At 37.5% G+C, this 72,089-nt stretch overlaps 8 protein-coding genes across 8 annotated transcripts; 6 read left to right on the top strand and 2 right to left on the bottom strand.

Annotated features, from left to right (window-relative positions):
* The first annotated feature begins 17,367 nt into the window (after window positions 1-17,367).
* Window positions 17,368-18,030, top strand: LOC141587477 (secreted RxLR effector protein 161-like). The gene has a single exon (XM_074408960.1). It carries the CDS (start codon window positions 17,368-17,370, stop codon window positions 18,028-18,030), a length of 663 nt encoding a protein of 220 aa, XP_074265061.1.
* A 7,098-nt stretch (window positions 18,031-25,128) lies between these two features.
* Window positions 25,129-27,075, top strand: LOC141658543 (putative F-box protein At3g23960). Its single transcript, XM_074465471.1, has 2 exons — window positions 25,129-25,293; window positions 25,673-27,075. Exons 1-2 carry the CDS (start codon window positions 25,224-25,226, stop codon window positions 27,022-27,024), a joined length of 1,422 nt encoding a protein of 473 aa, XP_074321572.1. The 5' UTR covers window positions 25,129-25,223; the 3' UTR covers window positions 27,025-27,075.
* Window positions 27,076-35,706: 8,631 nt separating this feature from the next.
* Window positions 35,707-37,212, top strand: LOC141587476 (putative F-box protein At5g62060). The gene is made up of 2 exons (XM_074408959.1): window positions 35,707-36,575; window positions 37,176-37,212. Exons 1-2 carry the CDS (start codon window positions 35,707-35,709, stop codon window positions 37,210-37,212), a joined length of 906 nt encoding a protein of 301 aa, XP_074265060.1.
* Window positions 37,213-40,075: 2,863 nt separating this feature from the next.
* On the bottom strand, window positions 40,076-41,173 carry LOC141658541 (uncharacterized). The gene is made up of 2 exons (XM_074465470.1): window positions 40,608-41,173; window positions 40,076-40,281 (listed from the first exon to the last, which is right to left on the bottom strand). The coding sequence occupies exons 1-2, from the start codon at window positions 41,143-41,145 to the stop codon at window positions 40,268-40,270; spliced, it is 552 nt and encodes a 183-aa protein (XP_074321571.1). The 5' UTR covers window positions 41,146-41,173; the 3' UTR covers window positions 40,076-40,267.
* A 3,519-nt stretch (window positions 41,174-44,692) lies between these two features.
* LOC141658540 (putative F-box protein At1g32420) lies at window positions 44,693-46,518 on the top strand. Its single transcript, XM_074465469.1, has 2 exons — window positions 44,693-44,773; window positions 45,058-46,518. Exons 1-2 carry the CDS (start codon window positions 44,737-44,739, stop codon window positions 46,413-46,415), a joined length of 1,395 nt encoding a protein of 464 aa, XP_074321570.1. The 5' UTR covers window positions 44,693-44,736; the 3' UTR covers window positions 46,416-46,518.
* A 1,466-nt stretch (window positions 46,519-47,984) lies between these two features.
* Window positions 47,985-48,767, bottom strand: LOC141587475 (uncharacterized). The gene has a single exon (XM_074408958.1). The coding sequence runs from the start codon at window positions 48,765-48,767 to the stop codon at window positions 47,985-47,987; it is 783 nt and encodes a 260-aa protein (XP_074265059.1).
* Window positions 48,768-62,805: 14,038 nt separating this feature from the next.
* Window positions 62,806-63,858, top strand: LOC141587474 (putative F-box/kelch-repeat protein At3g17570). The gene has a single exon (XM_074408957.1). The coding sequence runs from the start codon at window positions 62,806-62,808 to the stop codon at window positions 63,856-63,858; it is 1,053 nt and encodes a 350-aa protein (XP_074265058.1).
* A 2,267-nt stretch (window positions 63,859-66,125) lies between these two features.
* On the top strand, window positions 66,126-67,283 carry LOC141587473 (F-box protein DOR-like). Its single transcript, XM_074408955.1, has one exon. The coding sequence runs from the start codon at window positions 66,126-66,128 to the stop codon at window positions 67,281-67,283; it is 1,158 nt and encodes a 385-aa protein (XP_074265056.1).
* Window positions 67,284-72,089: the final 4,806 nt, after the last annotated feature.

The following is a 72,089-nucleotide window of genomic DNA, read 5'->3' as shown; positions in this document are numbered from 1 at the left end:
TTCAATTTACGAATTAACAGTTAATTCGTCTCATCTAATATTATTTAATTGTATTAAATAATCGTCTCATCATCACATTGACTAACTGTTTAGTCAAATACATGGACTAACCTTTTAGTCATGTAAGGCATCAATGTGATTATATTTTCATACAATCACATCTTTCAAACACATCCTTTAGGTGTGACTTTTAGGACCATTGATCACCGCCATCGAATGATAATAACGTCAAACTTCTAGCAAGCCAACCGTTATTAAGTAAACGTTAATCAACTGATAAAATACTAAGTATACCCTTGTGAACCTATAAGAGATTTATATACGTTATCACACTAACTGTGGAGGACACAAGCTCCAACAATCTCCCACTTGTCCTCGCAAGTGTATGTGCGATAACCGATTCTCATATCCTAAAATTTATCTCACTCAATGTAAAACAATTTGCAAAATCCGTATTCACAAAGGTCGTATTTTTCAAGTGATCAATATCAAGAGTGGTTTTCCGGACTAGAGAGTAACTTAACTGATAAACGAATCATCATTCGAGCATGGCCCTGAGAAATAACTAAACCTGATAAAGGTTGGATATTTTCTTCAACTCGAATCCTGCAGATATAAGCACAGTATGAAATGACCCAGTAAAAATCTGCTTGGCCTCCTGTTACGGTAGACCATGAGAAAAAAACCAAAGTCACCCAAAAACTGCCTTAATCTCAAGAGACAGTCGATAGTCAAAAGAATCGACTCTAGGAACACAATGGACGTCCAATCCACGACCTGGCACCGAATGTTTTAAACATTTAGGACTCCATTACGTTGTCACAATTGTCCTACGAGGTATCGTTATAACTCGCATCCGTGATCGATCAATAACGGTTTGACTTATGGCTCGTTGAACCCACCATCAATCAACTTCACAAAATAATAGCCAGAGTTATCAGCGCATGTAGGCGATTACGGACAAAAAAAAATATAATGTAATTCAGTTCACTTTGTGGCGTTCAATGTTGTCGTACAATCCACATGAAAAACAAAATATGATAATATAACGATGAAGTTATAAATAGCATATGAAAAGGAAAATGTATCGAATTCATAATCAACTACTACAACTCAGGAACACGTTTAATTCCCATGTAAATAACGTGCCCTTCATGCTTATCATATTTCAAAGGTTTAGTGAGAGGATCCGCGATGTTGTCATCCGAAGCTATCTTGTCAATCACTATCTCCTCTTGCTCCACGTAATCACGGATCAGGTGAGCTTTCCGATGTACATGTCTAGACTTGTTGCTAGACTTAGGCTCTTTAGCCTGGAAGATGGCACCTCTATTGTCACAATAGATAGTGATTGGGTCATTCGAACTAGGAACTATGGTTAGTCCTTGTAAGAATTGACGCATCCATATAGCTTCCTTTGCTGCTTCTGAAGCGGCATAGTACTTGGATTGAGGTAGAATCTGCTACAACATTCTATTTGGAACTCTTCCAGCTGACCGCAGCACCATTAAGAGTGAAGACGAATCCAGACTGAGATTTCGAATCATCTCGATCTGTTTGGAAGCTAGCATCTGCGTAACCGATTGCACACAGCTTAATATCTCCTCCATAAGTCAATACCCAATCCTTAGTCCTCCGTAGGTACTTAAGGATGTTTTTAACAGCTATCCAGTGTGTTTCATCTGGCTTCTTTGGGTACCGACTCGTCATACTCAATGCATATGCCACGTCTGGACGTGTGCATATCATGGCATACATGATTGATCCTATGGCTGATGCATAAGGAACACGACTCATGCGTTCTACCCCTTCAGGCGTCGTAGGTGACTGAGACTTGCTCAAATGCATCCCAGAAGTCATTGGAAGGTTCCCCTTCTTGGAGTTGGTCATGCTGAACCTTTCAAGAATCTTATCTAAATAAGACTCGACTCGTGATAACATCCGTCGTGATCTATCTCGATAGATACAGATTCTCAATATGCGTTGTGCGTCACCCAGATCTTTCATCTGGAAATGGTTCTTCAACCATCCTTTTACCGAAGATAAGAGAGGAATGTCATTCCCAATCAAGAGCATGTAATCGACATACAATATCAAGAAAACAATCTTGCTCCCACTCAACTTGATATATAAGCATGGTTCCTCGACCGATCGAGTGAAACCATACTCTTTTATCTCCTGGTCAAAACGATGATTCCAACTCCGAGAAGCTTGCTTAAGTCTATAAATGGAACGCTTAAGCTTGCACACTTTCTTAGGATTTTCAGGATCTATGAAACCTTCGGGTTGCACCATGTACAACTCCTCCTCCAAATAACCGTTTAAGAAGGCGGTTTTCACATCCATTTGCCAAATTTCATAGTCATGAAAAGCGGCAATCGCTAAGATTATCCGAATAGAACGCAGCATAACTACGGGTGCAAAAATTTCATCATAATGCAATCCGTACACTTAAGTGAAACCTTTTGCCACTAGTCGTGCCTTATAGGTATCTGGTTGCCCGTCTACAGAATGCTTTATTTTATAAAGCCATTTGCACTGCAGAGGTCGTACCTTATTAGGTAAATCAACAAGATCCCATACGTCATTCTCATACATGAAGTCCATCTCGGATTGCATGGCTTCAAGCCATAGCTTAGAGTCGGAACAGGCCATGACACCTTTATAGGTAGCGGGTTCATTATTCTCTAGGAGTAAAACGTCATTTTCCTCGACCATACCAATGTATCTGTCTGGAGGATTAGAGACTCTACCCGACCTCCTAGGTTCCTGAGGAATATTAACTGTATCATCAGTTGAAGGAACAAATTCCTCCATCTGTTCCTCGGTTGTTGGTTCTTGAATCTTCGACAGCTCAAAGGTTCTATTACTTGACTTGTTCTCGATAAATTCTTTCTCTAAGAACTTTGCACTAGCCGCAAGAAAAACTCGATGTTCGGTAGGCGAATAGAAGTAATGACCAAACATTCCTTTTGGATAACCAATAAAGTATGTTGATGCGTGTCTAAAATATGATGTTTCACACTTTATTCTACACGCATTTCAGAGCTCAAATGTGCAATATATGCCATTATTTCCCTATTTTCCTCTACTTTCGTGTTTTTGTCTATTATTGCAGAAATATGAAGAATTGAGCGGAAATCGAGCCGAATCCATCACTAAGTAATTGACATTGCATTTGACATGAAGTATTGACTCGAGGAATGAGCTTGGTGCGCGTTTCAAGGCCTAAAGATAGCAAAAGCAAGGGTGCGTACGAGTTTAAGAAGCAAAGAAGCACTTCTCGACATTGCAGGCTGCTTCATATGGCAATATCTCGAGTTCTAGAGAAGATAATCGATTGATTCCAATTGGAGGTGAAAGCTTATCCTCTTAGCTTTCCAACGCCGCGTAGAAAACCTGATTTGACCAAGTAACGAAGAAATGGCAGCTGTTTTAAGATCGGTGCGCGCTGCAGGAATCGTCAGAATGCTATTCTCAGACAAAGACTCTTGGTCGATCGATCGGTCCAAGTGGTCGATCGACCACCCCACGGGTTCCAGTAGCTACTGTTCGCTGCTACTTAGTCGATCGACTGATGCTTATGGTCGATCGACTGAACAACGGGTCTGACGCAAAATAAAAGATCGAGATTAGAAGCCCAATTGTAATTAGGTTTTCGAGTAGGGTTTTACGTGACTCTCTTATTTAACGTAACCCCTGCCTACCTTTTTATCCATCATTGATTAGCTTAGAATAGACAGTTCCTATTATACATTCATTATTCGTAGTTTAGAATAAAGCTCGCATCTTATTTACTTTCGGATTCATCTTGTTCCCTTGCCTCGGTAATTCGACTCTTTAATTCCAGTATTGTTTTTATTCGTTTCAGTAGTATTAATTCTTGCTAGATAGAATCCCAAAGCCAATTTAACGTTTCATGTTAATTGTTTGTTTAGTTATTTTAATTATGAAATCATTTGCTTATTTCACAATTCTATCATTGTTGTTATCACCGTTATGTCTAGCTAAATCAACCCCGCTAAGATGTAGGGGATCTATGGCGTAGATGGCAATTAGAATAGGTGACCTCGCATTAGGGCTTGGTCGATCGACTGGCTTATCTAGTCGGTCGACTGAGCCGGTTGGTCGATCGACTGGGGCAGCTAGTCGATCGACTGACTTCGCGTCTGGTTTTGCTTTGTTTGTTTCGTTAAGTGCTTTATCTAGCAATGAGACCGAGAGGAGACTTGTTAGATGCTTAGTTTTGACCAATCCCATAGATCGAGAGATAGGGAAGGGCATTAATTAACGAATTAAAACGACTAAATTGCTAAGATCGAGAGATAACGTAATTTAGTTTGCATTAGGAATCATTAATCAAGAACGAGAGTTAGTATTAATGAGACTTAGGGATTAGTAGCATAGGCCGAGAGGTAGCTACTATTTAACATGGACCGAGAGGACTTGTTTTCCCCATCCTTCGCGACCGTATTTCGAAGTTACCTAGGATTATGTGCCATCGCAGCTATAGTGAACCGACCATCTTAGCTCCTTTTTATCATTCGCTTATTCCTGTTTTTATTACTTGCCTTTTTACTTTTGCATTTAGACTTAGATTCAATTCAAATCAAACCCCCCAGTAATTCATAGACTGAAATAAAGACAATTAGAACTCCCTACCTCCCTGCGGATCGACCCTTACTACCACTTACTAGTTGTAGTTTGGAAATTATAAATATTATTTTTGATACTTACTTCGACAGGTATCAAATTTTGGCGCCGTTGCCGGGGAGGCAGCGCTAGTTTTAGTTGTTTTTCATTTTAGTCTGTTTTTCGCCTCAAGGGAAGACTGAGTACCTTGAGGCAGTTCTTACCTTCTTCTTTAGTGTTGTCTTTTTGCGATCGCAGAGAGTCCACTCATGTTCCGTTCTCATGAGCATCGGTCTTTGTTTTGTGAGAGATGCGGCGGAGTTGGACACACATCCGAGGCATGCAGGCACCCTAAGGAGAAGATGTTTGCTTTCCATCAACTTCACCGACAATTCGTATAATTACGCTCTTACTTCACCGCAGCAACCATATGAGCCTCCTTATGAAGCCCCATTACCATCCACTCCGTCACAGCAAGAGTTGAAAAACGAAGTTGCTGATTTGACGAGTCTAGTGCAGCTGCTTATGGTGGAGGTACAGAAGAGTAATGCGGCAAACCAGGCCTTAATCACGAAGCTGATATCTCAAATTGCAACATTGGATCAAAATGCAGCTGAGATACCGAGTCAATTTCAGTCTCTAAATCAGCGTATTGAGACCGTACATGCAATGACGCTGAGGAGCGGGTCCGCCCTTGATGGACCTAAGAAAGCTGCTGGAAAAGGAACGAAGAAAAAGAGCGAGAAGAAGACGGACAGCAGCGATTCTGGTCGATCGACCGCATCACCTAGTCGATCGACCACTCCGCGATCCTCAGTGATACCTTCTGATCTCTCTGTTCATTCTGGAAAAGAAGAAGTCAGTCGATCGACCGACCACACCGGTCGATCGACTGATGATGCTGCTAATGATGAGCCAATTCGTCCTCCAATGCCAGATCACTTGAGGGATTTCTTGTTTCGGGATGAGACGACTCCGAAATTATTGAGGCAAGACCCAAATGCTGATGGGTCAGTTCCGGTTCCAAGGTATGACCCTACGACGATCAATGGGTCATTTCTGAGACGGTCTGAAGAAGGGTCAAGATACAACAAAGACAAAGTAGTGGATTTTCAGCCTAAATCCACTGATGCCGGTATAAGAGACCTAGAGGAAAGGGCAAAGCTACTTCTGACAGCCCCTTATCCAGAAAGACTAGTGCCGACCAAAGATGAGGTAACATTCAATAAATTTAAAGATGTCGTGCGTAGTCTTAATGTGCAAATACCTTTCTTAGAGCTAGTTAATCAAATACCTGCATATACCAAGTTCATGAAACAGCTGCTAGCTAAGAAAAGGTCTCTCGAATGCTTTGAGTCTCGTGCAATTAATCAAGAGTCTAGTTCGTACTTAACTCACACTCTACTCATAAACCGTCTCGACCTGTAGTTTCTCTGTCCCCTGCAATATTGGTACCTTCTCAATCGAGAAGGCATTATGTGATTTAGGGGCTAGTGTCGAGTGTTATGCCTTTGAGTCCGCTAAGAAGTTGGGATTGACTAGATTTGCCATTACGATATGATCAGGCAAATGGTGACCGTTCTGCATTCAAAGAGGGGTCTTAGAGAATGTGCTCGTGCAAATTGAAAAGTTCTTTTTTCCTGTTGACTTTGTTGTTTTGGATATTCCTAAAGATGTCAACACCCCAATTATTTTGGGAAGACCGTTTTTGCACACTGCTGGTGCAATAATTGATGTAGGAGAAAGAACTTTGAAATTTAAGGTAGGGAAGCATTCTATTATGTTTGCCCAGTCCCCTAGGAAGAAAGACCCCATGTGGCCCATGGCCCAGTAATATGATTTCTGAAAAGAAGTCTTATTTCGTGCTTTCGACACTCCTACTTCCTTGCATGTACCTATTCCCGTTATGACACCTCCGCCCCATTGGGAGCAAATTGGAGGAAAATTCTTCTGTTTTGACTGTTGCAGGAACTGGTTTGGGGAAGGAAGAACCGCTCATTGCTCCAGCTGTGAAGGAGCCCATTGTTCAGAGAGGCGGTTTGGGATGTCCGAGCTATGCAACCGACGAGGAGCCGATGAGGAGCCCAAGAAGGAAGAGCCACCAAAATTTCGAGTCGGATCTCGAGTATGAGAAGCTAGGAGATGATGGCCACGCTTGGGAAGATGCTAGAGATGATCTCGTTGAGTATTCCAGGCGGAGTAGAGTGGAGTCCAAATTTCCGAGATGAGCACTGCGGAAGCTACTTCATGTAGACAGAAGCCTTGGTCGGAGATTTTCCGCAGTTTCTGTTGATTCGTTTCTTAGACTTTTTTAAGACAATTTATTGCTTTTTAGACTATTTTACGTTTTTCGTGTGCGCGAGACTTCGCTTAGTTTGGTTTGCTTAGGATTTTTATAAACTTTAGACTTTATTTTGGGTTTTGCGCGATTTTGGGCGCGTATTATTGTGCACCTGCAGGTTTTTAGACCTCATTAGCTCAAGAAATTGAGCAAATACGAAGAAATAAGGAGTTACAGCAGTATTTCCAGTCGATCGACTGGTCTGGTTGGTCGATCGACTGGTCTGCGGTTTCCAGGAGCTTCTGTTCTTGTTCACTTGGTCGATCGACTGAGTGGTGTGGTCGATCGACCACCCCGCACTCTTGTACTGCTCACGACCTCTCTCCTGCTATGTTTGGTCGATTTGCGGAATTAAGGGAGTTTTCTACCCCACTTTATCTTCCGTCATTTTATTTATTTCTTCTATGCACATAATACCGCTTCGTTATTGCTTTCTCGGTTTTATGCGTGGTATTTGTTTGTCTTTCAGGTCATTATTGGTAGCACTGCTAGCTACTGAAACCTCCTAGCTCACGCTGGTTTGGGGAGGTTTCCTTTGCTGCGCTTAAAGTCTTGTGAGTTCCCGAGTTCCACTTCATGTCTTATTTATTTGTTTTACGCAAATTCCCATTTCTCTTTTCTTCATTACATGATTTTGCACAATGGGGACATTGTGCGATTTGGTTTGGGGAAGGGTTTTGCGTTGCATTTCATTTGCTTGCATTCACGTTTTCATTTTGTTTTGCATTGTTTATTTCATTTTCCCTTATATATACAAAAATCCAAAAAAATTGATAAATTTCAAAAAATTTTCAATAAAATGCACGTTTATTTTAGCATATAGGTCGAGTCGGAACGGTAGTATTTCAAGGATGATATTGCATTTTGCATCTGTTTATGCCTAAGCCTTGCTTAATTGACATGTTATTAGTAGAATCATATATGCATATCTACGAGTTTTCGTTAATTTATTTGCTGAACTTGATAACTTGACTTAGATTTTCGGCAAGCTACATCATATTCTGAGGCTTAGAGCTTATAACTGGTGACATTCATGACCAGTTTATCTAGGATTGTGAGTAGTTACTCCTTATGAGACATGTTACATTAATTTGCATAAATATGAACTTAATCTGCTTAATACCTGTATGCATTCGGTTTGTGGTTTGTTGACACATGTGGTAGAGGTTTCCCTTTATTCATTTTACCCATGAGCCTCTCATAGCCAAATTTAGCCTTTTGTCCCTTAACTATATCCTATATTTAGCCTGCCTTTGTCAAGCTAGTAGTCTTAGTTTTTGGGAATTTGTTTATTGCGGTTTGGTTATATGCTCTCCTTGAGATGATGTTGGAAAACGAATGAAGGAGGAAAAAGAATTGAAAAATGAAAGAAAGAAAAAAAGAAAAGAAAAAATGATTCGAAAAAAAAAAAAAAAAATGTGTGCTGTACTGAAGAGGGTGGTCGATCGACTGCTTCCCTTTGGTCGATCGACTGCAGCCCGAGAAAAAGAAAGAAAAAATCACATGTTTCAATTATTATGATTTGGTGATTTTCACTCCCATGTTATCATTTATATTTTTTTTTTTGGGGAGTTGACGTATATCGGAGATTGTGAGATTAGTGCTAATCATTTGCACCGGATTTATTGTTTAATCTTGAGCAAGAAGTGGATGTTGTCATATGGTTTTATTTGGGTACTAGCTTGGCCGCCTATACCCCCACATTTCCATAAATGTTTTGCCTCTTCTAACCCATTACCTCACATATCCATATTTACCTCGGCATGTGTCATGGTCATTGGTTGGGTTGGAATGCATATGTACGGTTGTAGAGATTATTTTCATATTAGACTGCAGGCATGTTCTTATAGGTCGTAGTTAGGTGAGAGTCTTCACAAAATTACTTCTTTCTATCTTTACATATATTCACCTGTGCTTATTTGAGTGATTTGAGCGACCCGTGAGAGTCCGAATTGATAAGTCTCTGATTGCTGATTTCAGTGATTTTTAACGACTTTATAACTCGTTTGCATGATTCGCATTGCTAATTGATTGTTGGTTATTGCATTAAATTGGTTTAGGCTTGACAGGTTGCATTTCGCTCTGAGATTGAACTCGTTCCATTAGGTTTTAGGATCGAGTCTAGTTCTTGCTTGGGGACAAGCAAGGTTTGGTTTGGGGAGATTTGATGCGTGTCTAAAATATGATGTTTCACACTTTATTCTACACGCATTTCAGAGCTCAAATGTGCAATATATGCCATTATTTCCCTATTTTCCTCTACTTTCGTGTTTTTGTCTATTATTGCAGAAATATGAAGAATTGAGCGGAAATCGAGCCGAATCCATCACTAAGTAATTGACATTGCATTTGACATGAAGTATTGACTCGAGGAATGAGCTTGGTGCGCGTTTCAAGGCCTAAAGATAGCAAAAGCAAGGGTGCGTACGAGTTTAAGAAGCAAAGAAGCACTTCTCGACATTGCAGGCTGCTTCAGATGGCAATATCTCGAGTTCTAGAGCAGATAATCGATTGATTCCAATTGGAGGTGAAAGCTTATCCTCTTAGCTTTCCAACGCCGCGTAGAACGCCTGATTTGACCAAGTAACGAAGAAATGGCAGATGTTTTAAGATCGGTGCGCTGCAGGAATCGTCGAATGCTATTCCAGACAAAGACTCTTGGTCGATCGATCGGTCCAAGTGGTCGATCGACCACCCCACGGGTTCCAGTAGCTACTGTTCGCTGCTACTTAGTCGATCGACTGATGCTTATGGTCGATCGATCAACAACGGGTCCGACGCAAAAAATAAAAGATCGAGATTAGAAGCCCAATTGTAATTAGGTTTTCGAGTAGGGTTTTACGTGACTCTCTTATTTAACGTAACCCCCGCCTACCTTTTATCCATCATTGATTAGCTTAGAATAGACAGTTCCTATTATACATTCATTATTCGTAGTTTAGAATAAAGCTCGCATCTTATTTACTTTCTGATTCATCTTGTTCCCTTGCCTCGTAATTCGACTCTTTAATTCCAAAGATTGTTTTTATTCGTTTCAGTAGTATTAATTCTTGCTAGATAGAATCCCAAAGCCAATTTAACGTTTCATGTTAATTGTTTGTTTAGTTATTTTAATTATGAAATCATTTGCTTATTTCGTCAATTCTACTGTTGTTGTTATCACCGTTATGTCTAGCTAAATCAACCCCGCTAAGATGTAGGGGATCTATGGCGTAGATGGCAATTAGAATAGGTGACCTCGCATTAGGGCTTGGTCGATCGACTGGCTTATCTAGTCGGTCGACTGAGCCGGTTGGTCGATCGACCGGGCAGCTAGTCGATCGATGACTTTCAACGTCCTGGTTTTGCTTTGTTTGTTTCGTTAAGTGCTTTATCTAGCAATGAGACCGAGAGGAGACTTGTTAGATGCTTAGTTTTGACCAATCCCATAGATCGAGAGATAGGGAAGGGCATTAATTAACGAATTAAAACGACTAAATTGCTAAGATCGAGAGATAACGTAATTTAGTTTGCATTAGGAATCATTAATCAAGAACGAGAGTTAGTATTAATGAGACTTAGGGATTAGTAGCATAGGCCGAGAGGTAGCTACTATTTAACATGGACCGAGAGGACTTGTTTTCCCCATCCTTCGCGACCGTATTTCGAAGTTACCTAGGATTATGTGCCATCGCAGCTATAGTGAACCGACCATCTTAGCTCCTTTTTATCATTCGCTTATTCCTGTTTTTATTACTTGCCTTTTTACTTTTGCATTTAGACTTAGATTCAATTCAAATCAAACCCCCCAAAGAATTCATAGACCAAATAAAGACAATTAGAACTCCCTACCTCCCTGCGGATCGACCCTTACTACCACTTACTAGTTGTAGTTTGGAAATTATAAATATTATTTTTGATACTTACTTCGACAGGTATCATATGTCTTGACCGATCGCGGGCCGAGCTTATCCTCGTGTCTCCACTTGACATAAGCCTCGCAGCCCCAAACCCGAATAAAGGACAAGTTAGGGACCGTTCCCTTCCACATTTCATATGGAGTCTTGTCGACAGCTTTAGACGGACTTCGGTTAAGTATAAGAGCAAATGACAAAGAGCAAAACCCCATAATGAATCATGTACTACCGTGTGACTCATCATGGATCGAACCATATCAAGTAATGTTCGATTTCTCCGTTCGGACACACCATTTAATTGAGGTGTTCCGGTGGAGTTAATCGCAAAACTATTCCACAGTCTTTAAGGTGTTGATCAAACTCATTTGAAAGATATTCGCCACCCCGATCCGAACGGAGTGCTTTAACCTTTCTTCCCAGTTGGTTCTCAAACCTTATTCTCGTATTCCTTGAATTTTTCAAAAGATTCACTTTTATGCTTCATGAAGTAGACATATCCGTATCTACTCAAATCGTCCGTGAAAGTGATAAAATATCTATAGCCATTTCTAGCGGTAATTGACATAGGTCCACATACATCAGTATGTATGAGTCCTAATAGGTCACTAGCGCGCATTCCACCACCTTTGAAGGAAATTCGAGTCATTTTGCCGATAAGACAGGATTCACACGTGCCAAATGTAGAAAAATCGAATGCGGGAATAGTCCCATTCTCGATGAGTTTCTTTACACGTTTTTCATTTATGTGTCCCATTCGACAATGCCATAGATAAGTTTGATCTTTGTCACCAACTTTTAATTTCTTATTATTCACATGTAATATATCTGTGGTTTGATCTAAGATGTAAATTCCATTCATGGAAACTGCTTTGCCATAAACCATTTCATTAAAAGAGAAAATACAAATTATTATCCTTTATTGAAAATGAAAAACCGTCTTTATCAAGTACGGAAACAGAAATAATGTTCTTAGATAAACTGGGTACATAGTAACAGTTATATAAATATAACTCAAAACCACTTGGGAGTTGGATTACGTATGTTCCCTTTGAGACTGCAGCAACTCTAGCTCCATTCCCGACTCGCAGGTCCACATCACCCTTTGCGAGAGGTGTGATGTTTTTTAGGCCCTGCAAATGATTACACAAATGAGAACCACAACCAAGATCAATTACCCAAGTTCCGAAACTTGCATGGTTAATCTCAATCATATGAATATAAGATGACATACCAACAGAGTGACGCGTGCCGCTTTTATGTCCTCATGGTACACGGGACAGATCCTCCTCCAATGTCCAGTCTTGTGACAATGGTGGCATTCAGCGTTACCGTCCTTACTCTTTGCTTTGCCTTGTGAGCCACTAGACTCACCAGACCCACTCTTACCGTTTCCTGACTTTTTAAACTTTGGCTTTTCTACAGTTAGGTCGCCGTGAGCTTTGCCCTTACCCTTATTCTTGTTGGAAATCATGAGAACATCTTGCTTCATGCTCCCATTCAATTTCATATCCTTCTCGGTCTATACGAGAAGTGAGTGTAGCTCATGAGGACTTTTCTTCATGTCATTCATGTAGTAATTTGCCCTGAAGAGGGCAAAACCATCATGAAGTGAATGAAGCATACGGTCAATGACTATGCTCTCACTGATTTTGCAATCAAGTGCCTCCAGTTTCTCGACATTCTCAATCATGTTAAAAATGTGTGGGCTAACCGGTTGGCCCTTCTGGAGTTTCGCATCAAAGAAGCGACATGTATGCTCATAAGTAACGATTCTCGGTGCTTTTGAGAACTCATTAGTGAGCGTGGTGAAAATCTTGTTTGCACCTTGGGCAATGAAGCGTCTTTGCAAATTGGTTTCCATTGCAAAAATGAGTACGTTCTTTATCGCACCCGCTACCATAACGAAGTCACTATAAGCAATTGACTCGTTAGCTCTTGCATTGGGGCCTGGGTTTGGCGGTATTGGCCCCGTTAAGTACTTGAGCTTACCGTCAGCAATGGCAGCATTCCGTAATGATGCCTCCCAGTCCGCAAAGTTGGACCCATCATTCTTCAGTCGTGTGAACTGATTCATGTGGTCCATGAAAGCTTTCAGCCAGGACTCGCGTCCAAGTGTGGCACTTGGCATAGGGATATCATTATTTCCAGTCATTTGTTGTAAGCAGTATTATCAATATAAAACGAATTCTACACTGCGAAAAGGAAAAAATATAATAAGCATACTCATCGTTATGATTTAAGTCTAATGCAATGCTTTTATAACGCGAAGACTCAAGCATTTATACAATTGACCTCCCTCAAGAATTATATAAATGATCCCAAGACTCAATTATCTGTAAATTGATAAGCCAACCTTTTCGCTAATTCTACTTTTATAATTCTTGGTCGATAAATTTCTGTAAATTCTATCTATAGTCCATCATAATCTCGAGAAACTCTTCGGATTATAATGTTGAGGTAAACTAAGTCAACACAAACTACTTACCCAACGTAGAAGGGGTCATATGGAGAATATGGTCCTATATGCCTACCGACGAAGAAGGGATTCATAGACGTTTGGCCTATAAAGACTAGTCTCAATTTCAGTTTTAGAGGAAGATCCCATCAACTTTATTTTAATTCATTTTAAGTGAACTAATATCTAGCATGCGAGAATGAATAAACTAAGATGATGGCTTAAAATTGTGTGACATCCTTATGTCCATGATAACTAACATTCAATCTATATGAGTCAATTTTCAGGCATATTAGTAGGTGGTTTGGTTTAGGCGGAATATGATGCATTAACTATCATGTGAAGAAAAGCAATAAGAATGGAAAAACGTAAAACAAAAACAAAGTCCTAGTGTGGCCTATCTACCAAAATGAACATAAATACAACTTTGGAATCCTTCCTAGAACCCGAGAAGCTTGTCTTGATGTTCCATCTTGGTCCATGTAGCGGAGTGAGCAATCCAATCTCCATCTTTAGTCTTCTCAAAATTACAATTAATAAATTACAAAATGAACCTATTTACATTCTAATTTCAAAACTATAATATAAAAGAAAACCAAACGGAGATACGAGATCTCAAAATTACATAAAAATTATGTTTCCATCATTACGAAAACATAATTAACTAAGGCCACACTAGGTATTACAAATTACAACCGATTGCAAAAATACGTAAATAAACCATTCAACTAAACATTCAACTAAATAAAAATGCATCAACTATAAATTAATCATTCAAGACATAATTCCTTAATTATGTAGAGTAATTTATCCAAACCACCTATTTAAATGATCAAATTATGTGACAATTTCTCAATTACTCACAATAATTCCAATCTTAATACATATTTACTTGAAATATGAATTAATCCAACATCATTTTAAACCTCTTTAAAATAATTGGGTATCTTTAATTTTGTGAACTTTTTCACAACAAACAATCATACATTATAAATTTAATGTATAATCAATATTGGCCAAAACAAAAACACAAAAAAAAAATGAAATCCTTTTTTTTCTTTTTGTTCTCGGCATAATCACAAAACAAACAAAAACAGTTTGTTATATTTTTTTTCTTGCGGCATTTTGCCAAAAATGAAGGAAAAACAGATTTTTTTTATTTTTAATCTCTCGGCATTTAACAAAAAATGAAAAACAGCCCATTTTTTTCTTTCTGCTCACCTTTCACCAAAAAACAAAAAAAAATGTTTTTTTTTTTCTTTCGACATTAAGCCCTAAATGTCGAAAAAACATATTTTTTAAAGATGAACAAATTTGTTTAATGTTGCTACTAGAACAAGATTGGCATAATCATCAACATTTAAATTAATGAATCATGATCTTAAACAACAATTTAACATCATGTGAGCCAAAAACTATATAGCAAAAACAAATAATCATCATTAAATCAATTTCCATTTACATTTTAATTTAATTCTCATTAAATCAAAACATCTACAAATTTATCATATTATCATCTTAACTAATTAAAACAACAATATGAATAAATCAAAATGGAAACAAGAACAACAAAAACAACAACAACATATCGGCAAAAAAAAATCCCTCGGCAAAAAAAAAAAATTCTCTCGGCCGAATGCTTTTTTTTTCTTTAAAAAATTTGTGTTTAAATCCATTTATGAAAATCATACAAAATAATTTCGTGGCCTATGCTCTGATACCACTTGTGGGAAATATCGGTATACTTCCTCTAAAAATTTTCGGATTATAACGAAATTATAATAATGAAATTGCTAGTCATAAATGAAATTGCATAAACAAAAATAGTAGAGATTAGAATCAACCTTTGGTCCTAGCAATTTGGTCTAAGAACAATATCAAAATCGATATTCTCCTAATCGTTGCACCCAAAATGCTATGAGAAATGCCTAATTTTTGCTAGAAAAATGAACCCTAATTTTCCCTAATTTTAGAGTAGTTTTAGGGTTTTTTTTATGAGAGATTTTTTAGGTCAAAAATAAGTGAATAAAAATGATCCTCCTTCTCACCTAATATAACCGAAAAAGGAGAGAAATGGGGAAGATAATTTTTTTTCTCCTTTCATTTTTTTGAGCCGTGTAACACCTCAAATAAGGAGAGAAAAATCTCCTTATTTTTGGTAGTTATCCTAATGTATATAATATGTATTATTTTTTATCAATTGTCAATTATGTCAACATGTATTTAATAAGTCCACAAACAACAGTTTGCAGTCGATTTATTAATAACGGTATGTCAACATTTATTATGACAATATCGTATAATATATACATTAATTATAAATATCGCATATTTATAATTTGCTTATTAAATATAACTGGTTACGTTTAATTACGAATTAACATCTTAATTCGTTTAAGCTAACATTATATACATTAATTAAATATAACAGTTTATATTCAATTTACGAATTAACAGTTAATTCGTCTCATCTAATATTATTTAATTGTATTAAATAATCGTCTCATCATCACATTGACTAACTGTTTAGTCAAATACATGGACTAACCTTTTAGTCATATAAGACATCAATGTGATTATATTTTCATACAATCACATCTCTCAAACACATCCTTTAGGTGTGACTTTTAGGGACCAGTTGATCACCGCCATCAGAATGATAATAACGTCAAACTTCTAGCAAGCCAACCGTTATTAAGTAAACGTTAATCAACTGATAAAATACTAAGTATACCCTTGTGAACCTATAAGAAATTTATGTACGTTATCACACTAACTGTGGAGGGCACAAGCTCCAACATGAAGAAATTTCAGTGACAGTGGAATATTTAAAGAAAGAGTTTGAGATGAAAGATCTCGGGAAAACCAAATTTTGTTTGGGTTTACAAATTGAGCATTTAAATAAGGGTTATTTAATGAGAATACTCTGAACTATGGGGGTTCTTCTCAAAATACTCCAAACTCTAGTTTAACTACCAATAAAACCAACAATTACACCTCTTCTCTTATATTAGAATTGGTGTTTTTACAACTTGCAATAGCAGGTAAATATTAGTCCGGGCCCACTCTTTTCCCTTTTATCAGTCCTCACTCCTCAATCTTCATCTTCCTCCTTTGCTCCGTCTTTAGCTGCACTTTTTTTTTTATTTTCAAATTTAATCTCTCATTCCATTTCAAATGTGGATCGCTCATCTTCATCTTTTATCAATTACCCATAATACAATAATGCTCCTACAAGCAAATTAAACCTATCAAAATTCAAACAGTAGGAAAAAAACATCCTATAAATTTGACATAATCTAGGCTTTACATTTAGATCTTATAGATGGAATAAAAGTACATAAATAAATCAAAAAGTTTGATTCTTGGATACCCAAATCATTAAAACCGAAACCGAAACCCCAGATTAATGGAATTGAAAGATAGAAAAAACAAATAATAGGGGAAATGAAATATATTAATTACTAAAGATATAGAATAAAATACCGAGTATTTTGTGGAAGTGAAAATTGTAGAGATTGTTGGGTTCTTTATTTAACTAGATCTTAGCAAAACGATTACCCAATTCCTTAACCAAGCAAAAAGTTGTTGTTCTTCTTCACTATCTCCGACACCAATGATCTTGCTACTGTTGCCGAGGTGATCGCGGAAGGAACAAAAGGCGTTTAAGAGCTTGAAGAAGAGGTAGAGCTGCTTTAATGGGGGTTGGTTGAAAAGATAAGGGAAAGGGAAAAGAAGGCTTAGAGAAAAGGAGGCATTAACAGAGAAAAGGAAAAAAAGGATTAAAATTGGTGTATAAATAATTGTTCACCTTCTTAACAGGTAACCAGTCACCCGATTCTAATATGAGAGAAGAGGTGTAATTGTTGGTTTTATTGGTAGTTAAAATAGAGTTTGAAGTATTTTGAGAAGCACTCACATAGTTCAGAGTATTCTCATTAAATAACCCTTTAAATAATGGAATTCTCTTACACCAAGCAACATACACGGAAAAGGTACTTAACAATTTTTTTATGGATAAAGCACATCCTTTGAGTACTCCAATGGTAGTACGATCACTTGATATTGATAAAGATCCATTTCGCCCTAGAGAAAATAATGAAGAGATTCTTGGTCCTGAAGTACCTTATTTAAGTGCAATTGGCGCAGTGATGTATATTGCAAGTCATACTAGACCTGATATATCATTTTCCGTTAATTTATTAGCCAGGTTTAGTTCTTGTCCAACCCGAAGGCATTGGAATGGGATTAAACATGTACTTCGTTATCTTCAAGGTACGAAGGATATGGGTTTATTTTTCCCTAACATGTCCAGAGAAAATCTAGTTGGTTTTGCAGATGCAGATTATTTATCAGATCCTCATAATGCCCGATCACAAACTGGATATGTGTTTACCTGTGGTGGTACTGCCATTTCTTGGCGCTCTATGAAACAAACTATAACGGCTACTTTTTCTAATCATTCTGAGATTTTAGCAATTCACGAGGCAAGCCGTGAATGTGTATGGCTAAGATCTGTAATTCAGCATATACGAGAAGATTGCGGTTTGTCCTTCCAGAAAGAAGCATCCACAGTTTTATATGAAGACAATGCAGCATGTATTGCACAACTAAAGGAAGGTTATATCAAAGGTGACAGAACAAAGCACATATCACCAAAATTCTTCTTCACTCATGATCTTCAAAAGAGTGGCGATATTGGTTAAAATATGGAACTTAAAAATAAATAAATAAATTATTAATTTAAAACCTTAATACACTTACCTTGATGATGATAAAATGATAAGAAATATTATTGACACATATTTACAATTCTTTTGGCGATGAAAGCAAAAAGATATTGGCTTATTTTGGTTCACAAATATTGTCTTCCATCAAACATTTATAGCCAAATGAGGATGCGTTTTATGGCTTTTGGCGTCTTTTTTTATTATTATTATCAAATTTAATATATACATAAATATGTAGCAAATTTTTATGACTTTTGAGCATTCTTTTTCATTATTAGCAAATTTAATATAGACATAAATATAGTGTGTAAGGAGAAATGAAATGTAAAAGGTTTTCCTTAATTTTTTTTTTTTTTTTTACAAAATCCACATTGCATGAGAATTTTTTAGGGATTTATCTTACGAAACTAAAACATGGTAGATATTTTGCCTTGTTTTTATTTATAAATTATATTTATAGATTTATATATATCCAATTAATGAAATTGAGTAACTTTATTGCAATAAGATTTAAGAGGAAATTACACATATAAACAGTTTAAAATTAGAGTGATGTAAATTTTTATTCGTCGTTTAACCTACTCTAGTTTGAAAAATTAAAAGGTCAATGTTTAATGTTAAGTATTTTATTATTTGCCCTTAATCTTTACAAATTCTTTATTATTTTATAAACGGCGTAAACATAGAATTATGTGATATTTATCTGTTTTTTAGAATATTCTAACAATAAAGTAGAAATTTAAAATTCAGTATGAATTTTATATGATTTTTAACTGATGTTTAATTTATCTAGAAATTAAAAAGGCCAAATTTTAATGTTTGTTATGCTATTTGAATTTTATATGATTTTTAACTGTTGTTTTGTTCTATTTAGGGGCTATCAAGATTTGTGAAGTTGTGCTATTCAATGGTAAATACATTTACATATTTATGATTCAATGCCCTCTTTTTTTTTTCATTATTTACGGGAAAAATTAAATAATAATGATAAGGTTAATATTACATAAATCAAATTCCACCATTTTGTTTGTTATTAATCACTCAGTGTTTTTTTTTGTTTTTTTTTTGTAGCGATATTTCATTGAAGAAAGAAGACTATATGAAGAACAAAATACTAGAATTGCATAAATAAATACTCCCTCCATTTCACTCAATACTATATTATAAACTAACTACAAGATTGACAACACGAATTGAATATGAATGACTAATTGTTTTTAGGTTCATAAATTTTTTTTTAAGATTTCAAAAACTTTTAAAATTATGTTTTATTTGGGTTTATGTTGCTTTTTTATTCATCATTTTTCCTTTGAGCAATAGCTCTCATAGAATGAAATTGGCGTTGCGAGGATCTTAATCTTATTAACAAGTTAGACAAAAAAATCCTATTGACATGGATAATGGCTAAATGTAAATTATTATTTAATATTTATGCCTACATGTCATATTATGTATCTAATGTATATATACAAAACATATAATGAGATGGAAATGAAATTTGTAGTAGGCTACTATATATTTAATTCATTTTATCATTTATGCAAAAATTTAAAATTTAGAATTTTTGACAAATGGATATAGATGATATATACTAAGATTAGCATTTATTAGACTTCATAACTATATTACTATAAAAAATATAATTTATGAGAATTAAAATATTGAGAAGATAAAAAAACCCTATAATCATATATGTTTTAAGCTTACGTTGTGAGATTTATCATTCTCAAAAAAAGAAAGAAAAAGAAAAAAGAAAATAATTCAACATTATGCATTAATTTGCGCTTTCATCTTCACTTACTAACTTTATTTATCCTAAATGACAAAGGGACGTTCAAACTTTAACATAGAAATTTTAGTACAAAATATATACAATCTAATTAAAAGATAACCTTAACCATTTAATTTTCTTATATGAGTGTCATGAATTAATGAATGCTGAACTCATTGATAACTTGAAGGTATTTTTTTTTGTTTTTTTAAAATCACATGTTATTAGTATATTAATCAAAACAACAACTAAAATACAATATATAATTTAGTTGTTAAAAAAAAGAGTAGGTCTCCTGAGAGACGGTCTCTTAATAAGCTTTATTGAGAGACCATTGTACAATTTTAAGAAAATGTGGTACTAAAGGTAATAAAATAGGTACAAATCATGATTAATGATAAAATGGGTACATTTATTATGTAAATAGGTACGAAATTACTATGTCACGATCAACAACAAAAGGGGTACGAAATACAAATAAAAGGGTACGAAAGATTGGTCTCTCAATAACTTAGTGAGAGACCGTCTCTCCCAAGTTTTAGTGTAAAAAATAGGGCGTTAACTAACTAAATTTTATGTATTTCAAGACTACATTTTTTAAATGGATCAACTAATTGCTCGGACAAATGTAAACAATACGATAAAAATAACAAAACTAAAACAGATAAATCCATGAATTTCACGGGTCACAAACCTAGTTTTTTGTTTAAATAGCAAGTATTAGGTTTGTTGACTCAAAATCTACATCCGCCCCACCATCAATGACCGGTACAATTTTTGAACTCGTATCCGCTCCACCACGGGCCAAAACTCTACCCATACCCGCTCAAATAAAACCTATCATTCCAATAAAACCAACCTCCACCCTTGTCTCCTCGTAAAATATATACCTCTCCATTAATATGATCTAGACCCTTAGTGGGTAAAAAAAATATAAAATTAATTAATGTCAAAAATTATATCTAAATGAGCTCATATATGTTACTTTTGAGTTTCATTATAATTTTTTAAGTTCGGTATTTTTATTATAGAGCTTGGATCATTTCAAACAAAGCTCGCTCGTAATATATAGGTCTAAGCTCAAATAAACACATCATAGAGCTCGGTTTTTTTTTCTATAGAGCCAGTACAACATCAATACTATATATTAAATCCAGTAAACAAGGGACTTCAATGCAATTAAATAAATTTATTCAAATTAATAATACTATATAATTTTTAATCATAGCGCTGTGTGATGGACCTGATCGAACAAGAGATTTCAATGTGAATATTATATAGTTTTGGTTAAAGCATAAATTTAGAGAACACCATAATATGGTGATTTTCCTTAAAATAACATGCCACAGTTATGGTATTAATTAGTATAAAGAAGATGTTTATTATTTAACATACACGAATATAATATAAATATGTTATATATTGGTAACTATTAAAAGGTAAATAAATCAAGCTAGATTTTCAAAGAAATATAATACGAGTATTCCATAATTCTTTTGATGTGTAACTAGTGTAGATCCCGTGCAAATGCGGGGTAAATATAGGTCTTTTAATTTTTAGTTATTAGTTATAGATTTTATATTTATATCACACAAATTTTTATAAGAAATAACTAATATTAAAATTAATTAAAAGAATTGAGTAATTCTATGAATTGTGTTTTTTTATGAAAATATTTTAACCATCAAGTTATTTAAAAAAAAAAAAAAAATTTCGTCACGAAGTTAATAATAGAAGATACATTTTTTATGTATAGATGATTTTAAATGGAAAGTTAGTTTAATAAATGAAAATCTAATTTATTTCCATACATAAGTTTGAGCACTTTGGAGGGAAAACTTTAGAAAAGTTCTATTATCTTAGTATATAGGAGGATTTATATCCTTTTTAAATTTGCACCTCATTAATATTTATCATTTCACTTAATTGTATTTTGATATGAAACAAAAAAAAAAAAAAAAAAAACTACAAAAAAAAAATTATTTAAGTTGTTAATTTTTGTTAGTCAATGCTTTTTTTGTCACGAAGCTAATATTAAGCATGTGTCAAGTTATTCTCTACAGTAATAATTATTGCATTACTGAAAAATTTAGCAACTTATACTTTATAGTTTAATATCAATTTTATTTTATTTTAATAAAAGAATCATAATTATAAATTTATTTAAAAAATTAGAGTTTATTTATAAGAATATATTCATTGAAAAGATAATAATGTAATGAAAGAGAATTTTATTTATTACCTTATTTAGCTAGATGCTTTTTGGAGGGAAATCTAAGATAGTTTTTATTTTCTTAGTAGTAGGGGGATTTAATTGATAAATAATAATGATTCCTCTTAAATAATATTTTAATCTAATATTTCAGATTTATTAAAATATATATAACTCTAATACAACTACATAATCAACTAATATGATAGTAACTACTCATATGAGTAGTAAAAGCAACAATTATAGAAACGAGAGTAGTGAAAGTCATACTAATAGCAACGGGAGTAGTAATAACAATAATGAATGTGGGAGTAGTAAAAGAAAAAATAATGACGGCAGGAGAAGTGAAATTAATAGTAGTTACAATACATGTTATGAAAGTAACAAAGAGAAATAACGAAGAGACTATGAAAAATTAACTAACAATTCGATTTTAGGAAAATATTAATTTATTTAAATATATGAGTTTGATAAAACTAACGAGTTAACCGTAAAAATAAATAGCGGGAGTAGTTAAAGAAACACCAAGAATCAAGAAGTAGTGAACGTAATAGTATTAACCGGGGATGTAGTGAAGTAGTAATATCAACTGCGGAAGTGGTGAACGTGCCTCACAAATTGTTGATTAATTTTACACCTCATCATAATTTCAAGATATAAATTGTAAATGTATATGTATATGTTAAAAAAAATTAATTTAAAAAATCATATTTCACAAAAAAATAAAATTAAGTGGTAAATAAAAGTTGTCCGGGCAGGCATCAAATGTGAGAATTATGAGAAAGGTTTGAATATCATTAGAATTGCATAGATTACAAGGTTTACAAGAATGGGCTTATATATTAATTACATAGAAGCAATAACTAACCTAATACAATATAATTGCCGTAATTCATGGCCTGAGATTAGGAAACAAAATAAACCTAATATAATATACATATATGTCAACTATTATGATCACAAGAATATACTAGAATATCTTTAGATAATATTCTCAATATGCCCCCGCAAGACGGACTGTCGTAAGAGAGGCCGATCTTGGAGAGAAGTAAAAAGAACGAGTCCAAGCGGACGGGTTTGTAGTGCGTCCAAGCGATGGTGGTGCTGCATCCAAATGTTGAAGTGAGAGCTCAAGTGGATTGGTATAGAGATGAGTGGCAAGGAAGTGGGCTCGTTGAATGTGTGACGAGAAACAGAGGATAACAAAGATGGTGCGTCGAACGGGGCCAAGGATGGGCGACCAGGCCATGGTGAAGTGAAGTAATTGGTGAGTTGGAGATTGATATATTAGTTTACGGGATTTCCGTGAGTTGAGAGAAGAGAATTAGAGGTAAGAAAGACACAGTAGGAGATGAAGACGTAGACAATGGTGATTGGTGACGATATGGTAATTATTGAATGTGTAAAAGGATGAAGTGTGCGGGGAGATATCAGATATGGACTGGCAGAGGCCGGGGAAAGAGTGTGACATTTTTTTTTTATTTTGTTTGTTTGTCAGATTTGACAAAAGAGGAGGTGGGAATTGGTGTTGCCGCATCGAGGCAGTTGGGTTGTAAAGGACAGTGGTGGTTCAATCTCAATGTCGCGACAACGTTGTGCAAGTGGAGGGTGGTTGCTTTTGTTTGTATGGTTGCCGACGCAGGAGAGCAAGGGAAGAAGCACTTGCTTCTGTTTTGTCGAAGGTGACTGATGTGGGATTGGGTGGTTCACTTGTAGGTGGTGGCGGTGGTGTTGATTGTAATGAACACAATACAAGGTTAATTGGTGGTATGATAATTGGCTATGTATTTGGGCTAAACGTGTGTGATGATGTATGTATTATTAATGAGTTGATTGGCCATTAATCGGGTTTGCTGAGAATTAATTAATTTTTTTTTTTTTTTTACAAAGGTGTTTTGAGTGTGGTACGCTTTGTAATGAACACAATACAATATTTCTTTTTTTTTTTTTTTTTTTTTTTTTTTTTTTTTTAGAAATAATGAGAGAAATTTGAGAGCGAGTAAGAAAAAAAAGTTGAGGAATTCCATAGAAGTAGGGAAGGTAAGAATTTGGTGAGTTTTGCCATGATAAAGAATATGAGATAAGGGGTTTTAGACATAAAACTAACGAATTCTGGTTTTGATGACGAATTCGGGGTTTTGGATATAAGCCAAATTCGGATTTTGATGACGAATTCGGGCTTTTGGATATAAGCCAAATTCGGGTTTTGATGACGGTTGTGGCCATAATATTGGTGTATCACGGGTTTGGTTTAAGGGTTCTGGTGTGGGATGGATCCCTTCTTTGATATTTACCAAGATAAAAAATCATGAGTAGGGCTAGTTTTTACGTTAAAGTAGGAAAAAAAATATTGTGTGGGTTTGAATAAGCAAAGCTCAAGACGGGGTTTTTTTTTTTGGTTTTTGGTTGTGATGTTGGTTTGTACCAAGAGGTTAATAGTTTTGTGACAATAGATGGTGAATGTGAGTTTTTTTCAACGGTTGTGAAAAAAAAAAAGGTCACCGCCATAGTTTTCGGAGTGGTGGCTAAAAGGGTGGTAGCCAAAATATAGATGATGGGTTTGATGCAATTCTAGGGTTGGTGGCGGCGAAAAGGGGTGTAGGTGTAGGCCAAGCGAAATTCGGTTTTGGGCATGTGGTTTTGGCCTAAGGATCTACTCCGAGGTGTTACCCTCTATCTAGAGCACGAGGCTCTGATACCATGTGAGAATTATGAGAAAGGTTTGAATATCATTAGAATTGCATAGATTACAAGGTGTACAAGAATGGGCTTATATACTAATTACATAGAAGCAATAACTAACCTAATACAATATAATTGCCGTAATTCATGGCCTGAGATTAGGAAACAAATAAACCTAATATAATATACAATATATATGTCAACTATTATGATCACAAGAATATACTAGAATATCTTTAGATAATATTCTCAATAAACCTAGTGTTGTTTAGTCTAGTTACTAAAATTCTTGTGTAATTTCTTTATATATTATACAAAAACATGTGGTCCGGCCCCGTTGGCCCGATTCGTAATTATTAAGACGTGTTTTGGTTGTATAAGAACTTGAAACCTATTGAAAATATTACCTAAAGCAATTTTTTTTCCTAATTACCAGCAAGTCTTCCATTGTGTAATCCCTCTTTATTATACAAGAACTTTAAAACTGCGTGTTTTCTAAGGGTGATGGAAAATCCAGGATTTACCAGCAAGTCTTCCATGGTGGAACTAGGGAAAAATCATGCTCCAAATTCAGGTAAATTCAATTTTTGTGTTGATTTTTGTTGTTCGTAACACGATTTATGGATCATCAGAAAATAGTCGTTTTTGTGCGTTTTTATAATCCGGCTATGTTGCCTATATATATGCATCACATGGTAGTATGGTACGATCTTATAAATAAAGGTAAACAATTTATCGATTCGATTCACATTATTCATATACTAAAGGTAAACAATTGGACGGAAGGATTAATAATCAGGAGAGATCCATGTCCGACCTCATATGTTTATGCTCCTAATATAGTTGAAACATTGCCGAGTTTAATACTATTTCGTATATTACAATATTAGATCTCAAAATTTTAAATTAATTGTTCTGTCTAATTAATTTCTTGTGTATGAAATCATGATCAGCCAAATTTGGTCGGACATGCTCGAAAGAGAAGCGAAAGAAATTGGTTGGAGGGTATTTTGATAGGCTGCCATGTGATATACTGCATAATATTGCACTTATGCTACCGTTCGACTCAATCATACAACTGAGGCGCTCGAGTAAGTTTTGGTACAAGTGCCTGAGAGACCCTAAGTTTGTTGATTTGCAATTAACTCATGCACTTCAGAAATCTCGTGGCTGTCTTTTTACTGCAGCCGACAAAAATCGTATGAATTATGAAATGTATACTCTGGAACAATCAGGATCTCATCTGACTACCTCTAATATCTCTAATTACTCAACCGAAAGGTATGGGTTTCGGGGTTGTCAATCAAGTGGAGGTTTGATATGTGTCTTCTCAGAGAAATTGAAGAGCTTTCGTATTTTTAATCCCTATATAGGACATGAAGTAGAAGTTCTTGATGTTCCTAAATTTAAAGAATGCATTCACTTCAGTTGGTGGTTCTTTAGTTATTCACCGTCCACCAAAGAGTATAAGATTCTTAAGATCGGGGTATTAAGAGAAGACGAGACTAGCGAAAGTAGTAGGGGTTGCAGAAGACACAAGTTATTGGCTGCGATTACCACACTTGGTTCCAACATTTGGTGGGAAATACAGAATGTTCCCCCTGATTTGTCTAATTCATCTTTCACAGAATGTCAAGGGACATTGTTTTGGATAACGAGGTCCGGTTTAACATTATTTGATATTGTTTCCGAAAAATTTCATGAAATTCCTGACCCTCCAAGCAAACCTTATCTTCTGATACGTAAACGTGGTGGAGTTTTAAGGGTGATAAATAAGCTTATAAGCATGGGTCACACTGTAGGATATTTAAAGGATTGCAGACTATGGGTGTTGGAAGATAAAACAAAGGGCATATGGACAAACAAGTATGATTTTTCAAGTCCCCCGTTGCAAATATATGCTCGCGGGCTTAAATGTATCTCAGGGAGTGGCGGTTTGTTTGGCTTCATTGAAAATTCAACCAGCGTGTTTAGACAAAACATGAGAAGTACACATTTCAAAGCCATCGAAATTGAATTGGACAAGTATATAGGTGAAAATGATCCAAGAACGATATATTTTTCCGCTCCACATGTAAGAAGTTTAGTTTCTCCTGTTCGAGTCCTGGAAATGGGAAATAAACTAAAAACAGGGAGTGGTCAACAAATATATGATCATTCTGATCGCATGGACATTAGTCTCAAGAGAAAATGGGTATTAGAGACCTTGAAGTTGGAATATGATGCTTCTGAAGACGATCTTTTCAACAACATGTACAAATTCATGCGAGAATATGATGACCAACCAAGACTGAAAAGGCGATAACTTATGATCGAATTTGTGGCTTGTGCCTCAGTGTTTTTGAATAATGATTCATTTTTGTCGGCTCCAAATATTTTTCGGAACCAAGGCTTTGTTGTAGTTGTTGATTGTTTTCTTATCGTTCAAATTTTTTATTATCTAGGGCGAGCAACTTTGCTAGCCTTTCTTGGTTCCGCCATTGCATTAGGACGATCAGTAGAATTATTATGCTCGCACTCGATCTGATATGAAAGTTAAAATTATAAAGTTTTATTTATTGCGAGCATGATAGTTCTATTAGTAAAACATACGAACATTTGTCAGCTAGATTAGAGGGTAATCACTGAGGATCGGGTTGTATTAGTCAATTAGTTGACAAAAGTGGCCAATGAATAATGTTTATAACTTGAATTCTAAGCTCATATTATATTGTATGTTTAATACGAACCTAGTTTCTTTGTGCTAATCATCATCTTGCTCATAGGAAATTGAAGAAATGAGGGTATTGTCATACATATACATTTTACTCTTTCGCATACATATGTTATTCATTTAACCCTCTTTAGTTGCGTCTCAAAGGGAGTTAAGTCGGTGCATCTTAACCCCTTATACTCAAGAAATGTATAAAATTTTGTGTAATAAAGAAGCATGATAATTGAGTTGATCCAGTGGTTTGTGCTTCGTGTGTATTATTTTTGAACTAAAGGTCATGAGTTCAATGCTTTTAGATTTGTCAAATTAAAGTTTTTATTTATTTATTTTTTTAATGTTTTGATTCGATTTTTATTTTTCACTTTTTATTTTCTATATTTTTGCATTTTTAGGTGTGCGTTACCCATAAACGGGTCTATAATTTATTTAGGAATCTTTTTTTGGCAAATTTTTGTACGGGGTCTATAATTTATGTTCAATTGATGTTTTATTTTTCGTATGATAAAAAAAACACATCGTACTTGAAAATCAAGCTCTAAGAATAGGAGTGTTAACGAGCCGAGCCGAGCGCGAGCTTGGCCTTGCTCGCCTTGTGCTCAAGAACCAAAACTCGAGCTCGAGCCGATCTCGAGCTTATCCGAGCTTGAAAAAAATGTGCTCGTTATAAAGTTTGCGAGCTTTAACGCGAGCTCGAGCCAAACTCGAGCCCAAATCGAGCCTATATAAAACTGTTTATTTTTTTATTTTTTTCCTTTCGATATTTTTAATAACAAAGCTCGAAGGTTATATGTAAAAATATTTAGCAAATCATTGAGACATTTGATATGTGTTATACAAAAATATAATCATGATAACATATTTTTATAAAATAATAGCAATATCTTAGGTAATCACACAAGTTCGCGCCGCTCGGGAGCTTTTCGAGTCGAGCCAGCCTTTGCTCAGCTTGACTCGTTAAGCTCTCAAGTCGAGCCCGAGCCCGAGTCGAGCTCACACGAGTTGAGCTTTGACCGAGCCGATCTCGAGTAGCTCGCGAGATGTCTCATCTCATTAACACCCTTATCTAAGAGTATCATGTGCAGAAACTCTAAGGGTGTGTTTGGATTGAGTGATTTGGAGGGAAAAGAAAGAGGGGGAGAGTATGGGATTTAAACTCCCTTGTTTGGATAGCAAATAAGGGTGGAGGGAAATGGAGGGGGAGAGATTTGGAGGGATACATTTTCCCTCCTCCAAGGCATATCAAAATCTCTCCACAATAGGCAAGATTTGGAAGGAATTTGTATCCAAACACCCACTCCCCATTTGCCCTTTCCTTCCCTTACCTCCCTTTCTCTTCCCTCCTTCCCCCTCCCCTCCCTTTCCCTCCACTTTTGCTATCCAAACACACCCTAAAAGTTAGGTACTATTTACAAAATTACAAAGTTCAGGGATAACACGTGACTTTTCGTATACCCCTTATTTTTTTAGAAATATAAGTGTTATCGATTAGGCCTAAACTTATCAAAGAATCTTGTTTAAATACCCAAACTTCTAAAATTTTAGCTTTTATATTGTTAAATTTTCGATCATCTTATGCAGGGCGATTTTACACTAATAAAGTGAAACTGATCTCCAAATAAATAAATAAATAAAAACGTCTACCAAAAATACCGTTTAACACAAATTATTGTGTAAGGCCTTTTTATTTAGGAATTTACTCCTGTTCGAAAAGTAATTGTTAAGATGAATTTAGGTTGTATACGACCTGAAACTAGACCTGGCAAATTTTGATCCCACGGTCTATTTTTTCTACGGTCAAAACCCAAATTACTCGAGCCGTGACCTGTTTGACCCCAACCCGAAGTGACCCGTTATTTTAGGTAGTCTCGACCTAAATAATTCGACCTGCACCAACTTGACACCCAAACTCAAGACCCAAGCTTAGACTTGGAAAACAGGTCGGGTTAGGGTCGTCTTCCGTCAATTTCGGGGCCTGGTCGGGTCGGGTCATTTGACAACGATTATTAAGATATTTATGGATAATAATCAGTTTGCAACAATATACATTTGGAACGAGGTATATGGTGCCGGGTCAATTCGTATTCATGTCAAAATATGGTATTGAGTTCGGCTGTCGGGTCGAGTATGGATCAGGTTATTCAGGTCAGGTCCATTTTGCCAGGTCTGCCCGAGCTTAACCCGATTCAATATAACCCGATCCAGATGTTTAGTATTCCAAACTAATTATTATCCATAAATAACTTTATAATAGTTGTTGTTGTTCCAAAATAACCCGAAGAGCATGACGGCGTGTTTACATAAATATATATACGATTTTTCTAACCTATGCCGACCAGGCATAGGATAAGAAATAAAAAAAAAAAAAAAAAAAAATTAAATGTATTTCTTGTAAATAGAAGTAAAAGTGATGAGATATTGCAATTTTCCATAAAAATAGCATTTAATTCTTTCTTATTTTAGTTTCTTATCCTATGCCTAGTGGGTATAGGTTAGAAAAACCCGTATATAAATAAAGTCGTGGTGATTTCTGCTGCATGTTTTCTTAGAGTGATTGTTGTATCGTATATTGCGAGAAAATATTGGTCTAAACTCGAAATTGAGATGAAGGGAGTCTAAAATTGATAAATCCAATTGTTAAATTTTAACGTTAATTGGTGTTTACGTTTTCTGAACTGCTAGGAATTGCCAACAACTATTATGGCGAAAGTACCGGAAAAACATTCTCCAAATTCAGGTAACTTCAATTAAATTTTAATTTAACACATTTTAATTAGTTACTCCGTACTTAATTTTACTTTTAAGAAATATTGATTATATGCATATTAGAATCTCGATGTAAACAATGCGCACAATTCGATACTGCTTTTGTCCCATTCACATGTTTGATTTTTAATTATTTGTCAACGATATTTTAATTTAAAGTAGACAAATAATTGAGACAGAGAGACTACCCGATACAACCACTCCGTAGCTAGGATGCTGGTTCACGGTGTTTATTTTTGATGTCCGCGATGTGAATTGCATCACGAATCATCAGGAAAATAGTCTCTTTAAAATAATCGGTCTTGCGTATATCTAATAGACAACCTTAAACGTTTAGGCTTGTGGTGCGAGACTAAAAATTACGGAGTATCACAAATTTATGTTGAAACATTGCCGAGTTTAATATTCCGTATAATTAGTTCAGGCGGTTTTAAATTAAAGGTTCTGGCTACGCCACTGTCTGTCTAACTTACTTGTATACTTGATATGATGATCAGCCAAATTTGGTTGGGCATGCTCGAAGAACAAGCAAATGAGGGTGGTTGGAGGATATTTTAATAGGCTGCCAGGTGAAATCCTACATAACATTGTACTGAAGCTACCGTTCGCCTCAATCATACAACTGAGGCGCTCGAGTAAGTTTATGTACAACTGTCTGACAGATGCCAAGTTTATAGATTTGCAATTAACTCATGCACTTCAGAAATCTCCTGGCTATCTTTTTACTGTACACGACGAAAAACGATGGAATTATAATATGTATATTGTGGAGCCATCAGGAGGTGATCTGACTGTCAAAGATAACAATCTAAGTCAAAGATAATTGCCTTCCTATTCTCACTCCAACAACTTATTCATTCAACTGTTAATATCCTTCTTGTATGCAATTCCTTAATCTAAGGAATTTGGTTATTTAGTTACCTGACTTTTCTCTTTGTAAATTGTATAAATAGATAGGTTGTAACTCTTTATTATTCATTCAATATAATTCATCTTTCTCATAAACTTTATATGGTATCAGGTTCACATCGATCCTAATATCGACCACTTGCTTCCGCCACCCACGCATCGACCATGGCTTCACCCCACAACAACCTTATTCCCAACTCCAATGAACCCACCAAACCCCTCATCACCCTCCACTTTCCATCGTGTACCAAGCTTACCGCCACCACCTATCGCACTTGGCGATTCCAAATCACCCGTCTCCTTGAAGGCTACGGTCTCTTCGACTACCTTGACGGCACCAATCCTGCCCCACCGACGACCATTACCCCACCTGCCACCGAAGCTAAACCCAACCCTGACCCCGTCCCTAACCCTGCCCATGGCACCTGGTATCGTCAAGACAAACTGATACTAGGTGCCCTAGCCGCAACCCTCGAGGACTCGGTTTCACCTCTCATTCTCGATGCCAAAACATCCCATGAGGCTTGGCATACCCTTGCAACCCTTTATGCTAACCCATCTAGAGGACATATCCTCCAGATTAAAGACCGTCTCAAACATATCACCCTTGGTGACAAATCCGTCACTGATTATCTTCTTGCGATTAAATCTTGCACGGATCAATTAGCTCAACTAGGTAAGCCTATGGACCCCGAGGACATCACGGCTCACATTATTAACGGACTCGACCAAAAATTATATGCCTCCGTTATTAATGCGGTTCAAGCCCGTGATGTTCCTATCACTTTCGACGCCTTACACGAAAAACTCATCCATCAAGAACTCACTGTCAAACGCCAACCCCAACCTACTCCCTTCACCCCCTCGGCTCACGCTGCTCACCATCGTCCTTACACCCCATCAACCCAGCCTCGCTACTACCAAAATAACAACCAACCCAGGCACTCCTACAACCCACCGAATCCAAACCCCAACAACCAACCCAATCCCAATCCTAACCAGCCCAATCCGTTCCGCGGTAAATGTCAGTACTGCCGTGCAACTGGGCATGTTATTTCTGCTTGTCCCGACTTCCGTCAAACCTATCCTTCTGTCATCTTCCCACCACCACCCACTCGGCAACCTCGCCCTCATGCCCATACCGCCACGACTACCACTCTCACTCCCTCCACCTACCTCATCGATAGCGGCGCGTCCCATCACATCACCAATGACCTTAACACTCTCGCCCTTCACACTGCTTATGAAGGACCCGATGATTTGGTGATTGGCGATGGATCCTCGCTCCCTATTACTCATATTGGTTCATTCTCTATTCATTCTCTTACTTTCAATAATGTCTTAGTTGTTCCTTCAATTTCTCGTAAACTTTTATCTGTTGCTCAATTTTGCAAAGACAATTCTGCCTATGCATTGTTCTCACCCGACTCATTTTGTTTTAAGGAAACTACGACGGGTCGAGTACTTCTTCAGGGCCTCAACCATGATGGAACCTACATCTGGCAGCCGACACACCCGCCTCAAGCTTACTCGGCTAGCACCACCAAATTCAACCTCTGGCATCACCGGCTAGGGCATCCGTCCCTTGCCACTCTTAAGCAAATTAATAGTTCTTTCAATTTACGCATTTCCGATTTCAGTTATTGTTCCGCTTGTTTGATCAATAAAAGCCATAAACTTCCGTTTTCTAGCTCTACAATTACCTCTACTGCACCATTTGATTTCGTGTACTCTGATGTTTGGAGTTCACCAATTATTTCCAATGATAATTTCAAATATTATGTTTTATTTGTAGACCATTTTACACATTACTTTTGGTTATATCCCGTTCGAAATAAATCCGACACAACACCTATATTCACACGCTTTAAAGCCATCATCGAAAATTATTTTAACACAAAAATAAAATGCTTTTACTCGGATAATGGCGGAGAATACATCAAATTAAACCCGTCTCTCCTTGACTCCGGTATCTCGCACCTCACCTCTCCCCCTCATACTCCTGAACACAATGGCTTCGCGGAGCGCCGTCATCGACACATTGTTGAAACGGGTCTAGCTCTCCTCACTCAAGCCAAGCTACCCACCACGTTTTGGCCCCACGCTCTTTCCACCGCAGCCTACCTCATCAACCGTCTTCCCACATCGACCTTAAACAACAAATCTCCTTATGAAAAACTATTTCACAAATCACCCAATTACCACAAACTTAGACCATTTGGCTGCCTATGCTTTCCGTGGTTAAAACCATATACGGCTCACAAGCTCGAACCCAAATCTGCCTCTTGTATCTTCATCGGTTATTCCATGACTCAAAGTGCTTATTTATGTCATGACCCGATCGCTAACAAAACCTACACATCGCGACACGTCCGCTTTGTTGAAGACTCCTTTCCCTACCTCGCACTCACTAATCATTCTACATCTCCTGTACCCACCCCCGACAATTGGTGTAGCATCACCATTCCTCTTCTCCCACCCTCCATACCCGACCTGCCCATCACCACCCCTCCACCACCACCACCCAATTCTGACCCCCCCACCACTCCCACCTCTCCCGTCACTCCACCCTCCTCCTCTACTGAAGCCACCTCCTCACCCAACACTCCCCTCGACAGTTCCTCTACCACCACTCCCTCTACCAGCTCTCCTACGCCTCCACCCCCACCACCACCTCCACCTCCACCTACACACTCCCACCGAACCCGCCTTAGCAACAACATCATCCTGCCCAATCCAAAATACGCAAAAACAGCCACCCTAAAACCCTCCCACGTGACCCCTACCACCACCAAGCAAGCTCTCATCGACCCTCGATGGCGAGCTGCTATGAACGATGAGTATCAAGCCCTTCTCAAAAACAATACCTGGACTCTTGTTCCTCGCAACCTTGCCCAAAACGTTGTTGGATGTAAATGGGTATTTCGAATTAAGTACAATCCCGATGGTAGTCTCAAGCAACATAAAGCCCGCCTTGTTGCCAAAGGCTTTCATCAACGACCCGGCATTGATTACTCCGAAACCTTTAGCCCTGTCATAAAACCCACCACTATTAGACTCATCCTCACCTTAGCTGTTACTAATAAATGGCATCTACACCAAATCGATGTCAATAACGCCTTCCTTCAAGGCCGCCTTGAAGAACAAGTTTTTATGACCCAACCACCCGGATTCGCTGACCCGGAACACCCCGACCATATTTGCCACCTCACCAAAGCCATTTACGGTCTCAAACAAGCTCCTCGCGCGTGGTATACGGAACTGAAAAACTATCTTCTTGCTACTGGTTTCTCCAATTCCCTGGCTGACCCATCTTTATTTATTAGTAAGTCTCAACTCTCCACTTTATTTGTCTTAGTTTATGTAGACGATATAATCGTCACCGGACCCAATGCAACCCATATCACTCAATTTATCAACCAAATTTCCACCCGGTTCTCCCTTAAAGACCTTGGACCCTTGTCTTACTTTCTCGGTATAGAAGTAACCCCAACCAAAACTGGTTTACATCTTAATCAATCCAAATACTTATTTGATTTACTACAAAAATACAACCTGCACGAATGTAAACCCGCCTCAACCCCGATGTTACCCTACCCGCCTCTCACCAAACAACCCGACCTTCCAATTGAGAATGAAACTGACTACCGCGCCATCATTGGTAGTCTTCAATATCTCTCACTTACCCGGCCTGACATCTCCTTCCCTGTTAATCGCCTTGCTCAGTTTCTTACCCACCCAACCTCGGTTCATTGGGGAGCCCTAAAACGACTTCTTCGCTATTTATCGGGTACCCTGCATCTTGGTATTCAACTGACCTCCCACTCACCCCTATGCTTACACGGTTTCTGTGATGCCGACTGGGGAGGTGATCTTGAAGATGGTGTATCCACCACTGGAATTATTGTTTACTTGGGTTCTAATCCTATTTCATGGTCATCACGCAAGCAACGAGCCGTCTCATTGTCCTCGACAGAAGCTGAATTCCGAGGTGTGGCAGACACTTCCTCTGAAATTGTATGGCTTCAATCCTTATTACTCAAACTTGGTGTCACCGCAACTCAAGCTCCAACTATCTATTGTGACAATCTAAGCACTACGCATTATACCGCCAACCCAGTGTTTCATTCTCGTATGAAACACATTGCATTGGCCTTTCACTTTGTCAAGGATCAAGTTCGAACTGGCAAAATTCGCATTCAACACATAAATGGAGAAGATCAACTTGCCGACGCTCTAACGAAACCGCTCCATAAGCCCCGGTTCATCGAATTGTCTTCCAAGATTGGACTCCGTCAACGACCGTCCATCTTGAGCGGGAATGTCAAAGATAACAATCTAAGTCAAAGATAATTGCCTTCCTATTCTCACTCCAACAACTTATTCATTCAACTGTTAATATCCTTCTTGTATGCAATTCCTTAATCTAAGGAATTTGGTTATTTAGTTACCTGACTTTTCTCTTTGTAAATTGTATAAATAGATAGGTTGTAACTCTTTATTATTCATTCAATATAATTCATCTTTCTCATAAACTTTATACTGACTACCTCCGAGATCTGTAATTACTCATATGAGGGTCTTCAATCAAGTGGAGGTTTGATGTGTGTCTATTCGAGGGAATCGAAGAGCTTTCGTGTTTTTAATCCCCATATAAGTGAGGAAGTACAAATTCTTAATGTTCCTAAATTTACATGGTGGTTCTTTAGTTATTCACCGTCCACCAAAGAGTATAAGATTCTTAAGATCGGGGTATTAAGAAGTGAGAACGAGACAGGGGACACAGTTTTTGAACGAAATGTAGCTTCGATTAGCACACTTGGTTCCAACATTTGGCGGGAAATACAGAATGTTCCCTATTACCCATCTTTTGATTTATTCACAGAATGTCAGGGGAAATTGTTTTGGGTAACGACGTCCGGTTTAATTTTATTATTTGATCTTGTTTCTGAAAAATTTCATGAAATTCCTGGCCCTACACTAAGACGTGCAAGTACGGGAGATAAGCTTATAAACATGGGTGACACGGTAGGATATGTATATAACTACGGGCTATGGGTGTTGGAAGATAAATCAAAGGGCATATGGATAAACAAGTACGATTTTTCAACCCATCCGATGGACATGTATCCTCGAGGGCTTATAGGTATCTCAGGGAATGGCGGTTTGTTTGGCTTCATGCTAAATTCAACCAATGTCTTCACCCAAGACATGAGTTTTACAAATTTCATTGAAATTAAATTAGACAAGTATATAGGTAAAGTGGCTCGGGAAATGATATCGGTTATCGGTCCTCATGTAAGAAGTTTAGTTTCTCCTGTTCGAGTTATGGAAATGGGAAATAAGCAAATATATGATCATTCTGATCTCATGGACATTAGTCTCAAGAGGAAATGGATATTAGAGACTTTGAAGTTGGATCATGATGCTTCTGAAGATGATCTTTTTAACGAAGTGTATAAATTCATGCGGTATACGACGACCGAAGTAAAACCGAAAAGGCGGAGACTTATAACAACGGGATAGTCTGGAAATTATTTTAGCCCGAATCGATAAATTTCAACTAATAGTTTTGCAGAGAGAATTTCAAAGGTATTAATTATGTTACAGAGATGGAGGGAATTGATTTTTATTTTATTTTTTTATTGTTAAATTAAATATGAAGGATAGGATTTGTGCCTCGGCGTTTTTGAATAATGATTTATTTGAGTCGGCTCTAAATCATTTTGGAACTAAGGCATTGTTGTAATTATTGTCTTGTTAGACTTCTTGTTCAGGATTTTCATTATTTGGGGCGAGGGATCTTGCTAGTCTTTCTTCGTTCCGCCACTACATTAGGACTGATAAAACTGTAAACCTCCATTAATGGAGTCATGGAGCTTAGCTCTCAAACACACAGACGAAATTAAGTGGTTGTATTATTATTAATGAATAATGTAATGAGATATTTACAAGTTTCAGTTTATATACAAGAGGTTGTTAGACTATACAAGAAGTAGTTAGCTGTATGCCAGCCTGTCCGTTAATTCCTGTCCACTAATTCTGTTAGTGATGTCATGCTCTGTTTCCAGAGCTATCTGCAGCCACATGTTTCAGCAGCTCTCTTAGCCATATATATCCAACATCCCCCCCTCAAGTGGGACTTGGTGAAGAGTCTAGAAGTCCCAACTTGGAAACAAAATGAAAGTGTTGTTGTTCTCCTAATGCCTTGGTAAAAACATCAGCAATCTGCGAATGACTTGAAACATGAGCTGTCCTGAACAGGCCTTCCTGTATACGTTCTCGAATGTAATGACAATCGAGCTTGAGATGCTTGGTACGTTCATGGAAGACGGGATTTGCAGCAATATGTTGAGCCGCCTTGTTGTCACAATGCGAAGTGATGGGTAAAGATAATGAGACATGTAATTCCTTGAGAAGTTCATTGATCCATACCAATTCACTTGAAGTTTGACTCATGCTGCGGTACTCAGATTCCGCAGAAGACTTGCTGACTGTGGCCTGTTTCTTGGTCTTCCAAGAGATAAGAGAGGGACCTAAGAAGACACAATAACCAGTTAAGGAACGCCCTGTGTAAGCACAGGTACCCCAGTCAGCATCACAATACCCAGTGACAGTGAGATCATTAGAGGAAGGATAGAATAAACCCAGGTTAATAGTTCCTTTCAGATAGCGTATCAAATGAAGAGCTGCCTGGAGATGTGGAACCCGTGGTTGAGCCAAGAATTGGCTCAGTTGCTGGACGCTATAAGAGACATCTGGTCTGGTAAGATTAAGATATAGCAGACGCCCAACTATCCTTCTATATACTTCAGTCTTGCAAAGACTTCCCCTTCATCTGTAGTTAATCTTAATCCTCGGGGTAAGGGAAACTTTGCAGGATGACAATCCTCCATCCGGCTCTCTAAGTATGTCTAATATATACTTCCGTTGATTTAGCAGAATTACTGAAGAAGATCTGGCCACTTCAATACCCAGAAAGTATCTTAAAGCCCCTAGATCCTTTATAGTGAATGCCTTGTCCAGAAGTTGTTTTATAGAAGTGATGTGGGTTTCATTGTTCCCAGTCACCAAAAGATCATCCACATATACAACTATGATGGTAAAATTCCCTTGATTATCACTGCGTGTAAACAAGGAGTAATCAGATTTTGCTTGAATGAACCCTTGTTTTGTTAAAAATTTTGATAATTCAATGTTCCATTGGCGAGAAGCTTGCTTGAGACCATATAATGATCTTTTCAACAAACAAACATCATCTTTATTTCCAGCAGTGTATCCTTCTGGCTTGGTCATGTACACCTCTTCATCTAAGAAACCATGGAGGAATGCGTTGTTGATATCCAATTGATGCAATTTCCATCCTCGTGCAGCTGCCAAAGCAATGATTACTCTGACAGTTGTCAATTTAGCAACAGGACTAAAAATGTGTTTGTAATCTTTCCCTTCAACTTGATTGTACCCCTTGGCCACGAGCCTGGCTTTGTAGCGTTCTATACTGCCATTAGGATGAAACTTTATCTTGTAGACCCACTTTGCTCCTATAGCTTTCTGACCTTTGGGTAAAGAGGTAAGAACCCAAGTGTCATTCTTTTCTAGAGCAGTCAGTTCATTGTCCATAGCTTCTTGCCATTTAGGATCCAATCGTGCTTGAGCATAAGTTGAAGGTTCATAGATAGGCAAAATGGTCTGAAAAGATTGCTGAAACTCTTCAGAATACCCATTGAGATCAACAACAGTTGCTGCAAGATGACTGCTGGTGCTAGCAGTGGGCGCGGAATTCGTACTAGATATAGCATTTTGCAGAACAGATGGTGGTAAACCTTTACAAATGTATCCCTGCAATTTACTGGAAAGTTGCCTTGGTCTAGTAGATTTTCGTTGCTGATTAGTTGTGTCTATATGACTAGAAGTATGGGAAATATTAGTACTATCAGTGCCTTGAGCAGTACTGATATTGCTACTTGATGTATGAGTAGAAGTATTTGTTGGATTTTCTGTAGTATGTGATGTATTATTGAAATTATTATTATTGGTATTGGTATTATTATGAGGAAACAACTCTTCAGTAATAAAAGAAGTTTCATCAGATGCCATATGTTCAGCACCTGACAGTTTGTGTTGCTTGAGACTTTGTTCTTGCACAAATTTTGGTTGCACAGAATAATGCTGATAACCAGGTGTATATGGAAAAATTTTCTCCTTAAAAATGACATCCCTACTAAGAATAACTTTATAATTGTCAAGATCATACAACCTGTACCCCTTTTGTCCAAAAGGATACCCTAGCATGATGCATCTGAAAGCCCTCTTGTCAAACTTATCAGGCCCTTTGTGTGATGCATAACACAAGCACCCTATTGTCCTTAGATGGGTGTAGTCTGGCTGCTTCCCAAATAAGGTTTCATGAGGTGTCTTCCACTTCAAGATTGCAGTAGGCATAAGATTGATCAAGTGAGTGGCTGCTAGTATCAACTCTCCCCAAAATTTTTTTGGTAAACACCCTTGTATTCTCAGTGCCCTAGCTGTTTCCAATAAGTGGCGATGTTTCCTCTCGACTTTACCATTTTGCTGTGGGTTACCTGGAATAGACCTCTGATGTACTATCCCATTGACAGAAAATAGGTGATTGCACTCATGTTGGAGTATTTCACTTCCATTATCACTCCTTATGTGCTTGATGGTAGTATTAAAATGATTCTTAACATAGGCTATGAAATGTACTAATGTATCTGAAAGTGCAATCTTATCCTTCAACAAAATGGTCTAGGTGATACGAGAATAATCATCCACAATAGTGAAAAAATATGAATGACCTCCTAAAGATCTTTGCCTATAAGGCCCCTATAAATCCATATGCAATAATTCAAAAGGAAAATGAGTAACAGATGTACTTATGGGAAAGGGAATCTTATGATGTTTTGCAAGAACACATGTCTCACAATAAAAATCCCTTTTATTAGCAATAGAACTAGACAATACATATTGTATAGCAGTCAATGAAGAATGTCCTAGTCTACTGTGTAATAGCAGTATATCATCACAACTAACTGCAGCTGAAACAAGTGTACTATTACATTTATTGGAGACTATATTAATGTGTCTTGTTCTTGTGTCTAACTGGTATATGCCAGCATTTCTCCAGCCAGTACAGAGCACCTCCTCAGTGGAAGGGTCCTGAATAGTACAACCACCAGAGGTGAAATTAGCATGGAGATTATCAGTAGATAAGAGTCTCCCTAGAGACAACAAATTGTGTTTAAAATCAGGTAGGAAAAACACATCAGAAAGCCTGATCTTTTCAGTCAATTGAACATCACCTACATACTTCACCATTTTTATTTGTCCATCAGGCAACGTAATAGCCACAGGTTTGCTCAACTGTCTATGTGTTAAAAATTGACCAAGTTCATAAGTCATGTGATTGGATGCACCGGAATCAATAATCCATGTATGATCACAAATAGGAGAATTGTGCAGAACAGTGGAGACAAAGGAAATACCTGCAAAGTTAGCAACAGGATTATCAGCTACATTCTGATTTGGAGACTGATGCACATTCTGATGCACATTCTGATTCTGCAGTCGGAATACTTCTTTAGCTACTGCCTGAACAAAAGAGGGGTCAGGAGTGTCTAGAGCTTGACCCTGATGATCAATATACATCTCACAAGGAGTTTCTGCTTCATACTGAATCTCTTCTACATGTGCTTCATAACCTCTTCCACCAGCAGACATGTGAGAAGAACCAGATGGCCTGCCTCTGCCCCGGCCTCTTCCTTGAGGATTAAACCAGCAGTATGAAAAAGAATGGCCATGCTTCTGACAACGTTCACAGTAGTAAACAACTCTCGGCTTCTTGCCATCCCTCCTCCAAACATTTGTGGCCTCCTGCTGTCCTCCAAAGTTCTGTGAATTGTTTGGACCAGAATTACTTGGAGAAGGAACAGTGTATGACTTAGCAGGATAGGACTGTGTAGCAGCCATCGCCACTCCATCCAAATCAACCTTTACATCAACTTCAGTAATTTGTTTCTGCATTTCAGCTTGATGAACCTTGGCAAAGGCCTGATTAACACTAGGTAATGGCTCTAAAGCAAGGATATGACCTCTAATTTGATCATACTTGTGATCCAAATCCATAAGAAAGTCAATCAAATTATTCTTATTATCACGTTCCACAATTCGCTTCGGTAATTGACAAGTGCAAGCAGCAACAGCATTACATGAACAATCATGCAGAGGATCAATTGATCGAAGATCTTCCCAAACAGACTTTAATTTCGCATAGTATTCAAAGAATGAGAATCGCACCTTGCGAAATTTGAGTCATCTCTTTTTGAAAGCTTGTATAAATGTGGAGCATTAGATTGATTATACCTTTCATTCAATTCCTCCCATAATCGCTTCAAGACGTGACGTAATTGAAAGTGCGAGCGATTTTCTCACTCAAAGAGAATCAATCCACCTCATGACCGTATAATCTGTCCGAATCCAAATCACCGTGGGTAGAAGCAAAGTGTCGGCGGTTTCAGGACAACCACCATTGACAAAACCGAGCTTGTTTTTAGAAATTAGAGCAATTCGCATGTTTCGGACCATGTAAGAAGTTTTGGCCGTCGAAAACATTAGGAATGATCTCAAGCAATGATTGATCTCCGGAGTGAGATGTAAAGGATTCTTATAGACTGAATTTGATGTTGCTTCGGCATTTTGTAGAATTAAAGGTTTGATTAGCACAAATGGAAAGAAACTCGTGTCGAATTGAAGACGATCTCAAGTAGAATTGTTGAAATCAAGAATTGATCAAAAACCTAAAAATTGAATTGATTGATGTGTTTTTGTGTTTTTGTTGTGAAAAACAATGTGATGAAGATGAAAATGTAAACAAATGAAAGATTGAATTTGTGAAGATGATCACAGAATCGAAGATCCAAATGAGTGATACCATGATAAAACTGTAAACCTCCATTAATGGAGTCATGGAGCTTAGCTCTCAAACACACAGACGAAATTAAGTGGTTGTATTATTATTAATGAATAATGTAATGAGATATTTACAAGTTTCAGTTTATATACAAGAGGTTGTTAGACTATACAAGAAGTAGTTAGTCGATGTATGCACTGTCCGTTAATTCCTGTCCACTAATTCTGTTAGTGATGTCATGCTCTGTTTCCAGAGCTATCTGCAGCCACATGTTTCAGTAGCTCTCTTAGCCATATATATCCAACAAGGACGATAAAGTATATAGATTCTTAGGGTGGGAGTATTAAGAGTATTGAGAGATGGTAGGAAACGTAATGTTTCAAGATTGACCGTTTGCACTCTAGGTTCCAACACTTGGAGGCAAATACAGAATGTTCCGAATATTAGGCCGTTTTTATGTTCATTTGCTGAACTTAATGGGATCCTGTTTTCGATGAGATATATTCCAATTTAGTATCATTTGATCTTGTTTCCGAAAAATTTCATGTGATTCCCGGCCCTCCACCTGCGAGTTCTCGAGATGGAGTCTTATAAGTATGGATGACACGGTAGGATATTTACAAAATTAATCAAGTGTGTATGGATAAACTGGTACGAGTTTTCAATACTCAATCCATACATAAACCTTCGTCTTAAAGGTGTCTCAGAGAGCGGCTGTTTGTTTGGCTTCATCGAAAATTCAACCAATGTCTTTAGCCACAACGTCAACACGGGATATACAGGTTTTGGGGTCATTGAGATTAACTTTGACGAGCATGGAGGCGAGGAGAGTCCGAAAAGTCTATAACATATTAAGTTACTAGTTTGACACCCGTGCGAAACGGGTTAATTAATTAATTTAATTATAATATTAACATTTTATGTCTAAATTTTTGTTTAAATATGATTAAAATGACAGATAAAATAAAGGGTATTTTTGTCGAAAACTACCTTATATTTATCAGTATTTGTAAAAAAAGACTACCTTATATTATTATTTTTGTTTTCAACTACCTTTATTTTCTTTATTTTTGGTCAATAACTACCTACGCTAAGAGTCTAGACAACTTTGTTCTAATTCCTGGCTAACTCGCTGTAACCTATCTTACATGACTCTTTTATGCCTAGCTTAAGCCCGAAGAGTCTAGACAACTTTGTTCTAATTCCTTGCTGACTCGCTGTAACCTATCTTACATGACTCTTTTATGCCTAGCTTAGGCACGATTTTGGGAAGTCATGATGTATTTATGCTTAGCTTTAGTAGATATTTGTAGTTATTATTGAAATGTGAAAATATAAATTTTGCTTACATGAAGTTAAATTGTGTTTTGGACGAAGTTGATTATTGTTGTTAGAAGAGTCAAGACTCATGTGAGATAGGTTAATGACGCTAAATGGATCAAATCTCGTCATAGTTTCAGCATAAGTAGTTTTTGACCAAAAAAAGGAGAAATCAAAGGTAGTATCAGGGACGGACCCAGAAATTTATATTTGGGATAGCGAATATTTTAGACTTATGTTTATTTGAGAAACTGAAAATCGAAAAAATAAAAATAAAATTTTTTGGAAATAATTTTGATTCTAGTTTTATAAACCCGATTAATTTTATAAAAAATTTCAAAAATATTACCCTTTATAACTCAATAACTTGTATTTCTTTTATTTTTCGACAATAATTTTAATTCGTGCTTTACATTCCGTCATTCACAAAAGAAATAAACATTATTATCGAACATCATTACTAAGGCAAAACAAATCCTCTAATACTCAAACATAATGAACATTAACAATTTAAAATTTTGTGAAAATAATAAATTAATTGAAGAAAAAAAGTTAGTGATTAAATAACTATCTTAGTGAGGAAGGTTAATGGAGTTTTGTAAGGATTCTTCACCCATTTGAAGAAGTAATGAGGGCCTTGAAAAAAGTAAAAATTAAAATTGCAAATGATTCTATTGGGGGATTTGAACACTGACTTCATACCTAAGTAGAATTGCCTTCAGCCCTTCACGGCTAGAACACCAGACTTATTTTGCATGTTATGTGCTTTTATATTACTTATACTTAACTATTAACAGCCAGATAAGGTGTAGCAGGAAACCAACTTCAGAACGGATTTTTTTTTTTTTTGGGGTAGCGGCGGCTACCCTCTATCACCTACTAGGTCCGCCCCTGGTAGTATAATACAAGAAAAATAATACAAGGTTGTCTTTTTAAAAATACACCTAAATATAGGGTAATTTTCATAAAAAACCCTAAAATAAAAGATAAAACACTGTTAATGGAAAAAAAAAAACATAAAAGATAAAACATTGTGTTAATGAAAAAAAAAGGTTGTAAGACTTAATATTTGTACATTATTATTGTATTATTGACGCGTGCCGTTAAAACAAACTCTAAAGTTTTATACTCAGTGTGACTGAATCGCTCTCGTCTTAAGTCTGGATTTTTAAGTTGAAAAATTTCACAATCTATTCAATTGGGTCATTGGGTGTAGCCCAGGCTACAACCCATAAGTATTAGGTAAATAGGGCACCTTTATTAATTAAATATTTGTATGTATATAAGACGGTCTATAAAACAAAACGGATTTATTCAATTGGTGATGTACTGAAAACCAAAGTGCGCCCTAAGTGTTAATTGGTGCCGTTCAACAGAGAAGTCTTATGATGAAAGTGCTGGAAAATCATGCCCCAAATTCAGGTAAATTCAATTCAATTTGATTTTAATAACGTTTAATTGTATAATACCCAACCTATTTAAATTGATGAGAGCCCCTGTTTATAATTTCTTGTTTATGGTAATATTTATCTCGATGTAAATAATGCGCACAATTTGATACTTCCTTCGTCCCAATCAATTGTCTGATTTTTAATTCTTTGCGAGCGATATTTAAATTGTGACGGAGAGAGTACCCGGTACAAACTACTCCGTAGCAAGGATGCGACACCACTATCTAACTTATGTCTTGTACTCTGTATGATCAGCCAAATTTGGTCGTAGTCGCTCGAGGGGTATTGGAGGGTATTTTAATCGCCTTCCATGTGAAATCCTGCACAACATTGCACTGATGCTACCATTCGCCTCAATCATAGAGCTGAAGCACTCGAGTAAGTTTTGGTACAACCTTGTGACGGACCCGAAATTTGTAGATTTGCATTTAAGTCATGCACTTGCGAAGCCACCTGGCTATCTTTTTACTCATGCACCCGTATGTTATTTTGTGGAACAATCAAGGGGTCATGTTAGTATCTCCAAGATGTTTGAGTACTCATTCGACGACTTTGAACGTAAAATGGGGGCTACCTTTCAATCAAGCGGAGGTTTGATGTGTGCCTATAGGAACCAACCATATTGCTTTCGTATTTTCAATCCCCATATAGGAGAGGAAGTTCAAGTTCCTTGTGATCCCAAATTTAAAAGATGGCGCTTTCGACGTTTTTTCTTCTGTTATTCACCGTCCATCAAAAAATATAAGATTCTTAAGCTCGGAGAATCAAAAGAGAAAAAGGGTAATAGAGAACCAGCCACTGCTGAGATTTGCACACTTGGTTCCAACATTTGGAGGGAAATACAAAATGTTCCTAGTTGGGATATTAATGGGTATATTCAATGTCAAGGGAATCCGTTTTGGATGAAAGAGTCCGATTTACATTATTTTGATCTTGTTTCTGAAAAATTTCATGCTATTCCTGGCCCTCCAGTGCTTGACCGTGTTCATGTGACGCATTATATGGGTGCGTATGCAAATATTATGATGACGAATCGTCTTATAAGCATGGGTGACAAAGTAGGATATGTACATAATAACAGACTTTGGGTATTGGAAGACAAAAGAAAGGGCATATGGATAAACAGGTACGATTTTTCAATCCCTCGATTGTACGGAGGCTCTAAGCTTATTGGTACCTCGGAGAATGGGAATTTGTTTGGCTACAATTATTATCCAAACATATTCTTCAGCCATGACATGGGATGTACAGGCTTCAAGGTCATGGAGAATAAATTGGACGAGTATGGGAGCGAAGATGACGACCCACTGGATGAGTATGTCGCACCTCATGTTAGAAGTTTAGTGTCTCCTGTTAGAATCGTGAAAATGGAAAACAAGTTAATAAATCACAAGAGAAAAAGGGTAATAGAGACATTGAAAATGGAAAACAAGTTAATAAATCACAAGAGAAAAAGCGTAATAGAGACATTGAAGTTGGATTATGATGCTACTGAAGATGATCTTGTCAACAAAATGTATGAATTTTTGCAAGCATATGAAAAACATGATAAAGCCAAGACTCATAATGAGGGTGTACGTTATTCTAACTCCAGACAATTTCGAAAAAGATGATAAAGGCGGAGACTCGTAATGTGGCCCGGGTACACGTTGTTGGGAATTATTCTAACTCCACAAAAATTTCATGATTCTATGCAGAGTATTATTGTGTATTTGTGTGAGAAAAAATATTACGAAAATCAGTAGTTTAGTTTTTGAATTTTGGTTTCGATTTTATATAGAGTATTACTGTGCATTCTTTCACTTGCAAACCTCCTATTCTTTCATTAGTTTCATTTAGTACCATTACTTGATATATTTAAGGTCCGAAGATGTTTTAGTCTAGTGGTTAAGACGGAGGTATTGTGGACAATATGTCCTAGGTTCGAATCCCTCCTCCCCTATATTATAATGCGACTAAGTGCGCGCTTCGATTGACCAAAAAAAAAAATAACATTTTAACAAAATTATTGAATACATGCCTAAATATTTTCAAATGACAGTTCATATAGGTCATGTTTGATACTCGATATATTGTTATTAGATAATTAAAAATAATAGATTGGTCAAACAGCAGATTATAAATAAATGATAGATTGGATTGATGTTTGACTAGTATATTTCAGTTAGCAAATTTAGTAAAAATGTTTGATAATTAGCGGACCAAACTCTCTGGACCGAAGACCAAAGAAGGGTTAAGAGGTGGACCGAGGACCGGACCATATTAATATTGGTCCGGTCCGGTCAGGACCATAAAAACACGTGGACCGGTCCGTGACCAAATGGACCAAAGTGGACCAAATATTATTGTCATTATTGACATGTTTCAGCATATAAAACTAGAACTCGAGAAGTTCGTAATGATCAAAATAAACAACATTATTTTCTTACTAGATTAAACTACATAATTATGCATCTTATAATACGTGTAAACAAAGTAGAAAATAAAATCAATAATGTTACAAATTTAAAAATTCTTTTATTACTTAACTTCGGTCTATGGTCCGGTCCGCGGTCTATTCGGTTTGGTCCAGGACCGGACCGAAGACCAAAGTAGAGTAAATAGGTGGACCGTGGTCCGGACCATCTGGTCCGGACCACTGAGTGAACAACCCTACTGACCCCTACCAACTTCGGAGGCAATCTCAATGACATAATTTATCGAACCGAAGACGAAACCTTGGGCCACAGGAGTGGGAATTAACGAATACTCAACAAGGCAATCCTCCATTTTGATAGCCGGTGGCTTCAACTTACCTCCCTCATTCGAAAGGATGAGATAGGTTGGTCCTACCCTAGAGGATCAACCTAGTTTTCTTTCCTAATCAAAAAAAAAAAAAAAAAAAAAAAAAAAGGCAATCCTCCATTAGTATAATTTGGCCCGAGTTTATATTCAAGTGAAGTCGGTGTACCCTAGTCCGTAAGCAATAGGGCACGTTTACATAATTACATACGGAGTATATATAATATAATTGTGTAAGACCGTCTACAAAGATTATTGTCGCATGACGATTTTTTAGAGAGACCAACATGCGCTCCAAGTACGGGTTAATTGTTGTACTGCTGCCGTTCAACAGAGAAGCCCAAGGTAATTCTGTTGCATTTTTTGTTTTTTTTTTTGAGGGAAAAGCATCATATTATTAATCATGTAAATTCCGACATAGCATCGGAGGCAACAATACCACCTATAGTATCCGGGCACATATCAACCCAAATTCTAGTCGAGAAGTCAAGCGGGGTATAATGAGCCATACCATGGGCAGCGTAATTACCTTCCCGCTTTACAAAACTAAAAGAAAACGAAATAAAACTATTCAACAAAGACAAAACTTCCGACACAACGTTACCGAAGTAATTAGACTGGACTTCATTCTTCTTGAGGGCATTAACAAGCTGCAGACAATCGGACTCAATGATCACCTTCGTCACACCCATCTGGATCGCCATATTAACCCCCAATAAGGCCGCTTTTGCTTCGATGATTTCAACACTCCACTGTGTACGCACTTGTTTAACAGCCGCTCTCCCAACCTCACCATTATGGTCCCTTATCACCACCCCCATCCCACACCCCTGCTCGTCAAAAGTAGCAGCATCAACGTTAATCTTCCACCATCCTTCCGGAGGAGCAATCCAAGTCGTACTGTGAGTTTCGCCATTCCCAGCCTTTCGCCTCACCATCATACCTCCTGCACTTTCACTATACGTCTTGTGGTACCGGAGAGCACCATCCAGGATCGTCTTTGGACACCCTTCCTCACCGCCATGAAATACCTTATTACGTTCGTTCCATATAGCCCAAAGCACCATGATTTTCTTGCAAATATCCTCCCTGAGATCCACCTCTTTGCATCTTCTAAACCAGTCCATTATAGTCTTCAAATTCTCATTCAAAATCTCCTCTGCATCCCCCATCCAATCCCCCATTTCAGTCCATATATGTCTCGCTCTAGAGCAGTAAAACAGGGCGTGCATCTCAGTTTCAACCCCTGCTCCACACCTACAACAGGTCGCATCTATGTTGTGGACACGACGCTGCAGATTAGCACCATTAGGGAGGGCGTTTTTTCAGCAGCGCCAAAGAAAAACCCGGACTTTTAGTGGGACTTGGAGGCTCCAAATGTCTTTCCACAGTGTGTCTTTGGTATTACAGCTACTTGAGGCCTCATTGCGCTCCTTTGTCCACCTAATGAAGGCGTAACCCGATTTCACCGAGTATGCACCATCGCGAGAATAATGCCACGTTAATTCATCCTCACCTGCATTAAGACATAAAGGAATTTGCAGAATATCTTTAATTTCCGATTCAAGAATAGTATCCGCTAGCTTCTCCTCATTCCACACATCCCCTCTAATGAAATCCGCTACTCTGACATTTGTGTCCCCTTTGCGTGGTGACCAAACCCGAAACGAAGGAGCCTTTAATGTCCAATTATCTTCCCAGAATCGCACCTTCTGCCCATTTTTAATCAGCCATTTACTCCCCTCTTTAATCACCCATTGTCCCTCTATAATGCTTCTCCAAGTGAAAGACGGATGATGCCCAATTCTAGCTTCAAGCGGACTGGTTGTGGGGTAGTATCGCGCCTTCATTAGTCTTCCGACGAGAGATTCAGGGTGCTTAATTAGTCTCCACATTTGCTTAGCAAGCATAGCCGTATTAAAAGCATCCAGATGCCGGAACCCAATGCCCCCATCACTCCTATTCCGACAGAGTTTGTCCCATGCTACCCAATATATTTGTCTCTTCCCTTCTTCATGTCCCCACCAGAATCTTGACATCGCACCACTAAGATCGTCAAAAAATGCAACATGCTGTTGCATTTTTTGTTATAATATTGTATACTGCGAGAAAATATTTCCGTCGTTTATAAGTGTTATTTTGCTTTTGTGAAGTGGTAGGAATTACCTTCCATTGTTCGATATGCATGCCTCGAATTCAGGTAATTTCGATTAAATTTATTAATTGTACTTTTAATCAAAATTGTTTCTTGGAAGGCTAGAAGAATATGCATAATAGACTTTGTTTGATTCTACTTGAATCAGTTTGATGGAATTAGTCATGTCGATGCAAACAATGCGCACAATTTGTTTACTTTCTTATTCTTTATAACGGTTTTCTTTAATCAAAAGTAAACAAATTAGGGGGGCGGAGAGAGTGCCTGGTAATCTGGTATAAACTGGCTAGTAGGAAGTTGGCAATAACAGATTTGTGTTGAGATTTGTTGTTCCGAACCAAAATTGTATCATGGATCATCGCGAAATAGTTCTTTGAGATCGAATAATGTGTTTCTGGTACTCAATTTAGCACCTTATTGGTGTACTGACTACAATCATATGTTGAAAGTTGAAACATAACCGATTTTAATATTCCCTTTATCCCGATCATCTGTTTGCCTTTTTAATTACTTATAAAAGATATTTTAATCAAAGGTAAACATATGATTGGAACGGAAGGAGCATATAAAGGCCCAAAACTTAGAATAAATGTTCTGGCCGGAATATTTTTGAAATTGATGTTATTAAAACCCTGATATTTTCGACTATGCAACTGTCTAACTAAGTCTCTTGTGCATGATATAATGATTCAGCCCAATTTCCTCAGACATGCTCGACGAACAAGATGGTTGAAGCGTATTTTGATCGCCTTTCATGTGAAATCCTGCAGAACATTGCACTGATGCTACCTTTCAGCTCAATCAAACAGCTGAGGTGCTCGAGTAAGTTTTGGTACAACCTTTTAACAGACCCGAAGTTTATAGATTTACATTTAACTCGTGCACTTGAGAAACCACATGGCTATCTTTTTAGTTCACCTCTTAATAGGGCACCTCTCAGATTATGGTCAGACAAAAAAGCATGTTATTTTGTGGAACAGTCAGAGGGTCATCTTAGTAACCCCAAGATCTTTGAGTACTCATCCGACTTCAGTGACCATGAAATTTGGAATAGATTTCAATCAAGTGGAGGTTTGATGTGTGCCTACTCGAGTCAATCATGTTGCTTTCGTATTTTCAATCCCCATATAACAGAGGAAGTTCAAGTTGCTCGTGATCCCAAATTTAAAAAATGGAACTTTCTACATTTCATCTTCAGTTACTCACCGTCCATCAAAGAATATAAGATTCTTAAGATTGGACGATTATATTGTGGACTAATCGTGGGTGAGATTTGCACACTTGGTTCCAACATTTGGAGGGAACTACAAAATGTTCGCAGCTGTTTTTGGGATAATGAGTATATTTGCTGTCAAGGGAATCCGTTTTGGATGGAGGACTCCGATTTACATTTTTTTGATCTTGTTTCCGAAAAATTTCATGTTATTCCTGGCCCTCCAAGACGCGATCGTGTTCATTTGAACTATGTTCGTAATACCTGTTACAATTTCATGAGAGGTATGCTTATAAACATGGGTGACACAGTAGGATATGTACATAATTACAGATTGTGGGTGTTGAAAGACAAAACCCAGGGCACATGGATAAACAAATACGATTTTTCAATCCCACCGTTGTACAAAGATGCAACGCCCATTGGTACCTCGGAGAATGGTCATTTGTTTGGCTACATTTGTGATTCGACCAACGTCTTTAGCCACGACATGGGTTGTAGAGGTTTCAGGATCACGGAGATGAACTTGGCCGATTTGGACGAAGAACAGTTGAGAAGAGTAGAGTATATGGCGCCTCATGTTAGAAGTTTTGTGTCGCCGGTTAGAATCATGAACATGGGAAAGAGCCTAAATCACAAGAAAAAAAGGGTATTAGACACATTGAAGTTGGATTATGATGCTACTGAAGACGATCTTTTCGACCGAGTGTATGAATTCATGGAGGAATATGAGAAAAGTTGATAATAAAGGCCAAGACTCATAGTTAGGTTGCACGTTGTTGTGAATCACTCTAACTCGAGACATTTTCGAAAAATTTAACTTACGATTCAAGTTTTTCATCACTGCATTGTTTAGAGGGTATTGTGACTTGTGGATGTTTAGAAAAGTATGAAATCAGGGAAAAATGAAGTTTAGTGTTCGGACTTTTGCTTTTTTTTTAATAAAAAACAAATTAACCATCCACTTTTAAAACAAACATATAAAATATTGACCTTAGTTATATTTAGAGTAAATTAATAATTACTCTCTTTTATTTACCACTTTTCAAAAATCTCTTCTTTTTGAAAATATTTTAATAACTTACTCCCATAAAATGTTTTCAGGTCAAAAATTGCACCCATTTGCATTTTCAGGTGAAAAATCTTTATTTATGACCGTTTTGCTCCGGTCTTCTTCCCCATTAGTAAAACGTGTTCTGGACTTCTGGCACCATTCGTCAACACCACTATCTCCATCTTTAATTGCGAGCTCGGAATCGGACCTTCGTCCTGCCTCAAACACGCTGCTACCGACCTATCGTGGTACCAACACCTGCTCCTTCAATCATCATCACCTCCGCACCATCATGGCAGCCTCTAATTCCGAGCAGCAGCACCATTTCCCCTGCCCCTCATCTGCCTTCGATCTCGAAATCGTAATCGACACAACTTTGTTCACGCACCATTGTAGCAACAACACCATTCGTCAACCACCATCGAATCCACCACCATTCTCCAACCACCATCATTGGTGAATTTGAAATTAGGGTCTAAGATTGGGTGATTTTGACTGAAGGATGATGTGATGTTAATTGAGGTCTTCTTCAATTGAAAATGTCATAAAATGAGAAACCCCCATTAAACCCAACAACACCACCAACCACCAATACCCAACACAAACCACAACCAACATCGCCCTCATCGTCACTAGATCGGTCGCCTACCGACGACGATTCTCCCCGACCACCACTCTACGTTGCTTCTTCCTCCTAACCCACATTTCAAAATCCTAACACTATCCCTATAACCACCACTAAATACCAGAAAGATATGTTATTAACCCGAATTGGATTCGACTTCGGAGTCGAAAATATGTTTTCTTCTCATCTAGGTAGTCTTCAATCTTTGTCTAATTGAGGTTTGATTGTTTGATGTTTTCACCCGACCAATTGGTGTTGGTGTTGGTGTTGGTGTTGGTGTTGGTGTCATATTGGCAGTGGTTGGTTATGGTGGATTGGAGGAAGTAAGGGAGTGAAGGGATGTGAATGATAATGAAAAATATGAATATAGAGAAGGACATTTTTGTCATAAAATTAGGCTTCAAATCAGAAAATTCAAATACTGACGGAATATGTCACCGAAATGTCCAAATGGATACAATTTTTTGACATGGGAACATTTTATGGAAGTAAATTATATAATATTTTATTAAGCAATCTTATGAGAGCACGCTGAATTGAGAATTAAAGAATTCTCAATAAGGCCATTTCTTAGAGGCATAATTTAAGCAAACTTATTGGACCTCTAAATCTTTGATACCTCATACCATGTATATGACAAATTTCATGCACACTAAGGCGTTAGGCCCTGTTCTTTTCGGCAGAAACGAGCTGGATTGAATTGAATGAAGTGGCTAAAACTAAACATAATTAAACTAAATAGAGTTGAATTGAACTAAAATAAGCTGAAATTAAGCCAGAAAAAAGAAGGCCCATATCTCCAAATTTATAAGCTGATAGAATAGTAGTTTTGTAATTATCTAGTCTAATCCGCCAATCCATCACCATTCATGTTTTACGGCCTTACGGGTCATTGGGTCAACTTAATATCTTTTCTCAGATGTTTACTTTATTTGATTTTAATTACAAACATATTGTTATTTTAATTTTGTAATTATCTAACTTAATATTTGTATATGATATTACTAAGAGTAAATATTTGACGAATAATTAGGACTTGTTTGGTTGCCCATCAAAAACACATGAATTGTAATTCATGGGAAGCGTGAAAATTAACTAGTTGTTTGGAGTTCTCACATGCAACCAAACAACTTTTTCAAATTCACATGAATTAAAATAGCATAGTAATTTGAACTTTTCGGGCATTGCATTTTCCCGTTGCGAACCAAACGACCCCTTACTCTATTTAAATGTTAATCGTTTGAGTAATTAATACTCCCTCGGTTCCGATCAATTATTTTTCTTTGGTTTTGATACAAAGACCAAGGAAAGAGAAAAGACCAAGGAAAGAGGAATGAACCAATTAATAAATGACAAGTGGAACAAATTGAGTGTAAATAATTAAATTGTTCATCAAGTTCATTCTTAAAATAGAAAGAACAACAGCTCACTAAAACATCCCAATATGGAAAAAGACAACAATTAACCGGAACAGAGGAAGTGTAAATATTTTTTATATCAAAATTTTGAAACTTTATATTATTTTTATTAATTTCATTTGCTTTAAAATACAAGTATTCAATAAATTGACCCGTTTGTCGTCAGGTGGATCTTGACCCTAAAAATGCATATAATTATCTAGTGGGTCCTTTTTCGGGATACGGGTTATTTCAGGCGGGATATTTAGGGTTATTTACATATGGATTTCAATTGATTTTTTTGGCGTGACATTTTTTGACAAGTAACTCCGCCGGTGAGTGTTTTCGGGCATTCGCTGCCGGTCCCAAGCCCGGATAAAGGAGGAGGGTTGCGGTAGGTCTGTGGCAGCCAGCATAAAAACTTAGTCACATTTTATGGACATGAATCGGAATTTGAACTTTGAGGCGTGCGTTCACCCATGGACGGTTCGAAAGGATGATTCATGTCAGCCGACCCCAAATCATTTTGGGATTAAGGCTCTGATGTTGTTGTTGTTGTTGTTGTTGTGACATTTTTTGACAAGTCTATATTTCGCTATTTTCTTTCCCTTTGATGTGGGCGGAGGATTAAGGATGAGAGTATTATATTGATAAAGGATATATGTGGGGTTGGATGAGAAGAGAGAGGGATAGAGAAGTATTAGTTACAGTAAATAATCAATTGTGGAGCACAAACATTAAAGTAAGGAATAAAATATGAATAAAAGAGTTGGGTGAAGTTTGATGATAAATTAGAGGGATAAATAAAATAAGAGTAAAAGCTACTAAAAATGGAAAGAGGAAAAATACGAATAATCCGTTTTAGAAAATATGGAAAATATAGTGAATTGGAGCGATTATTTAATCAGAAATAATATATTTATTCTATTATTCCTATTAATAGTCTAGATATACTTAGGGCACGTTCGCATGCATATATAAATCCTTGTGTAAGACGGCAATAAAGATTAGTAATTGCATAGTGAATTGCTGCCTTTCAACATAGAAGCCCGAACAAGGTTAAACTTTCATACTTCGTATATGATATTTTTAATAACTTTAGAATAAGGTAATTCGGCTGCGTGTTTTCTTAGAGTGATTGGTATATTGTATATTGCGAGAAAATTGATATGAAGGGAATCTAAGATTGATAATTGATTAGTGTTATGTTTTTGTGCAGCGGTAGGAATTACCAGCAAACTTAAATTTAATACAGTAACTTTTAATTAGTTACTTAATTAGTTATTTTCAAGAATGATTGATTCCTGGAAGCATATGCATAATAGATATTATTTATTTGTTTAAGATTCTACCGAATCAGTTTAGAAAGCCTCTTTTTAATAATTTCTTGTTTGAAATATATAGTTATGTTGATGAAAATAATTTACGCAATTTGATACTCCTTTCGTCCCAATTATATGTTTTGACTCTTAGTTCTATGAAAGCGGAAGTTTAATCAAAAAGGAAAAAAAATGATTGGGGCATGGATATTACCTGGTACAAACTAGCTAAGAGGCTGGTTCCCAACACAAATTGCATCATGGATCATCGGGAAATAGTCTCATCGTGTTTTTAAAATAGCTACTGTTGCAAATGTCATACCACATAGGTATCTTGTATATGATATTAGGATCAGAATTACAAATGTCATACCATATTGCAAATTACAAATGTTTTTCTTCTTAGTTTGCTTTTGTCTTATTCATCTCATTTGAGTATATTTGACCTGTCTTAGGTTTAAGATAAATATGTTCGTCTTAAATAAGAATTTGCCTTCTACCGTGATTATAAGATCCAAGATTTCAGAATAAAGGTTTTGACTAAGTATCTTGTATATGATATTAGGATCAGCCAAATTTGCTCAGATTTGCTCGACAAACAAGATGGTTGAAGGGTATTTTGATCGCCTTCCATGTGAAATCCTTCACAACATTGCACTGATGCTACCATTCAGTTCAATCATACAGCTGAAGTACTCGAGTAAGTTTTGGTACAACCTTCTGACAGACCCCAAGTTTGTAGATTTACATTTAACTCATGCACTTGAGAAACCGTCTGGCTATCTTTTTACTCCCCTTACCAAATCTTGGCCAAAGAAAAAAGAATGTTATTTTGTGGAACAATCAGGGGGCCATCTTAGTACCTCCAAGATATTTGAGTACACATACGACCACAATGAACCTGAACAATTTGGTAGGTTTCAGTCAAGTGGAGGTTTGATGTGTGCCTATTTGAGGGAATCGTGTTACTTTCGTATTTTCAATCCATATATAGGAGAGCAAGTTCAAGTTCCTCGTGATTCCAACTTTAAAAGATGGCGCTTTTTTAGTTTCATCTTCAGTTATTCACCGTCCATCAAAGAATATAAGATTCTTAAGATTGGACGATTATATAGTGGACCAATCGTGGGTGAGATTTGCACACTTGGTTCCAACATTTGGAGGGATTTACAAGATGTTCCCAGCAATTTATGGTATTGTCGTCCTCATACTCAATGTCAAGGGAACCTGTTTTGGATGGAAAAGCCTCAATTACATTTTTTTGATTTTGTTTCCGAAAAAGTACATGTTATTCCTGGCCCTCCAGTATTCGATCGTGTACATGTGACGCATTATAGTAATACGTATGAAAAACTCATGAAAAATAGTCTTATAAGCATGGGTCATACCGTAGGATATGTACATAATAACGGATTGTGGGTATTGGAAGACAAAACCAAGGGCATATGGATAAAAATGTACCAGTTTTCAATCCCGTCGTTGAGCGAATATTTTAATCCTATGCTTATTGGTACAACAGACAATGACCATTTGTTTGGCCACATGGAATACTCCAACGTCGTCTTCAGCCACGACATGGGATGTACAGGCTTAAGGGTCATGGAGTTGAACTTGGGCGATGTGGACGAAGAGCAGCAGAGAAGAGCAGAGTTTATTGCAACTCATGTTAGAAGTTTTGTGTCTCCGGTTAGAATCATGAAAATGGGAAACAAGTTAAATCACAAAAGAAAAAGGGTAATAGAGACATTAAAGTTGGAATATGATGCTACTGATGATGATCTTGTCAACAAAATGTATGAATTTTTGCAAGCATATGAAAAACATGATAAAAGCGACGACTTATAACGAGGGTGCTCGAGCAAAAAAAAGGGCAGCCCGGTGCATGATGGTGTCTCCGCTAGGCGAGGGTCTGGGGAAAGGTCCCACCATAAGGGTGTAATTGGGGCAAGCCTTTCCTTACCATTTTGACAAGATGCCGCTCCAAGGACTTGAACTCGTGACCTCACAGTCACAAAGCAACACCTTAACCAGTGCGTCAAGGCTCCCCTTCAAAAAATTTAGCTTGATATTTCAAGTTTTTTTTTGTGTGTACAGTATTGTGGATACTCAGATGAGAGTATCCAAAATGCAATATGTCGTTGGAGTTGGAGTTGGAGACGGAGACGGGGTATTTGTACTTGCTTGAGATAAAGAATATTAGTAAAATTTTTGATTTTTAGATTTTTGCTTTACCTTTATTTTTATTTTATCTAAAAATTATTATTCTTTCACCCGTATACCGTCATTTTGTCAACTTTTTTTTTTTTTTAAAAAAAAGTTATCAAAAACAAGCCTAACGCTTTCAAATAACGATTCATGTTATCGACCACTAATCATTTTGGTACTAAGGCGAAAAGCATCTCTCGAAATTTAGAATTGGCCGATACAAATGTAATCCTCCGTATGTAGTCGTTGTGAGTTGTGACTTTGGGTAAATGTCTATATATATTGGATTGGGTTAAGTGTAGGAACACATGTTGTGTAGCGACTGTAGCCCATGGAAGATTAGAACAAGCTCATACATAGAGTAGCGACTAAGATGTCAAATTATGGCATGGCGCAGGTTCGATTCTCATACATGACGATTGAGCCCGAGACAACGTACATTGAATGATTGAAACATACAACCTTGAGCACTAGACCAAGTCTTTTATCATTCTAAAGTGTATATATGTAGTAAGCACCAAAAAAAAGTGTATATATGTAAGTTCTTCCTCAATGTTACTTAAGCTAAGTCGCTACTTGAAGTAGCGGTTTTACCTCCAAACCTGGTAACAAGAAGTTAATTTTATGTGGACGTACTTAGGATAAATAGTTTGAAATAAACGTCAAATTAATAAATAAATTACCAAACAGCCCTAAAACAAAACATAACAAAAGAAAAATCGTCTTTTTACGCATCATAAAAATTGAATTGAATTCAATTTATTTGATATTACCAAATCTATAAACGAAACCATGGATAAAGTCTGAAGAATATAGAGATAGAGGCGGCGCAAATGAAGGCCCCGTGCTTGAACCCATAACCTTCTAACTAAGAAAAGACATTGACAACCACTGGACAACATAATTAATATGCAACTAGTTTAGATCCCGCGCAATGAATGCGCGGTATTTATAGAGTTACTAATATAGACCTCCTGCAATATATGCACGGTATTTATAGAGTTTTACTTTTTAGCGTATTATTTATAGAATTTAAATTGACAATTCACTTGTTTTTCATGTTTTGCCTTAATGTATTTTGATTAGAGAAATAAATAAAAGTTTAAATCGAAAAAAGTAATAAAATATGAATTTTTCTTTTGTTTATTTAGCGAGAAATTAATAATGTTAATTTACAAATCTTATCTTTATTAATTCAGAAGACAATACTCAATCCAGGACGTGCCACCTCATTAATTCAGCCTTTTTTTTTTAATTCATGCTATGGTGGGACCCGTTAGTGTGCAAAGGAGTATATTTCTTCGGAATTCCGCCAATACAAATATCCTACAAATTCCGTCGTAGAACAAATATTATGAAATAATACTATGAATTAATTTTATACATTCCGAATAAATGAAATTAATGGCATATAAGCAGTATGAATTACAAATCGGAATAAATGAAAATAATACTATGAAATAATTTTATACATTCCGATTAATTTGATAAAACTATATTTATACATATGCAATAAATTTACTGACAACGAGTCCAAAGCGATAATAGCCCAAGCTTTACACTTTGATTTTATTTGTATACGGATTATTAATTTTATTTTAAGAATTCGAAATTTTATGATAAATACGACATCTTTGAATTTGTTAGTTAAAAATAAGAAATATTTAATTATCAAAATAAAATATGAAGTATTATTTATCGATCCATGTACTTCATTGTATATGGGCTTACTACACACTAATTTCACCAATAAATCATATAAGTTTTGACATTCTGATGTTGCACTAAGCTGTGTTAAAGTAGATTATTAAATTATATTTATTTATTCGGGGTGTAAAGTTTTTTATCTATGCAAATTTTATTTACAATAGTATATTACGTTATTTCCTCTTAAACCATTGCATTTGAACACGTATTTGAAACAAGTGTAAACATTAAATATGTAGATCGCTGATTTAGACCAACTAGATAATTACAATAGAAATGCAAAAAAAAAAAAAAAATCATCCAAAATCATTAATACCGACCCAAATACATACCCGTGCAATTTTGCACGGGTTTAAAACTAGTATTTATTAATATAACATATTTTTTAGCTGCAAAATTTTATCATAAAAAGTCAATGAATTTTAACAAATATTTACTTTTTTTTGGGGTCTAAAGTGAACATTAAATTAAAAAGTCGCAAAAGAGTTCAATTACATCCTGGGGGGGGGGGGGTTAAGAGGCGCGCAAGCCGCCAAGAAATCAAGTGTACATAAGTTCGTAACAAAAGAGGGGGCGTGTTCCCAAATAAAACATCCATTACAAAGGCTTGCATCCGCGGCGGAGAATTTCGCAAGTGCATCCGCAACCTTGTTGGCCGATCTCTTCTCAAACACAAGCTCCAGTCGTGGTGAGGCTTATCATATTTTTAGCCACAATTTCTTATCATAAAAAGTCAATAAATCTTATCAATAAGTTCTTTAAAAAAAATTCCTTATCCTAAAAAGATCGGAATAAATTTGTGTAGAATGTGAAATTAATATTACAAATATTTAAATATAAAAGATTATATCCATTAATTATAACTTATCATGTCCACACATATAGTATATGCTAAAAATATCAAGCACTATTCTAGGAAATATTTTTAGGCGGAAAAAATTGGAATTTCGCCTATTCATTTAGTAAATAGGGGATTCTACTCAACCAAATTGTATTTATTTTTGGGAAAGGGGTGCGGATGCACCCGCTACATTCCCGTTAAAAGCGCCTCTAAGGCTCCATTTGGCAAGACATTTCAGGTACCTGTTTTGACTGAAATAACTTTTTTGATAAAAATTTCAGGTAGCTTATTTTTCTAGAAGTGTTTGGCAAATAGCTTATTTGTCCAAATAAGCTATCTGAAATGAAATGCTACCTAGGGTAGCATTTCACATTTCAGGTACCTGATTCTCGGTAATATTACCTTTTTACCCTTTTAATTTATAATATATTAAATAATTATTATATCCTTTTACGTCATTTTACCAAAATAAGCTACCTTTTCAGTTAGTTTGCCAAACAATTTTTTATATAATCAGTTACCTTTTCAGTTCCTAATTTTGCAGTTACCTTATCAGCTACCTTTTCAGGTTTCAGTTAGCTTTTCAGTTTTCAGGTACCTGTTCAGGTTTCAGGTACCTTTTCATTTCGTTTTACCAAACAGAGCCTAAGGTCGGTCTAGAGTTTTACCAAATTTTCGAGTTTGAACCTAGAAAAACGGGTCAGGTCAGGTTTTCGGGTCGGTCTAGAGTTTGGCAGGCTTAGTGTAGCCCGACCCATAAGAATTAGGGCACGATTACATAAATATTTATGGAAGACAATCTGCAAGATTACCCATAAGTATTAGGGCAAGATTAGCCGTGCCGTTACAAGGTGCAAATTGGTGATCTGCGAGAGAAACCCAAGGTACATTCAACTTTCATATATAATCTGTTATATATTACTCCCTCCATTTTTCTATGTTTGCCTTTGCCCCATCAAATAATGAAATGTGAGGTATATTTTAATGAAATGGGGCAAACTTAGAAAAATGGAGGAAGTATATATTACTATAGCTACTTAATTAAGAAATATAATTTCTTGTTTGAGATAGTTATGTCGAATTGTCGATGTAAACAATTCGCACAATTTGATGATACTCCATTTCTGTGAGTGGTATTTTAAACAAAACTAACAAATTATTCGGACGGAGATTGTACATGGTACAAACTAGTGCAAAAGCTGGTTCACGATTTTTTCTGTCTTTTTTTTTTGGAAAGAAAGAACATAGATAAATAAATAAAAAAGAGTTAGGTTACATCAAGGGGGCGGGTCGGGGGAGAGAGGCGCGCAGGCCAAAACAAAGTCTGTAGTACAAAGATCAACAACAAAAGGAGGGGCAAATGCCCACTCAAAACAACCTAGTGCGGGGCTAACATCATGGACGGAGTAATGAGCAAGAGCATCCGCCACACGGTTGGCCGTTCTCTTCTCAAACACCAGCTTCAAATGGGGAGAGTCCTGCAAGAGGGCCCTACACTCAAGAATAATATTAGCAAAGGGACCACACGGATCAATAGGACGGAGGATGGCACTAACGGCATCAAGACAATCCGAGGCAATCAGAACATTGTCCCCAAGGACACTAGTACGTAGAATCCCATCACGGATAGCACGGACCTCACGGAGGATTTTTTCTGTCTTTATGAACTAGGGTTATGGAGCAAACTATTTCTCATTTTGGTGTCCATTTCAAACTAATTCTCGCCAATGGGTCCACGTCATCATTTTTTTATTTTTTTGGCAGTTTTGAATAAAATCGCTACTTGGGAAAGCGATTTGGCTATTTTCGAACAAAATCGCTTTCTACAACAGCGATTTTGTTGTTGTATTTTCCACGAGAACAAACACAGCTACTGGAAGTGGTTTTTAAACATGGAGGGAAGAAGTCAGAGGCAAATCGCTAACCCAAATAGCGATTTGGGTTAAATCGCTAAGGTGCATAGCGATTTGGCATAAATCGCTATCAATTGAATGTGTGATTTATGTAGGGATGTGAGACCGAAACTCACTGCCAGGATGTTTGCTGAAATATTCGGACTTTCTCTTCTATGGCAAGGTTCCTAACTTTCGTTGCGTGTATATTAATCCGTAAAACAGCATTAAACTTCGGTTGCAAAGGGGATTGTTGAAAGCGGGTTGAACATTGTGACGAACACGGGCCCTTTGGCTTTGTTGCAAAGCAGTTGGGCGTAGTTTGAAATGGACACCAAAACGAGAAATAGTTTGCTCCATAACCCTAGTTTGAAAAAAAATTCCTATTGGGGATACTCTTAAAAAATATCACAATCATATGTTGAAAGTTGAAACATTACCAAGTTAAATACTCCCTCTGTCCCGATCATTATTTGTTGTCTTTTTATATTGGGTTTCTCGGTCATTTATTGTCCTTTCTATTTTAAGAATGAACTTGATGAGTAATTTGATCATTTCATTCAATTTATTCCACTTGTCATTTAGTTACTGACCCTCTCCTCTTTCGTTGGTCTTTGTGCCAAAACCAAAGAACAACAATTGACCGAGACGGAGGGATTATATTAGAGCCCAAAATTTTAGAATAAAGGATCCTACCGGAATATTTCTGATGAACTTGTTATGAAGACCTCAAATATTCTGGCTTTGCCATTGTCGTCTAATAACTGAGTCTCTTGTACATATGATCGTCAGCCAAATTTGCTCAACGATCAAGATGGTTAAAGGGTACCTTGATTGCCTTCCATGTGAAATACTGCATAACATTGCACTGATGCTACCGTTCAGCTCAATCATACAACTGAAGTGCTCGAGTAAGTTTTTGTACAACCTTCTGACAGACCCCAAGTTTGTAGATTTGCATTTAGCTCATGCACTACAAGAACCACCTGGCTATCTTTTTACTCCAATTCCCAAATCTTGGTCGGAGAAAAAAGCATGTTATTTTGTGGAACAATCCGGGGATCAGCTTAGTACCTCCAAGATCTTTGAGTCCCCATGCGATTACTTTGAACCTGAAAATTGGGGTAATTATTTTCAATCAAGTGGAGGTTTAATGTGTGCCTATTCGAGTCAATCGTGTTGCTTTCGTATTTTCAATCCCCATATAGCAGAAGAAGTTCAAGTTCCTCGTGATTCCAAATTTAAAAAATGGTGGTTTATTAATTTCGTCTTCAGTTATTCACCGTCTATCAAAGAATATAAGATTCTTAAGATGGGAGAATTAATTTGTGGACGACCCGTGGCTGAGATTTGCACACTTGGTTCCAACATTTGGAGGGAAATAGTAGAAAATGTTCCCAACACTAATTGGCATACTAATCGGTGTACCTATTGTCAAGGGAATCCATTTTGGATAGATACGTCCAATATACATTTTTTTGATCTTGTTTCTGAAAAATTTCATGTTATTCCTGGTCCTCCAGTACTCGAGATTGTTCGTGTGACGAATGATAGTGCTACCCGTGTAAAACTCATGACGAAGACTCTTATAAGCATGGGTGACACAATAGGATATTTGCATAATAACAGATTGTGGGTGTTGGAAGATAAAACCAAGGGCATCTGGATAAATAGGTACGATTTTTCAATCCCGCCGTTGTACAATTGGGCTACGCTTACTGGTACCACAGAGAATGGGCATCTGTTTGGCTACATGAGACTTTCAACCAACGTCTTCAGTCACGACATGGGATGTACGGGGTTCAGGGTTATGGAGATGAACTTGGACAACCACGGGAGCAAGGAGAAACATCGCACCTCATGTTAGAAGTTTTGTGTCTCCGGTTAGAATCATAAAAATGGGAAAGAAGCTAAATCAAAAGGAAAAATGGGTATTACACACATTGAAGTTGGATTATGATGCTACCAAAGATGATCTTCTTAACAAAATTTACGAACTCTTGCAAGCACATGAAAAAGATGATAAAGGCGAAATCTTCTCCAAATGAAGATATTATGGATACTTAGAAGAGTGTATTAATTAAATGGCGTTGTTGGTGGAGATGGATGTGTATTTACGCGAGAGTAGGGACGGATCCAGGAAAATTATCCGAAAACTTTATGAATATCGCGTAAAAATGTTTACATTACATATAGAAAATTAAATTACAAACTCAAATGTGCAGTTAATGAACCTTGTGTAATAGTTTACAATTTTCATTTAGTAGCTCAACATCTAATCTTTATTTTAATTTCTGGCATTACTTTTGATTATAGCTTTATAATACAAAAAAACTGTATTAACCATTAGTCCATTACTAGGTAATACGGAGTAGTTTTTTAATTTCATGTTATAATTCAACATTTTATCTCCATTTTATTTTTCTGTGACAATTTTAATTTTTTTTCTTGGAAACAATCCCCCAAAGGAGTTTTTATACGGGTTCTATGTCGGGTTAGGTCAGAAACAAATCAAAGTAACGTCTTTTTCTAGATGTTTACTTTATTTGATTTTAATTATAAACATATACTTATTTTAAGTTTTGTAATTATTATCTAGTTTAATATTCGTATACTCCGTATATGTGATAGAGTATTATATATGATTTCTCTCGGGATAGAGAGAGTCAGAATAAAGGTTAAAAAGGGGTATATATGATTTTAGTAAGAATAAATATTTGATAATAAATGACTATATTTTTTTGGTATTATTTGAGTAATTAATCATGTAGTAAAACTCCGTTTTAAATCAAATATAAGTATACTTTATTCCAAAATTTTGAAGCTTATTTATTTTTATTGTTTTATATTAGTTTCATTTGTTTTACCTACCGCCATAGGTTTTCAATAAATTTACCCAATTACTGGTCGGGCCGGTCTTGACCCTAAATATGTGGGTAAATTACTAGTGAGTAATTTCGAGAGTAGGGTTTATTATCCGGCAGGTTATCTAGAGTTATTTACGGATAGGTTTCCATCTGTTTTTCGGGTTAGTCATCTTTTGACAAGTCTAGGTTATTAGGTCACGTTTCTACATTTAAATAAATTGATTGAAACTCGAAATTGAGAGAAACCAGGCACCCTAAGTGTTCATTGCTGCCGTTCAACAGATCGAGAAGCCCAAGGTACATTCAAACTTTCGTATATGATATTTGTATTAACTTTAGAATAAGGTCATTCTGCTCCATGTTTTCTTAGGGTTATTGATTGATATATTTTTGGGATATTCTCTCGTGTACCCCTCAACTTTTTCATTTTCTATGATATACCCCTCTTTTCATGCAAAAAAACTTTGACCGTCAATAACTCTTGGCTACAAATTCAGAATACGATAATTTTTTTTCCAAATTGACCGTCTTAAAGTGGTCTTCAGTTTGAAAAAAAAATCACCGACGTCTCAACTCGTACTCGGGAATTATGGTCGGTCAAAGTTTTTTCGTTAAAAAACGTTTGACCAACCATAACTACCAGCTACGTGTTCAAAAAGCGATGATTTTTTTTTTCAAATTCAAGGCCTTGACGAGATAATTGGTTTGAAAAAAAAAATTACCGTTTTCTGAACTCGTAAAAGAGAATTATTGTCGGTCAAAGTTTTTCTGTGAAAAACGAGGGGTACACCTTAGAAAACGAAAAAGTCCAGGGGTACACGAGAGAATATCCCTATATTTTTTATTGCGAGAAAATATTGGTCGAAACTCGAAATTGAGATGAAGGGAATCTAATATTGATATCCCAGTTGTTAATTAAATGTATCGACCTTGACTGATTGTTTAATAATACCCAACCTGTATCAGTAGATGAGATCCCCTTTTTGTTTATAATTTCTGGTTTGAAATATTTATCTCGATGTTAACAATGCGCACAATTTGATACTCTCTTTGTCTCAATCATTTGTATGTTTTCAGTTTTACATGAGCGTAATTTTAGTTAAAAAGAAAAAAAATGATTGGGATGGAGATAGACATTGTTGCGTATATCCAACACTCCCTTACACAATTTAGCAGTATTTCTGGGTACGCCATTGTCGTCTAATTAAGTATTTTGTACATAATATTATGATCAGGTGGATTTACTTGGATATGCTCGATGGACAAGATGGTTGAAGGGTATTTTCAACGCCTTCCATGTGAAATCCTGCATAACATTGCATTGATGTTACCGTTCAGCTCAATCATACAGCTGAAGTACTCGAGTAAGTTTTGGTACAACCTTCTGACAGACCCCAAGTTTGTCGATTTACATTTAACTCATGCACTTCAGAAACCACCTGGCTATCTTTTTGCTGCGCTTCCCAAATCTTGGCCAGAGAAAAACAAGCTCCTACTTGTTAATCAAGCATGTTATTTTGTGGAAGAATCAGGGGGTCATCTTAGTACCTCTAAGATGTTTGAGTACTCATTTGATAGCTCTGATCCTGAAAGATGGGCTACTTTTCAATCAAGTGGGGGTTTGATGTGTGCCTATTGGAGTCAATCGTGTTGCTTTCGTATTTTCAATCCCCATATAGCAGAGGAAGTTCAAGTTCCTCGTGATCCCAAATTTAAAAGATGGCGCTTTCTACGTTTCGTCTTCAGTTACTCACCGTCCACCAAAGAATATAAGATTCTTAAGATTGGAAAATTATATTGTGGATCACCCGTTGCTGAGATTTGCACACTTGGTTCTAACATTTGGAGGAATGTACAAAATGTTCCCACCATCTTTTGGCGTATTGGTGACCATATTCAATGTCAAGGGAATCTGTTTTGGATGGAAAAGTCCGATTTACATTTTTTTGATATTGTTTCCGAAAAATTTCATGTTATTCCTGGCCCTCCAGTAGTCGATCGTGTTCCTGTGACGCATAGCACCGGTACGCGTGTATATTACCTGGGTAGAAGTCTTATAAGCATGGGTGACACAGTAGGATATGTACATAATAACACACTTTGGGTGTTGGAAGACAAAACCAAGGGTATATGGATAAACAAGTACGGATTTTCAATCCCGTCAGCGATGTACGTTTGTGCTATGCTTATAGGTACCTTAGAGTGTGGCCATCTGTTTGGGTACAAGGAATATCCAGCCAACGTCTTCAGCCACGACATGGGATGTACAGGTTTCAGAGTCAAAGAAGTGAACTTGGACGAGCATGGGAGAGAAAAGGATACAAAATCAATAGAGTATATGACACCTCATGTTAGAAGTTTCGTGTCGCCGGTTAGAATCATGAAAGAATATGAAAAAGATGATAAAGGCGAAGACTCAAAATGAGGGTGCACAAACTCAAATAAGCAATCTATAAACCCTGCATAATAGCTTAAAGATTTCATTTTGTAGTTCAGCTCCAATTTAATTTCTGACATTAATTAATTTGTATTATACCTTAGTGATACAAAAGACGTGTAACCATTAGTCCCATACTTTGATATTAGTAAGAATAAACATTTTTCTGCTTAATATATTCAATATTGATTACAATACTATACGAAATATAGAATTGATCCTGATCAATTGTGACCCACAATGACCATATTTATATGATAATCATTTTTCTGCATATGATAAAACATTAAAATTTATGCTTTAAAATAAATATAAACATATTATATTCAAAGGTTTTTAAAGTTCGAATTGTTTTTATCATTTTATATTAGTTTTATTTACTTTAAATGAAATTTTTTAATAAAGCTACCTATTTCGGATCGGCGCGGGTTTGGCAGATCTAACCCTAAATATGCGAGTTATTATCGGTTCGGTCATCTTCGGATTCAGGTTGAAAAGAGCGGGTTCATTGAATACTGTTCCGGGTGTAATTCCAGAGCAGATATTTGTTACCACTCGTAGCTTGTAGAATGATGTCCTTGCTTGAATCCTCCTTGCGATCTCCTGAAACGATGAACAAACTGAGGGCTCGGCTTTGGCCGAGCGTACTCACTCCGACGCTCAAGTCAGTAAACTTAGAGAGGTAAGTCGTTGTTACTTGGCTAAATGCGTATTGTAGAGAGATAAGGAAGATATTACCAGATGAATAGTGGTTATTAGGTTAATTTGTGGATCCTTTCCTCAATGAAGGTTGAGGAGTATTTATAGACTTTCACCTTTTGTCACGTAGTGGCCAAGTGGCCAAGTGGCTAGCAGGCGGAAAGACCGTTCTACCCTCGGTCGATGGACCCATGGCAGGCCGGCCGAGGGGTCTTGGATATGAGTACGCGGATATATGCCCCGGTAAGGCTAGTTGCCGGCCGAGACCAGTGACAGTAGATGGGTTGCATCGGCTAGACTGTCTAAGTCGTTGACTTTGCTGTGAATATCTTTGACCTTGCTCAATATGTTGACTTGGTCAGCGGTGCAGAATATGCCCCATCAATTTGCCCCCAGCGTAGTCTATGCCGTGGTATGGGCTCCGATGTATGCTGAGCGTATATTCTGCGCAAGTATTTTGCAAAATTTTTATGTGTCGGCTTCTTCTGATGCATCGGCTTCTTCTACTTCGGCCTGGTTCTTATTAGGCCGTACCATATCCCCCCTCCACACGGGTGCGTAAAGGGCATCTGATGTGGAAAGAAAATGACGCTGGCCGAGACCAGGGTTGAGAGTGCCGGTTGTTTTTGATTGCCCCCGGCCGGTGCTTCCTAGCTTGGTTGATCATGCGGCCGGCGGAGAGCGGATGCTTAGAAATTTGTTGAGGAAGATGAATAGGCACTTAGATATGAAGGGGCGTGTTGAAGAAGCTTGGTCACTGTTGCATTGATTGACGTTCAACTGTTGCAACGATTGACATCCCGTGGTTGCATGTCCGACACGTGTCTGTTCGCTGATTGGCTGACGCTTCATGGACTGTGCCCTGATTGGTCCCTCTTCATGGGCTTTTTCCTATAAATAGGCCATTTTTCCGTGATTTTGGCCACCAATTTCATTTTCTCAAATTTTTCTCCCAAATCTTCATCTTTCTAAACTTTCAAGGGCTTTCTTTTCTTCTGATCTTCGAAGTCGCTGATCCGGCGAGTGTTTTTCTTTAAGGTAAACAAACAAATTTTCTTTTATTTTGTTAGTAATTGTTGCGAACATGTCTTCTGCTGATGCTGGACCTAGTAAACCTGCGTCGGGGGGCCCTAGGTCTCCTTCTCCTGAAGTTGATCCTCAAATTTTGGAGGAATGGGAGGATGATGATGATGATGGTGATTTTGGTGATGATTTCGGTGATGATGCGGAAAGGCCTCGTCCTAATGAGGGGAGGCAGTACGTTATGGATCACGGCGATGCCTGTAAGGTCCGTCTTGACCGTGCTTGGACTCATAAGCTCGCCAGTTGTTCCGGCGAGACATTTTTCGAGGGCCATTTTTTCTTTGGTAGGGGGTACAAAATTGTTATCCCTGAGGAGGGTCAGGCCGTCTGTTGCCCTCCACCGGGCTACACCGGCGTATACATGCGGCATTTGGAGTACGGGCTCCGGTTTCCGCTGAATGGGTACGTTATGGCCATCATTAGAGCCATGAACGTTGCCGTTGCCCAACTGCACCCGTTGGCTATGAGGACCATAATCGGCTTCGTCTGGCTCTGTCTCTTCAAGGGAGAGGCCCCAACGGTGAATTTATTCCACCGGCTTCATCATCTCAAACCCTCAATCTCTGGCCGCGTCGGATGGTACAGTGTGCAAATGGAGCAGGGTTATGTCTCTGTTGACAAACTTTCTTCTTGCAAGGACTGGCAAGGTCGGTGGGTGTACGTTAGGGTGCCGGATGACTATCCGCTGCCCCTTTACTTCCAGCACCAAGTTAATTTGCGGTGTGAGACTAAGGCGGAGCATGACAGATGGGTCACCCGGAAGAAGCTTAAAATGGATGCCAGCAAGGTCCCTCTTAAGGAGGATGAGATGCTGGCGATGAGGCTTTTTGAGGTGGACAAGAGTGGGGTGCCGAAAAGATGGATTCCCCCAACGCAGATCATTCTTTAGGATGAGCCGCTCTGCCATGTCGGCCTCATACCGGCCCTAGCACAGGGTGAGTGGGGTCGGTGTGAGGCCCATCACCGCTTTCAGTGTTCCTGTTTCTCGAACTTCGATTTATTTCTTCTACTTAACTCTTGCTTCGTTTCTTTCGCAGACCACTTTGGACCGGACCTGTCTGAGGATATCCTCCGGAGAATGGGGCTGCACAAGGATAAAACCGTTGCTAACTTGCATCCCAAGGCTCTAGCCCATGACCGCAGGACGTCGCCGAATGATCTCATGGAACAACAGCTGAAAGGCTTGAACATGGAGGAGGCCCAGGCGAAGGTTGTTAGCAGCATAACGCGCCGGACGCGGAAAACAAAGTCTTTGGCGGCGACGGCGGCGACACCGGTTCCTCCTCCCATCCTCCCCCCTAAGAAGGAGACGGTGGAGATCGTTGATATCACTGGTGGGGAGGATTCCGATGCGGAAAAATCTCAGCTTGTCCGTAGGAAGGAAGGAGACAGCTTCCACTGCTGGCAAGGAAATGCGTCCTCCGGCCAAGAAGGCCAAGCATGGTACGGATCTATCCTGTGGCTCAAATATAGCCGGTTCATTAGGTGCTCCTGATGACAGGCTCTCTGGTATGTCAATGCGCGTTGACACTGATGCTTTCATTAAATTTTGTAGATCAGCCGCTGTCGGCCGTCGCGCTTATTGGGCAGCAAGTGGAGGAGAACCCCGTGCAGGCTGGTGATCAGAACGTCACCATTGTTTCTTCATCCCAGAAGGCTTCCCTTTCTCAGCTGCAGGCTGGTGATCAAAATGTCACCACCGTCTCTTCATCCCAGAAGGCTTCCCTTTCCCAGCTGCAGGCTGGTGATCAAAATGTCACCACCGTCCCTTCATCCCAGAAGGCTTCCGTCTCCCAGCTTATAGTGGAAGGCACGAAGCTGATCAAGGAGCTGGCGAGGTGGAACGAGCTGACCGGTGCTCGCATCATAGAGCAGGAGAAAGCCGTGGCTCAATCTGTTTTTGAGCGTAATGCCATCAAGCAGGTGGCCGTGTCGGCGAAGCTGGATTTCCTCAATGAGCAGAAGCTTAGGGGAGATGCCGAGAGGGCGCTCTCGGCTGAGAGAAAACTCAGGGAGGATGCTGAAAAGGAGGTCCTTGCTGAGAGAGCCAAGGCCGCGGCTGCGGCGGCCGAAGCTGCGAAGCTGTTGGAGAAGTGTAACCTCGTTCAGAGGCGCGCCGACCTCTATCTCCAGCAGAGGGACGAATCCAGGGGCCTGTTTAAAGCCCAGGGGGAGGTGATCCGGAGCAAAGAGGCCATCATCAGGCAAAAGGAGGAGGACATTGAGATGCTCCAAACCGTCATGCTCCCTAACATGTGCGCCAAATTCCGGGATTTGGCCGAAGAAGCTGCCAGGGAGGTGATTGGGGAGCTCTTCCCTCTTGATGGTTCCTTTCCGTGGGGCCAATTTGACGAGCTGCTTGACGATAGGCTCGAAGCTAAGGAGAAGGCCGTGGCGGAGGCCGCCAAGGAGGCGGTGAGGGCGAAGATAGAAAAAGAGGCGGCCGCGGAGAAAGCAGCTCTTGCTGAGGAGGCTAAGGCGGCCAAGGAGGAAGCCGAGAAAATGAGGGCAGCTGATGCCGCCGAGGCTGAGGCTGAGGCTGCTAGGAAAACTGCTCGGTTGCCCATTGAAGAAGATGCGGCTACCGCTGCTGATGGCAAGCAGCAACAGGCATAGGGAGACGGGCGGTTGTCACCAGGCTCACCCGGCGTTTCGGATAGCTTCAGCTGTTCGGGAGCCAATTATTAAGCCCTTCCTTCCTGCCGTCTTTTGGCGCTCCAAATGATATATTTGTAATTTTTGCTTTTCCTTGTATTTTGTACAACTTTGGTAGGTTGTGTTTTGGCTTATCCCTATGGGGACGGCCGTCGTCTGTATTCTCTTAACCTGTTATCATTTTTTTTTTTATAAGAATTCGTTTCTTTTGCCTTCGGCCTGGCCGAGGTCTTTATCTCATTTCTTACTCTTGCGCTAATAGTTGAGCGTCTCAACTGTTTTTAGCGTTTTCACTTTGCCTCTGGCTTGGCCAAGGTCTTTTCTCATCTTCGTCTGAGTTATCTTCTTACGTTACTA

Source organism: Silene latifolia, chromosome 6, assembly GCF_048544455.1.
Source record: "Silene latifolia isolate original U9 population chromosome 6, ASM4854445v1, whole genome shotgun sequence".
In the NCBI taxonomy this organism is placed as follows: Eukaryota; Viridiplantae; Streptophyta; class Magnoliopsida; order Caryophyllales; family Caryophyllaceae; genus Silene; species Silene latifolia.
The sequence above is the reverse complement of the archived record's forward strand: the minus strand, read 5'-3'. Positions and strand labels throughout refer to the sequence as shown.

Coding starts and splice junctions, on each gene's coding strand:
- LOC141658540 (XM_074465469.1), top strand. CDS start 44,737: ATGATGAAAGTGCTGGAAAATCATGCCCCAAATTCAG. Junction 44,774..45,057: donor AAATCATGCCCCAAATTCAG/GTAAATTCAATT, acceptor CTGTATGATCAG/CCAAATTTGGTCGTAGTCGC.
- LOC141587474 (XM_074408957.1), top strand. CDS start 62,806: ATGGTTAAAGGGTACCTTGATTGCCTTCCATGTGAAATACTGCATAAC.
- LOC141587473 (XM_074408955.1), top strand. CDS start 66,126: ATGGTTGAAGGGTATTTTCAACGCCTTCCATGTGAAATCCTGCATAAC.
- LOC141658543 (XM_074465471.1), top strand. CDS start 25,224: ATGGAAAATCCAGGATTTACCAGCAAGTCTTCCATGGTGGAACTAGGG. Junction 25,294..25,672: donor AAATCATGCTCCAAATTCAG/GTAAATTCAATT, acceptor AATCATGATCAG/CCAAATTTGGTCGGACATGC.
- LOC141658541 (XM_074465470.1), bottom strand. CDS start 41,145: ATGCAGAAACAAATTACTGAAGTTGATGTAAAGGTTGATTTGGATGGA.
- LOC141587475 (XM_074408958.1), bottom strand. CDS start 48,767: ATGGGGGATTGGATGGGGGATGCAGAGGAGATTTTGAATGAGAATTTG.
- LOC141587477 (XM_074408960.1), top strand. CDS start 17,368: ATGGTAGTACGATCACTTGATATTGATAAAGATCCATTTCGCCCTAGA.
- LOC141587476 (XM_074408959.1), top strand. CDS start 35,707: ATGTGTGTCTATTCGAGGGAATCGAAGAGCTTTCGTGTTTTTAATCCC. Junction 36,576..37,175: donor GAAGTGTATAAATTCATGCG/GTATACGACGAC, acceptor CTCTGTTTCCAG/AGCTATCTGCAGCCACATGT.